Source organism: Miniopterus natalensis, chromosome 7 (genome assembly GCF_054644295.1).
Source record: "Miniopterus natalensis isolate mMinNat1 chromosome 7, mMinNat1.hap1, whole genome shotgun sequence".
Lineage (NCBI taxonomy): Eukaryota > Metazoa > Chordata > Mammalia > Chiroptera > Miniopteridae > Miniopterus > Miniopterus natalensis.
In genome coordinates, this window is record NC_142087.1 from 2,821,631 (window position 1) to 2,890,973 (window position 69,343).

Sequence of the window (69,343 nt, forward strand, 5' to 3'; positions counted from 1 at the left end):
GAACCCCAGGATGATTGTGAGGATTAAATTAAATAATTTAGATGAAAAGGGCCTTGCAAACTGCCATTGTTATTTGCTGTAACTAGTATCAATTCATTTGTTTAAAGAACATGTCTCCCTTCCACGGTCATCTGTAGACATGGAGCAACGTCCCAGTGGATGGACAGGAAGTCATCACAGAAACATTCAGCCAGGCACAGCTTCAAGGGCTGGACTTATGTGAATTCATCCTCACAGTGACCATTTGCAGAAGTTTCTACTGTTATCCCCATTCTCAGAGGAGGAAAATGACACATACAGAGATTAAGCGATTAAAATAGCTAAACTCCAATCTGCTGGAGCTGAGTAGCAGCCACCCCTTTACACAGTGCCTGTGCTCACCAGTTCACTACAGTCCCCACCACTCCTTATTGCCACTGACACTGAAGCCGAGATACTGTTTTATTTCTAAGTCCCTCACACTGTTGCTCTTCTTATGGTGGAGACATAGTTCTTGGTACCATGTCTATCAAAAATTGAAAAATAGAAAGTAAATCAAGGGGCCATGAATTTTACTTTGGAGGAAGCAAAGATTATTTATGTGGAGTCAATCTGCAGACAACTGTCCTGTTCACTCATGTGCATTACAAGCTCAGCCAGAGCTGCCTCAGAAGGTTGTCAAGAACGTGCACTGCTCATGTCTAGCGGCCCTGTTGAGCCATAGTCTGTGTGAATGGCACCTCCGGCAGTCCACAGCCTGCACAGCTAACACAGCAGCGTTCCCGGGAGGTCTGACATTGCAATCTCAGGTCTCAGGGCCCCCAAGTCATGCATTTATGGTGGTCCTTCTGTGTGTCCTACACTTGCCTGCTCTCTGTGGTTTGCCTCTCTCTCTCGGGAAAGTCTCAAGGCAAGGCTGAGTCTGGGACTGTGTCACTCTGACAGACCCTGGCACTTCCTGAAAGGGTTTTAGATAAAACAATGAAGATGACCATCAGAGATAATGACGCCTGGGTGTCAGCACTTCCCATAAGCCTCTGAGAAGGGACCTAAGATATATCTTCTGATCTGTGAAACCCCCATATTCAGCCTCCACAGATGCGAATTCCTCTTTTATGGGAAAAAAAAAACAAAAAACTAGGACAAACTTATCACCCTTGCCCCGTTCATCTATTTCTGGAAACCTAGCCTTAGAAAGTCATAAAAAGAAAGAGGGAGGAAGTGATGGAAGGAGGGAAAGAGAAAAGGAGGGAGGAAAGAAAAAGTTATATTCATAAAAATGTCCACCGGGCAAAAACACATCCAATTGATCATCGCAGATATGGTAGTTCTGTGGTGAAAGATTGTTCATTTTCGTTTTATTTTGAAAACTTTCTACAATGTTCTGTAAGTTTGATAATTCAGACTAAATCAATGCAACCTTAAAATGTGATGTGTCTTAAAGACTCCAGGCTACCTGACACCCTTAACCATGCAGCTGGCAGTCAAGGGCAAGACTCTGGAGCTAGGCTGCCTGGGTTCCGAGGGTGGCTCCTCCACTCCCCTGCTGGGTGTCTCAGGCAAGCTCCTTGACATGTCTTTGGCTCAGTTTCCTTATTTTTTAAATGGGCACAATAATAACACTTAGCTCTTAATAAGTCCTCCTAAGTTGCTATTAGTAATGTTAACAGTGAGTTGTGCCAGCATTTCTGACTCAACGGCTCACCCAAACCCCCATCACTCACCAGGATCACCTTCCCCATCTTCCAATCCCAAATGCATCCCAGATCAACTCTTCTATGAAACACCTCCAGCTCCAGGTGACAAACAGAGGAAGGAAGATGGGGTGCCACCCTGCACCACCTATTGCCTCCCACTGCACCCCTTGGTCCCTGAAGCCCACTCCTCAGCTTTAATTCATTTTTTTATGCTGACATATTTTAAAGTAAATCATAGACTTCATGTCACTCCTCTTCTGCATACATGTCTTAGAACCTTTTTCTACATAGTCAAAATACATTACAATCACTAACAACATATTTTATTAATGCCATATAATAATTGGTTCATAGGCAAATTCAGGGACATTTTAAAATTCATAATTTTTCCCCATCTTTCTTTTTGAACTTTGTCAGATGTAATGGGGACTGGAAAGGTACAAAAATGCACAAAGACATTGTGTGGGTGAGGCTGTGGGGCAATGGCATGTCCTACCCTCCTGGAAGGACAAATCAGAGGACAATGTGGCAGACATGTGTCTTTTGATCCAGTAAACCCATTCCTAGAAATTCATTGTATGGTGGATATATTAGGGTGTTCAGTGGGAACATGTGAAATGTCCATCACTGGGACAGTTCATTTAGTCAGAGTGATGACATGCTCTGGCCCTTTAACAAGTCCCAGGAAAACTAAACGCCATCCCTTACCCTCGGCTGGATCTGTGTCTGAAGGGACATTATTGGGTCAGTGGGAAGAATAGGATTACAGACAGGAGATCAGAGAAAAGTACTGTGCTGAGACTACTAACTGCATTGTCTTTATACATATAGAAGAAAACCTTGCCCTGGCCAGTGTGGCTCAGTTGGTTGAGTGTCGTCCCATGCACGGAGAGGTTGCAGGTTCAGTTCCCCATCAGGACACCTGCCTGGGTTGCAGGCTCAATCCAGCAGGGAGCGTGCAAGAGGCCACTGATCAATATCGATGTTTCTCTCTCCCTCTCCCTTCCTGTCTCTCTAAAATCAATAAAAACATATTTTTAAAAATATATTTAGAAAAAAATCTTTATTCTTAGGAAATGCATACTAACATCTTTAAAGAACCATGATGCATGCAACTTATTCTCAAATGGTTCAGAAATGTGTATTATATTTGCACAATGTACATAATACTGTGTGCTTACATATACTTGCAGACAGACATATACGTGGGCGGGGGGAAGGAGAGCAGAGAGAAAATGATAAAGTAAAATGTAAACAATGGATGAATTGGGGTAAATGCTATACAGGTGATTTTTATAGGTAGTACTCTTATTCTTAACTTTTTATGAGTTTAAATTTATTCCAAAATAAAAACTTCAGAAATAAAAGAATGAGGCAGATAAATAGAACCAATATTCACAATCTCCAAAGAGAAGGGAGGAAGCCAGGTGCCGCAGGCAGCATGGTAGTGCGCTGCTGCTGTGGGTGGCAGAACACAGCTGCCTGGACCTGAGCCCCGGGGCACAGACCACCTAGGCAAGCACTGGGGGGGGGGGGGACAGTCATCCTCATTAAAAGAACAAGAAAAAAGAAATGGGTGTGGGGACTAATTTAGTTAGCCCTTGGGACTTGCCGTAAGGACAGAAATCCTAGGCTTGCTGGGACCACCCCAATTTCAAATACTCCCTCCATCACCCTTACTGGTGCCCTCAGGAGGGACAGGGCTGCCCAGGACATGGGACCTGCTTCCTCATAGGCAGGGCTGGCACCGGGCTTGGCTCAGGGCCTTTGCAGCAACCCCCCAGGTGCTCCGGCCCAACCTGGCCAATGTCACCTGGGCGTGTCTTGTGGAGCAGACAGCCCAGAATCCTGGACCCTTGTGAGAAGTAAATCCTGTGCCAGCCGAGCACAGGCCTCTCCATCAAGTCCTCCCAGCCCACACTGGGGCTAAGGCTGCCTCACCCCTGGTCTGAGGGAAGCCTACGGAGGAGGAGATGGGATTGGCCCTTTCAACCCCTGCCTCTAAGAAGGCAATCCCCCGAAAAAAGGGCCAAGACCTTTCAGAGGATTTTAGGAAACAGGAAGCAGAGTGGGGACCCCTTGTCCTGCCAGTTTTCACCACTCCCATCAGTTGGGGCCAGAATAACAAAGAAGCTTCCCCTCAAGTGCCTGCTCTGGTTGGCTGATAGTGTTGCCCAGGCACTGTGATGACAAGGATTCTGCGGTACTGTCCAAGCTTGAAGGAGAGAGTGTATTGACGATCTATTGGCCATGTCTCCATGATGTGGAATGAGACTCGCAGTATATAGACCATATATTTGCCATCCCGGAGTTATAAGCATGACCTCCAGTAGAGAGAGATAGGGAGAGGTTATTAGCAGAATCACTACTATTACTACTACTATACTACCACTCCTCCCCTTATTATAGCTGGCAGTTACTGAGTACCTACTACCAGCCCGGCATTTATAGACGCACCCCGTAACAGTCCTAAAAGTGTTAGAATTAGCAAGGGCTGGAGTCTTACTGATCTCTGAATGTCTGCTGAACTGAGGGGTGGGTATCATGACCCCATTTTACAGTTGAGGCAACTGAGGCTCACAAAGTGCTTGCCAAGGTTCCACTGCTGGTAGGTGGTGGAGCCAGGGGTGGACCCCAAACCTGGCTGCTTTCCACCCCCCACTCTGCCTCTCTCCCATTCACCCTTCCCATCCTAGGGCCTGGCCCCTGGCTGCTTCTCCTGAAACCACCCCCCCACCCTAAATTTCTTGTAGACATGGCGAGGGGCGGGCATCTGCCTACAAAGCCATGGTGCCACCAGGAGGGGCAGCAAGGTGGGCAGGGACTCACCACCCCCACACGCAGTGGACAGGGGCCTCGCTGTATCCGTTACTTGCCCCCAACCCAGGTTCTTCCCACCACACAGCAGTGATAGATAGTTTGTGAAATACCCCGAGCTTGCGGTTGACCAGAATTCTGAAATAATTCCATTGAGACCGGAATTCATGCAATGCTCTGTATCCTGATGTGGTAAAGAAGGCAGCCCGCAGGGGCGGGGGGGCGGGGTAGTGGTGGTAAGAGGATGTGAAGGCCCGAGAATGGTGAGGCCGCCTCCAGGCCCTGCAGCGGGGCTCCCGCCGCCGCCCCTCCCCTCGCGCGGCTCCGGAAGGCCCATCTGACAGGAGCGGAACCCTGATAAGCACCACCTGACCAGGAGGCCCCGGCAGAGAGATTAATGCACAAATTGTCAACAACTCCCAACGCTGCACCCCGCAGGGGGAGCAGGGGCACATGGGGGCACACTGGGAAAGGAAGGACAGAGGGGCTCCACCAGGGATAGGCGAGAGCGCGGATGGCCTGCCCCAACCCCTCAGCCTCAGCCTCGCCCCCAAACCTGCGGGGCCTGGCCCTGGCACCCAGTGGGAAGAGGCGAGGTGTGAGGCCGAGTGATCATCATGGCGCTTGGGTTTACTGCTGAGCTGGTCCTTGGCCTGAGTACGCCCTTGATGCGCAGCAGGATGGACGAGAGCCTTTGGAGGCCCTCTCGGCCTGGAAGCATCCCACAGCTGGGGTGACTCCCGAGCCTCCTGGGGCCTCGGGCCAACTGGGGTTCCATCAGAGCCGGGTGGCCTCCTTGACCAAGGCTGAGAGGATTGGGCTTCTCCTTGGCTGGCGTCCCCTGCCCAGCCCTGCAGAGCATCCCCTCTACTGCAGCTGGGCAGGGACTCCAGGCCCGGACATGGCAGGGGGAGAGCAAGCCCAGGCTGGCTTTGGAGTCACCAAGTTTGGGACTTCCCTCACACCAGTCACCTCATCAAGAAACCAGAAACCTGAAGGCAACTCAGTAGATTCTCTAGAGAGCAAAATGCATTCAGTGAAAGGGCCATCCTGCACTCCAAAATTATGATATTCCCACTTTTTAGGGAAAAAATAAAACCTTTTCTCTGAAAAAATCATGGGACTAGCCAATCAGATATGGTATACTGAAGACCTGCTGGTATATTTAGTTTGCTACATGGGTAACTGGGTTTCTATCTTTAAATCTTTAAGTCGGTTCTTTTAAGTTGTATTTCCAGCTTTGTTTGGTAAGCTCTGAGCCACAGGCCCCATGTGCCCCAGGCCCCACCTCCCCCACTCACTCCCTGCCCCTGCTCTTCCCCTCAGCAAACAACCTGGGCTGTGCTTGTTATTTACTATCCTCAGTGCTATGTGGAGTCAGTTACGCCCCCACACTTTGTCGACCTGCCCCTGGCTCACGTGTTCCAAGCCAGGGCACCCCAGTCCAAGTCCCATCCATCACCCTGGAACAGCTCCCCCATGTGTCTGCAGCCACTGGCCAGGGCTACTGGCATCCACAGCAGGGCAGGCTGCAGGCACTGCCCCAGGTCACACTATCTCTGTGCAGCGAGGTTTCCACCCACAGAACAGTAAGAATCTAGAGTGGAAGCCCAGTGCTATACTGGGTGATACAGTCCCAGAGGACTGTACTGGGGTCCACAGATGACACCTGGTTCCTTCTCCATCATTCCTTCATCCCCACTCGACACTCAGCTGGTGCAGACTCCCGTCACTGATCATTTCCTACAAGCCTGTCTTCCTCAGTCAGTGGCCAGGTGCAGCCACACATGCAGGGTCCGAGGTCCTGGCTAGGGGCATACTCCAGCACAAGGACCAGAGGAGCAGCAGCAGTGGGAGCACAGGATGCTGTTTGGACTAGGCAGAACACAGGCCCCATGTGGCCCGATCATCTGAGTTTTCTCAAGAGGTATAGAAAATTCAAAATTTTAGGGAATCCTCCTGACTTTTAAATGTTGAACATGAATTCAACTTTCCATAATGATAACATTCTGCAGGAAGAGAAAATCCATCTGCTGACTAGCTGGTGCAACTTGCAGTCAGCAGCCAGGTGACTCACTGGGTCCCATGGTACATGTGACCAGTCAGCATTGTGAAGGTACAAAACCAGCCAGGCAACGTCTTCGGAGGGTCTTTTCTGGAACCAGCCCAGGGCCGGTGCAGGGCACCCACCTAAGTCAGACTCAGTCAGATCCAGGCCTCAGGGAGCTGGGCTTGGAGCAGTGCACAGAGATCATTGCAGCACAACGGAACAGTGTGATCTCCGGCGTATAGGCAGGGAGAGCTGCCCGGGGATTCACAGACATTGCCAACAAGTTTTCCTCTGGGAGACGGAGGCTGGCAACTGGGGGCTAGTGGAAAGGGGGGCGGGCTTCTACTCTTCTCTTTATACCTTTCTGATCTGCTTGAATACTTACTAGCATGTATTACTTTTACAGTTTTAAAACACAAGATACGAACGGAAACCATTGCAGTGACACTGTTAAGACATTGTAACTGGGATGCACAGAAAGCCCAGCGAGGCAGTAACTGTCTCCATCTAGAAGAGTGGCAGTAAGCCTTCTCAGGGCTAATGCTGGGGGCTGGGTCTTAGAGAATGGATAGGACTTTTTCCAGACAGACAAGAAGGGAAGCTTCCTTGCAGACCAAGGAAGTCAGTAGCTATTGGGGTCACTGGGGAAGGTTTCGTGAAGTTTATGGAGGGATGTATTTCAACTGGGCCTTGAAGGACAGAGAGGATTTGAATAGGAAAGGGGATTAAGGTAGTAGATACAGCACAAGCGTAGATATGGAAGGAGAAATGAGCCTGGCCCATGTCAAGGACCATGGATCTAGCTGGGATTCCAGGAAGGCCATCTCCTAGTGTCACAGAGTGGTTCCAGAGCAGGGACTGCAGCCTGAGAATGTTCCTGGTCCCCATAGGACCTGAACCAGAGCTACCTCTCAGTTGCCCAGGAGGCCTCCTGTCTATCCCCGCAAGACAACCTCTTCGGGCACCCTGCAGGTTCTGAGCAATGCAGCATGACTTGCCCCTGATTAGGAGCTGATTGATCACTAAGTTCAAATACCTCTGGGACCTTTAATCACCTTGGTGGGACCTTTAGCTATCTTTCCCTAAACTCCACTTTCCTTAGGTGCCTCTACCTGCAAGGTAATTGTGAGGAACCAATGGTATGTCAAGTTATATCACAGGGCCTGGCTTGGAACAGGAATTCCATAATAATTGCTGGCATTTACCTGGCACCCACTTGCTTAAGTGCCCTGCCATCATCAATTTGTCTTGTCTTCATAAGAGCCATGTGTGGTAGTTCTAGTGATAAGCCCTTGTGAGAGATAAGGAAACTGAGGCAAGCAGGGCTACACACAGCCAGTGAGTATGGGAGCCAGAATCTAAACCCCAGCTGGCTGGCTCCAGCACCCAGGCTGTCACCTACCACACCCTTCATGTAGGCATCACACTTCTTCACCCTTTCAAAGTAAAATTTGGCCACGTCAAGAGAGCTCCATGCCAGAGCACCAGCCACCAACTGGCAAAAGTGACCCACAGCCGTCAAGAACTGCCCAGCCTCAATGCTCTGGGCACTGCCCAGCCCAGCCTTGGGGAAAGGAGTAGATTTCTTGGGCAGGGGTCGCCCTCTGGTGGTGATGGGCACAGAGTCCCCACGGACCTCAGGTCTTTGGAGCAAGGTAGGAAGGTGAGGCAGGCCCAGCTCTTACCTAAACTTCAGACTCACCACTAAGGCCCAGGGCCCAGACGCCCCACTTTGCAAAGGAGAAACCAAGGCCCTAAAAATGAAGCAGAAACTTTGTCCAGGGCCACAGCACTGGTTCATGGAAGAACTGAAAGAAGCCAGACTTGATGCCCAGTGGCTGGCCTGTGGGATGATGGAGGACAAAAGCATTTATTGAGTGCTTGTGTTGTGCTCTATGTACATGGTCTCCCATGATCCCTATTAAAGAAAAAATTATTTATGGAACTTGTTAAAAACAGTAAGAATGCTTTATTCAAGGGGGACCACTACAACAGGATCTTTTTTTTTTTTTTTTGAGAGAGAGAGAGAGAAGAAGGGAGAGGGAGAGAAACAGTGATGTGAGAGTGAAACATCCATCAGCTGCCTCCTGCACATGCCCTACCAGGATGAAGCCCGCAACCCCAGCATGTGCCAACTGGGAATCAAACTGGCAACCTTTTGGTACATAGGACAACACCCCACCGAGCCACACTGGGCGGGGCCAACAGGGTCTTATAGTGGGAAAGTGTGATGGAGCTCAACCCTGAATACAAGGAAGAAGGAATTTATAGCCTCAGAGCAGAGTGGGGTCAGTGGATGGAAAATGACTAAGAGGAAATATCAGGGGTAAGGGGGGAGTCTGGCTGAATCAACTTAACAGGAAGATTGGCCAGGTGATCAGAATCACTGATGGTGAGGGATAAGGAACCTGGATTAAATATCACGTGTGAGGGATTCTGGCTAAACTGACTTAACAGGATTCTTGCTGAAATTGGACAATGTAGAGACAAACACAGAAACCCAAAGTCAGGGCCTAGTTGAGAAGAGAGTTCAGAGGAGCCAACTAGAGTTTGGTCAAGGAGAGTCTTTGTTACTGTCTCTGAGATCATCCCATTCTATAGATGAGGCCCAGGGGTTCACTCTGCTGATTCCAAAGCCACCCCAAAGGCCAGCCTCCCAGAGTCACCTCTTAACTGCCCCCATGTTCCACTGGGTCCAGTGGAGTGTGGCATAAAACAAAAGACTCCGGTTTTCCTCTGAAATGGAACCTGAATTAGATGTGTGTTTTGCTGGCATTCAAGTTCCACCTTCATATCCTGTGCCATATGCTCCCATCCACTAGTCTAAATGTTCCCATAACAACAGACCCCTACCTAGTGTTTACTGTGGGCCAGTGCCTGGAGCCCTGTCACCTCATTTGAGCCTCACACCAAAAATGATTATCAGTTAGAAATTAATATTACCCCCATTTTATGAATGGGAATATTGAGGCACAGGGCAGTTGAGTACCTTGTCCATGATCACACAGCTAGAAAGTGGCAAAGCTAGCCATCCATCACAGGAAGCCTGCCCAGAGCCAGTGAGGCTGAGCTCTCTGCTATACCACTTCCTCCCTAATCAGGTCATTCTCATGGTATAATTTAGTTTTAAGTAAAACTTTGAGTCACTACCATAGTGGAAAACCAGTTGTACTTGCCCAAATAAAAGGTAACACACACAAGAAAAAAATGTAAATCAAGTAAAGGAATTTCCATTCCCCACAAATAGTCAAGGGATTGGAGAGCCTGGAGTTCAGGAGAAGCTCTGTCTTTGCAAAGACACTATGTGTTACAGGAGTGTTAGACCAGAGCTATCCCACCCTGGACTTTCTTTCAAGAGACCTACCCTCTGAGTCAGTTTTTCTCACCTTGACCAGGCACTGCACCTACCTTATCTTCTTTCCAACAGTGGGCATAGCTGCTCTCCGATACCTCAGAGCAGGCTGGAGTTTTGGTCGAGGGCCCACATTTTGGACCAGGCTACACCACGTAACTGTTGTTCTGCAAGTCCTTGCTACCAGGTCTTGCCTGATGGTTGTATGGCCCCAGAAGAGTGATTTCTCCACTCTAGCTTCCAGTCCTCACTGTAAATGATAAATTACACCTCCTTCCAGATCTGCTATGGGGACAAAACAGATACTGGAGGCAAAGTGCACAAAACAGGGTAGATACCATGAGAAGGGACAAATTGGGAGCCATCTTAGCAGAGTCTATGTGGCCCGCTAGTCTTCCCACCCCAGCTCCATGGCCGGACATCCTTGCAGCCTCCTTGGGCATAAAGAGAAGATTGAACCTGTGGGCATCCATAACTGGGGAGTGGGTTATGCAGCATGAGGGAAAGTGGGGCCTTTGGGCATCCATCACTGGGTAGTGGGTGACTGAAAGGCAGAGGGCACACAGTGAGATACTCTGGGGTAGAAGGATATCTGGAAATACTCACAGTGACATGGATGGACCCCCAAAAGTTGAGCCAAGTGAGACCAGCAAGGAGCAGTGTGTGTTGAGAGCAAAGTGGACACACATGCATGGAAACACACCACATGTATTACCAGCATACATACACATCTGAGGACATGTACCCTACACAGTGGGGCTGTCAGTGGGCATAGGGATATGGGATGGGAGTGGGGGTCAGGAGGAATGAAGGTACAACAGGGACATAGGTAGTATGTCCCAATCTAAAAAAAGATCAATGTAGAAAAAATTAATAATAGAATGCCCAGCACAGGGTGTAACCTATTTCAGATTTAATAACCGGGGCCTCCACTTCTAGCAGTGGACCCTGGGTAAGGTCATCTCTCTGGGAACCCATATCTGTGTCTGTAGATGTGAACCCCTGCAGGCAGGACTGCTGTCTGTGCCCAGCCCACAGGAGGCAACTCTGGGTCCTAAGTTATAGGTGGGCAATGCCCCTAAATCACAGGATGTCCACACTATTAATTCAAAAGCCTTGGCCTTGAAATCCTCCCCCCCCCCCCCCCCCCCCCCACATCACAGTCCAATATAACACCTTCCTGGAGTTGTCTCTGCCCCTCCTGTGCCCCATGTATGCATAGATACCTCAGCCCAAATTGACCCTCTCTAGCCCTGTCAAGTTCTAAGGAGTCTCCTCCTCAGAGCTCAGTCTTCATCTCTGACAATTCCCCCTTACCCCTATGCCACTGGAGTCCCTTACCTGGGTCCACTCACCACAGAGTCCATCTTGCTCTCGCCTCTCGTCTCCTCCCTGGCTGCCCCCTGGCTCTGAGCAGGACTCCACCCTAATGACCTGGCTTCACAATGCAAAAAACCCTGAACTCTCTAGAAGAGCTCTGGATACCAGCGGTGAGAGACTGCCTTCATCTAGTTCTCACCCAATACTCCCTCACTACACCAACAGACCCACCTTCCCCACTCCAGGCCTCATGCTGGGCAGAAAACCCAGGCCGTGCCCCTGGGCTCCCAGCCTGGTAAAGGGAAGCGCCAGGCTCTAAGGGGGATGGATCAGAGTGACAGAGCTGGGGCTGACTGAGAAAACAGGTGCTCTCCAGAAGAGAAGCCCTCATGAGCAAGGCAGGACACAGGAGCAAGGAGTGCGAAAGCTCTTGAGAGGGTGTGTGTGAGCGCGCCATGTGGAGGGTCTCAGGGTGCACAGAAGCGTTTCTGCAGTGAAGGTGCCCTTGGAGCAGCCTGCATGCCCTGTGTCTCATGGGAGGAGAGACTTTGTGGGTAAGGAGAGATGCCCCAGAATGCCAAGCTTACCTGCTGTACAAGTTCCCTCAGCTGCAAAGTAGGATAATAGTATCTACTGATAGAGTGGCTCTGTTAGCAGGTGTGTAAGGTGACCAGAGCAGTGACTGGCACTGTGTAAGTGCTCTGAGTATAGGCTGTTATTATGACAGTGTGTCTGTGGGCTTCCAAGGTCCATGAGGGTGGGAACTTTGCCCAAACCCCTGTGTCCCCAAGCCAAGGGCAGCACCCAGCACACGGTGGGCATTCAGTGAACACCTGACATGTGTAAGTCAACACAGCAGTGGGTGTACACATACACCTGCATGTCGATCTGTGCGTGCGTGTCTGTGAGTTTCAGTGAGAACCATGGGTGTGGGAGGGGCATGTACACCCAAACACTGGAATGGCTGCTCACCTGCGTCTGTGTGCCTTCAGTGTCTCTCATGAGGATACACATGAAATAGAGAAAAAGAGAGAGACCATCCCCCTCTGCAACTGCAGATCATGCCAGGGACAGGAAGGATCCACTCCATATCACAGTGCCCCCAGCACTGTCAGGGCAACAAGAAACCAAGATGGGTCCTACCTCATAGAGACCAGGCTCAGCTCTCCCCATTGAGAGCCCGGCACAGCACTGTAAAAAACCCAGAGTTTGGCAAAACAGAAAAAAGCCGTACCTCCCCCCTCCTCAACTGAGGCTGCTTCAGGGGCTCTCCCCACACGACTCGCCCCAGCACCCCAAAGTGTCAATACTAGAAGCACCCTCTGACATCTGTCATTGTGCAGGAAGACTTTAGGCCTAGAAAGGGAAGGGAGTTGCCCAAAGTCACACAGGGGCTGGCTGCAGAGCTGGACCTCAACCAAATGTACTGAGACCCCCATCTGCCAACTAAAGCGTAATGGACACTTAAAAAGGCACTTTGTAAACAGCTATACTCTTCCAACAAAAGGTTATGCTAATCATTCTTGTGTCTGTTGAGGGAAGACTCCATTTCTTGAGCCAGCACTGTTGGAAGACTTTACTTGCATCCCGTTACTGAGTTGTTTCAGGCCTCCTATTGTCCCCAGTTTCCAGGCGAGCAGTGTAAGGATGAGTACAAAAACAAGCCCTGAGTCTCCAGTGGGTCACATACCCTGTTAGAAGCCTGGCATGGGTATGACCAAGCCCTGATGCAAAGGCAGTGAGGGTGGGGAGAGTGGCGACAACAGGGACTGGGGAAGTGAGTGCCAGGGCCTGGGGGGAAAGCTGGGGGCTGGGGAGGTGTGCCATGAAACCTGACTTGTAGCCACCAGGGCCTGAATGGGGCAGGGCAAGGAAGAGACCAGGAGGGAAAGAGCAGCATTCACTCACCTTTACAGCCGAAACCCTGCTATGCTGCCCTTCCCACCTTCCAAGCTGTCCCCTCCCAGGGACGTCTCCCCAACTCTTCAGACTAAATTCATTGGATCACACCGCCCTGTTTTATTTCCTGCAGAGTATTCATCACTACCTGCAACAATTTATTTTCTAGTTCCTTGTCCTTCACCCCAGGCAAATCCTGTAGACCCTGTGAGTATTCCTAACTAGGCCCCTATTCTGCCTGCTTTTCCTGATGCCTAATACTATTTTGTTCACTTCTGTGTTCCCTGCATTTATTTCTGGCCTGTTAATGGTAAATATGGAACCAACCACCGGATGGAAACAGAATTTAAAGGGCTTGGTTGGGGGCACCATGGAGGGCTTGGCCATGGTAGGGAAGAGGCTGCATTCCACTCTGCCACCTGGCTAGCCCAGTCTGGAGGTTCCATCTTCCCTCCCTGTCACTTCCCAAGCCTGTGCAGGCAGGTGACAGACCAGTCCCCAGATCCCAGGCCAGAGTCCCAGAGTCCAGCCCGGCTTCAAAATGGCGCCGGGCCTGGTCGGAGGCAGCAAGCCTGTGCCGGGAGCATGGGCCCTGGGGTACGTCCGGGGGCGTTTCCTGTCTGGGCCTGCTGCCCCCAACCGCTGGCAGCACGGTTTCCGCGGGGCTGCGGCCGGGCCCTGCACTATCAGCTCGGCACCAGATGCCCGGTCAGGATACTTGTGGTGAAACTGTGAGGGTGCATTCGGCCCTTTGGGGTTTTCTCCCATGTCAGCCTCCAAGACAAATGGAGGAGGAAAAGTGACACCCAGCCCTCCTTCTTCAGCTGTGTTTTCCCCCTTCTAAGCCAGGAGCAGGGCTGCGGCCAGCTGCTCAGGGGCAGGGGCCTGCTGCACGACCACCTATGGCTGTAGGGGCACTTGAAAGCTGAGGACATGATGAATGCCAGGTCTAGGCCACAGGGATCAGGCATCTTGGACAAGACTGGACAGATGGCACTGGCCTGGGAGTATAAAAACACTGTCCTGGAAGCCCGGGGGGTAGTGCTCCTCTCCATGCACATACTGTGAGGGCCACAGATAAGGTAGACTGGGTCTGTGACCAAATGAAAGGTGTCGGATGTCTTAGGATGCCTCATCTTGCCTGGGGGGTCAGGCAGACCGTGGTCAAGGCTTTACACACAGGCCTTACTTCACCCCTTACCCTACAATTTACTGAGGCCATGTTTGCCACAGGGAAATCGAGGACTAGGGAAGTGCAGGGTTGCCCATGGCCAAAGATGCTACGCCCAGAACTAAGGATGAGAGGAGGCTGTGGGAAGGCTGGGCGTGGGATGCCTCACTGTAGCCCCCAGCCCAGGGCACTGGGTGAGCCCAGCTCCCGTGCTGAACCGACCCAGTTCTAGTCTAGGTGGGGGCGGCAGTTCCCAGACCTACGCCCCTAGGTGGTGCCATAGCCACAGCAATAGCTCTGGGGAATGACAGAGCTACCCTGCCTTTAACATGGGTGCAGCCTCATGCATAGGCTGCTTTTCTAGCCCAGCTGGCACTCTGTCCCTGGACAGTAGGCCTCATTTCCTGGCATCCCAATGACATCTCCATGGGTTTCAGAGACATAAGGGCACAAGTGCAGCTCCCTACTCAGGCCTGTGAGAGGCCCGCTGGCATGAACCCTTGCCAACTTTATTTTCCAGGCTAGTGAAGTAACTGGTGACACGGGACAAGGTGGTGCCTGGCTAGGGTGTCCAGGGGCCCAGCCCTAAAGCACCTTAGAGAAGCAGAAGCGGCGCTGCAGGGCTGCTGGGAAAGTCAGTTGGGCAATTCTAGGGGAACAGGGGGAAGCCTGGCCTGGTCCCACCTAGAGGCACCAGAGACCAGGTGTGAGTGGGGCCAGGCCCACCAGAACACCATATGAACACTGGTCAAGGGCAGCCTCCAGTTTCCAAGCCTTGAGAATAGGACATGCCAAGGGCCCAGGCTCAGGCCACAAACACTATGACTGGAGGAATGGAAAGAAATGAGACAAAATGGAAACAATTGCTAATACTAACAGGCAGCTGCAATGTGCCACTTCACACTACTTCATGATCCTTAAAGCCATCCTACCAAGCAGCTAATACAGCACTGCTTCATTTTACAAATGAGGAAACTGATGCCCAAAAGCCTTGCCTCAGGTCACAGTGGCCGGCAGGACTCGGCTCTCCACGCAGGTCTATGGCTGCGGAGCCCCATCGTGAAGGCGCGTCCTCGTCCATATCCAAGTCCCGGGCCGTCCACTGTCCTCTGGGCTGCACATCTTACCACTGCAAATTCCTCACATTGGCCACAATCATTTTCTCTCCTCTATATTCAGCCTCCAATCCTTCCCAATAGCATTTAACATACTTGAATCTCTTCCACCTTAAAACTGTCAGCTGCGCATCCTCCAATAGCTACCCCAAACTCATCCCTTTCATAGCCTGTCTGTGAAATGCTGTCAATATCAAAAGAAGCCTCGCTCAGTCCAATCCCCATTCCCACCACTCCACCAGCAGCTCTCAAGTCACCGAAGAATGACTTCAATGACCCGTCCTAAAACCAACAGACATCTCCCATTCTTCCTTTTGCTTGACAACTCTCAGCAGCACTCACTGAGTGCTCCTCCTTGAAACATCTTGCCACTTGGCTTCCTTGACACCACATGGTCCTGGACTTTCTCTTATCTCACTGGCCATTTTCTCAACTTCTGTGCAGTGCTGTGCTCCAAGCGGCTACTGTACTTGGAAGTCCTAATGTTCAGTTCTGGGTCTCTTCTTACTCGGCACCCTTCCTAGGCACCCTTAACCATCACAACCTCCATCTCACCATTTCCACAGCCATCTTCATGCTGAACGACCCCCACATTTATCATTTCCACACCAGACCTCTCCTCTGAGTTGCAGGCCTAAGTATCCAACTGCCCATAGATGCTCCCACTTGGATGTCTCAAGCACACCCACCTGACCATGTCTGAAACAGAGCTATCATCTTCCTCAAACCTGGTCTTACAGATCTTCCCATATTAAACGACTGGCACAATCATCCCGCAACCCACCCCACCAATATTTAAGCTACTCATTCATTCAGTAAGCCACCTATGTGTAATGCACTGACCTGAGCATGTAGCTGAAAACATTAAGGGTGAGCATAGCAGACAAAACCCCTGCACTATCAGAGCTAGCCCAGTAATCACACGTTCTGACTGTGCAGTATGACGTGGAGAGGTACAGGTAGAACAAGAGGGCACACAATAGGGTTTGATTGAGTCTGAGGTCCTGGAAGGTTTCCATGAGACAGAAACCTTGAACTGTTACCTGAAGGATGAACAGGGATTAACTAAGTGAAGACAAGATGTATACCCCAGAGAACAGTGGGAGAACCATGGCACTCACTTAGCACTGTTGACTTCCCCACCTAAATCTCTCACCTTCATCCATGTTGGTACATCACCACCCTTGCCCAAGCCATCATCTTTTGCCTGGACTACAAGAGACTCAGGTTTTCTCTCACACCCTTACAGCCCTCAGCAGTTCATTCTCAGCCCAAAATACAAATCTAAGCATGTTTCTCACACTCCAGTCTTCCCTTCATTTTAGGATAAAGCCAAAAGCTTTGAAAGGCTTATAAAGCCTCACCTTGTTCTGTACTTTTCCTCTGTAGCCCTATGTTGTATACTGTCCACATTACTCTTTGAATTCCCTTCATGTCAAGCCCCAGCCTGTCCCGGGGCTTTTCACACACTATGCTCTCTAGTTGGAATGCTCTCTGGCCACCACCCCCTGCCATCTATGTAACTCCTACAGAGCTCAACTCAAAAGTCACTTCCTGCCTGGCTGATGTGGCTCAGCAGCTGAGCATTAACCTATGATCCTGGAGATCGAGGTTCAATTCCCGGTCAGGGCACATGCCCGGGTTGTGGGCTCAATCCTGTCGGGGGAGTGCAGGAGGCAACTATTCATTGACTCTCTCATCATTGATGTTTCTATCTCTATCCCTCCCTCCCTCTCTCTGAAATCGATATTAAAAAAAATTTTTTTTTTTCTAAAGTCACTTCCTTCACTGACCCTTTCCCCAGCTCCCTTGCAGATTAAGTCCAGTAAGTACTGTCCAATATATAACATCAGAGGACGGTCCTCTTTCCTCACAAGGGTTTGTCAGTTTGTAATTATGAATTTGTGTTTGATCATCTATCTATCCTCCATAAGAATCATCTCTGCTTTGCTCCTCATCATTTCTTAAGTGCCTAGTAGAGAATGTGATGAAAAACAAGTAATCAGAAAATGCAAGAACAGAGCCCTCACTCCACCACTCTGTTCTGCAACCTTACGAAGTCCACTTTACCTTTGTGGCCTCAGTGTTCTAATATATAACCAATACTTGCTTGCACACTAGCTCTAAGGAGCAAGTCCATTATTTAATGAATAAAAAGCACTTGATAAAAGCATTATACTCAAAGCTAAGAAATAAGTTAAGAGAGATTGTCAACAGAACAAAACAGCACTTGATAAAAGCATTATACTCAAAGCTAAGAAATAAGTTAAGAGAGATTGTCAACAGAACAAAACAAATGTTTCACAGTCCCTGCTTTATTTTCTTTTAGTCACACACGTTTTAAAAAACATGCACACACTTGCAAAATACCCAAACATCAAGAATTAGAACGGCATAAAACAGGGAGCTTACAGACTTGAAAGAATGTCCTAGGCTTCAGAATAAAACAAAACCAATCAAATGTTGAAAATTTCTTTGTTCAAAACACAAAGATATTTTATTTTTAATGGAATTTAAGTTTTTGGTGTGTGTTTTGTTGTTTGTTTTTTTAAGAACAGCTTAGGGACAAAAACTAAGCTTCTTGTGTTGTCTGAGGCAGGGCCTGGCTTCTCTTCCTTGAAGGCCTTTTACAAAATACACATGCCAGCATTCACTGGCCTCAATGTTCACCCCACCCCCACCCCCACCCACCCACCCACACACACACACACACACCTGCCATCTGTAAGTGCAGCACCCTGAGCCCACCCAGTAGACAACTGGCAGGGGCTACAGAGCATCCAGGATGTGGTCGATCTTAGTGACCAGCTCCTGTCGCTTTCCTAAGATGAGCTTTTCATTCTCGATGTACGTGTCTTTCTTGAGCTTGCCAGCAACCAGCCGCTCAGCTTCCACTGCCGACTTCAGCACCAGCTCCTTGACCTGTGCATCCAGTTTCTGCATTTCGCTCACCTGGCCGAAGCAAGAGCAGGGCAGGGCTTGAAAGTGGTTCTCTCACCCTCATTCAGCAAGGCCCACCACCTCCCATGCCTACAGATTCCAGAACTCCCAAGCCAGAGGGCCTGGTTGTGAAGGGAAACAGGCTTGGCGACAAATACCAGCTTCACCCCCTTACCAACCCTGTTCCTTCAAGCTCTGACCCTTGTGAACAAGCCCCTCCACCATCCCTGGGCCTTAGCTATAGAGGAGGATTGTGAGAATTGAAAATATGTGAAACTACCTAACATGGTGCCAGGCACACAGTAGGTACTCCAGGAATGTTCATTCTCTTCCCTTCAGTTTATCAAATTAGGTGCAGGAATTCATATAGACAAAAGACTAATGGCAGGGATATGGCAGCGGGACTGAATGACTCCCATGTTATCACTGACTCAGTGTCAGGCTGAGGACTTTTATAGTCACATTCACTCAACATTCAACAAATATTTAGTGAGCCATAGTGTTAGGCATGATTCTAGGTTCTGGAAAATAGCACTAAAGACAGATAAGGCATCTGCCCCTGACAAAGCTGACAGATTATAAATACTTAAGCACATGAACAAACAGTTTCAGAAAACGGTAGGTGCTTTAAAGAAAACAGCACAGGGTAAGGAGAGGGAGTGCTGGGGTGTGGCACATGGAGAGGGCGGTCAGGAACTCTGAGGGACACCTTCAGGGGAAGGGAGATTCCAATCTCATTTACAGGTCACAAGAACTCACACATCATGTCCCAGGCAGGATTCTTAGCACGTTATATGCACTAACTCATTTCACACTCACAACCACTATGAGGTAAGTACTAAGAGCATCCTCAGTTTACACATAAGGCAACTGAGGTATGAAAGTGAGATAACTTGCCTCGCCTAGGTCTATAAAGTCTGAATCAGAGCCTGGATTCAACCCCACTCTCCTGTCTTACCTTATTCAACCTGGCTCCCAGCAGAGGAAGTAGCTACTCTCAATACTGGCCGTGTAGACAGGCAGCGCTACAGAAGCTAGCAGACGTTTCTCCAAACCCAACTCATATCCAAGACACCAAAACTTCTTGTTCCACAAGGGTTGGCATCATGCCACAAGTCTACGAATGGTTACGTTACCACTCCACAAGCCAGCAGTGAGCAAGAGCTGCCTGGTGTCTGACCCAGGCACAGCAGCCATATTAGACACTTGGGTACAGCCCCCGAAAGTGGGGTGTGGTAGGCAACGAGCCAAGTGACTCGGTGTTAGCAGACACTTACTTTGTCACACAAGTCAGAGCCCTCTGTCTTCAGCCTGGACTGCAGCAGTGCAATCTCACTGGTCAAGGCCTTGTGCTCTGTCTCCAGGCTCTTCTTGCCACTGTTGAGGGTGGACACATCCCGGGACTGCTTATACCTATTGACAGTCTCATCAAAGTGACGGTAGAGACCTATTCTCTTATTAACCAGGGTCAAGACCTGCTCTGTGATGCAGGCCACCTTCATCCTGGCTTCTGCGGCTGGATCCTGAAAGAGAGACACTGTGTGAGACGAAACTAGGTCTGAGCCCACTCTTTCACCTCCCAAAGATCACCCACCACCAGCTATGCAAACAAAAAAAGCCATCATCTTCTTGGAAAGTCAGAGAATCAAACCCATACTAACAATGAATCTGGGCCAGTTCAGCAATGGGTAAGACTGGGGACATGAAGATGAAACAGATGTTCACTTCAAAGTCCAGCAGGGCAGACAGACGGATGTGAAAGGGGTACTAATGCCAGAGTGCACCATGGAAGGGATAAGGTGCTGAGGAAAGAGAAATCTCAGCTCAGGTCAGGGAAGGCTTCCAGGATGTTCATTATGTGTCTCTCCTTAAAAACTTAAAGGGTTTCCCAGGGCCTAAAGGAGAAACCCAAACTCCTCATCCTACCACTGAAGGCCCTTTAGATGAGGCCCTATAGACCTTCCAGAATCATCTCTCACTAGGTGTCTACTACAGAAGTCCTAGTTTTATAGTTCAAAGACTGAATCTAGTCTACAGATAGTAGATTTGGCCCATAATTAGTTTTTTCTCAATGTACTATCAAAACTTTAAAACAGACAGATGTTGCCCTGGCTGGTATGATTCAGTTGGTTTAGTGTCATCCCAAGGCCCAAGGCGTCACCAGTTCAATTCCTAGTCAAGGCATATGCCCAGGCTATGAGTTTGATCCCCAGTAGGGGGTGTGCAGCAGCCAGCCAATTGATATTTTTTTCTCTCTCCTCTCCCCCTTCCTCTCTCTCTAAAATCTATAAAAACATATTTTTAGCCCTAGCCAGTTTTGCTCAGTGGTTAGAGCATTGGCCCATGGACTGAAAGCTCCCAGGTTTGGTTTTGGCCAAGGGCACACATTCCAGTTGCAGGCTCAATCCCCAGCCCTGGTCAAGGCACATGAGAGATGCAACCAATTTATGTGTCTCTCTCACATCGAAGTTTCTCTCTCTCCCTCTCCCCTACCCCTTCCTCTCTCTCTCTGAAAAGCAATGGGAAAAATATCCTCGGGTGAGGATTAAAAAATAATAATAAATAAAAACGTATTTTTTACAAAATAAAATAAAATAGGTAGATGTATACATAGGAAATTGGTTGAATAACTACGACCAATCCATATAATGAAGAATTCTGCAACAACAACAACAACAAAGTAATGAGAAAGATCTCTATAAACTGATATGGGTGATTTTCAGGATATATTTGGTATTTTTTTTGGTTGTTTCTTTTAATTTGTTTTTTTTTTTTAAATATATCTTTATTGATTTCAGAAAGAGGAAGGGAGAGGGAAAGATAGAAACATCAATGATGAGAGAGCCATTGATTGAGCCCGCAACCCAGGCATGTGCCCTGACAGGGAATCGAACCCCAATCGCCTGGATCCTAGGTCGACGCTCAACCGCTGAGCCACGCCCGGCCGGGCTCAGGATATATTTGTTAAGTGAAAAAGGAAAAGTACAAACAATATATACTATTGCTATCTCTTGTGTAAGAAAATAAAAATTAAAGTATTTGCTTATTTTTGCAAAATAAATCAGAAAGGATATCCCAGGACTGATGAAATTGGTTACCTACAAGGCAGGGTAGGAAAGGGTGGAGGAATCAGTAACCTTTTCAAGTTCTAAATTTAGAACTTTTCAATGTTTTACAAATTCATAACCAAAATTAAATATTAACGATGGAAGGAAAACTAGAATAAAATTCAAACAGAAATAAATGAACTTAACTATATTTCAGATGAATAACACAGGAAAAAAGAACCAAGCCAACTACCTTGGGAACACAGTGCTTTGACAATTATATTCTCAGTCTAAAGACTAAAAGAACTGCACACAAATCTTGGATTCTACCTGGTAGGTTTGCTGTTTATAGTGGTATGAGTACCAATTCTGAAACTATTTTGTGTGTTTATAGAATTCAGCAAATAAATAAATATATGGATGTTGAAGGGAATTCAGGAAAGGGAAAAAACAGCATAAAGGGAGACAGGGAAGAACCCTGTGTTGTTAGATTGGAATTAAAGACATCAGTATTAATTCATATTTTAAACAGCACATATATTTATCTCCTAGCTCTATCTGTTGAAAAGGCTTAGAAAGAGCTATAGTCCAAAAGCAATGATCACACCTAACTCAAAGATCACGGTCTCAAGGTACCATTCTGCACTAAAAGAAACCAGTGCTCCTTGGAGGGAAGACAAGATATGTCTAAAATGTGTTATTGTACCAACAATAAGGAAGTGCTCAAAAAAAAGATGATGATGTTAAAAAGTCAAATCTAGGACAATTTGAGGATCGAAATAAATAGCACCAGTGGACAATAATCCATGGAACACAATAAAAACCCATGAATCCAAAATATAACCAATCAACCAAAAAGAAATGCCTTTCTTTACAGAATGCCAACTAATAATGTAAAAGGAATCATAGTTTTTCAACCTCCATACTAAAAAACATACAGACAAGAATCAATAACAAATGCTACAATGAATGGGTGAATGTATACGAATATATTTATATGGCCTGAAACAGATTAAGTAAAAAGAGAAAAATAATTTTACAGTGAAGAAACCAGGCAGACATCAACTTAGGCAAGTAATTAGAGTTAATATCACCAACACTAGGACCTCCTGATGTGGTGTACTGCAAATGCAGCATCACTTTATAGTATGCTTGCCAAAAATGCATAATCTGAATTTCATAAGGGAGAAATATAAGATAAACATAAACTAAGGGGCAGTCTACAAACTTCAAAATGTCTCTAAACTTCAAATATGTCAAGGTCATTAAAGATAAAGAAAGGCTAAGGAACCACTCCAAATTAAAGGAGACTAAGGAAGTCTGATAAGTAAATGAACTGCATGATACTCAATTGGATTCTGGAGTATGAAAAATAATTGCTATAAAAGTTATCACTGGGGTAATCAGCAACATCTGAACGTGGACTGCATGTTGGTGAATAGTATAACATTACACTTCCTGAATTTGATCATTGCATCGTGGTTATGTAAGAAAATACCCTTGTTCTCTGGCTGCATACACACTTAAGAATTCAAGAGTAAAGGAACACAAATGTCTGCAAACTTCTCAAATGGTTCAGGAAAAATAATTATGAACAGAGAGAGGCCGAATGCTATGTCTAGGTGATGAGTATACAAGAGTTATGTTTATCTTTCTTGCAAAGTTTCTATAAATGTGGAATTTTTTTTTAAATCAATAGAACACAAGCAATTTTTATAGCTTAAAAAATAGGGCACTTTCATAATAAAACCTAGACTCAGCCCCTTTTGCATGACAAGGTTTGCTAGCAGCAGTCCCAGCTGTACCACCTTGACCCTTGGGCAGCCTCACTGGTCTCTGGAACCAGCTGGATCAACATTTTTGCTCACGTGTACACTACTGCTACCCACAGGTCCCATGAAGCCCTTCCTGCTGTCCCACGAATTGTTCCCTCTGGCTAAGTGCCCTTCCCCACCTTTTCTGCCTGTCACCTTCTCAGGATAGCCTTTTCAGGACCTCAGGTCCCACCACCAAAAGCACACACTATGCCTGTTGCCCTGTTCCCAAAGTACTCACCCACCATTAGCAACCTGTGCATGCTCTGTAATCACAGCAACAAAAACAAGGTATCTTTACAGAAAGGACTGGCAGAAGCCACAGGCAGGAAAGAGTCTTCTGTGCAATAGGGTTCTGCCTTCGGCTATTGTGACAACCAGTGCTCAGTAAAGCTGGTGAAACACATTATCAAGGGTGCAAAATGACAAAATGAAAAGAAGAAAGACGCAAGAGTACCTTTGTGATAGAAAAGTCCAGCCTGACGTAGATGATGACTGTGAAGAACAAGATGTAGAAAGCGGCCACTACCAGCAGGGGCTCCTGCAGCATGAGCACCTTGTTGAATGTGTAGTGTACCTGGGGGGAGAACCAAAATTATGGGCTTTGATAGGCCTACATGGACTCAGAAACCTGGGGGCCAAAGGAGCTTCACCAAGCCAACAATCATCCACGCTGCCCCACCCCATCTGCCCAGCCCTACCCCCAGAGGATGCTGTGTTCAAACCGCTCCAGTCCAAGTAGGAAAAGATGGGTAAGACCTGGCCCCCCGCACCCAGGGGGGCATAAGAGTGGGGTCACGTACCACGATGTCCTGAATGTGCTGTTCTACCAGATTTTTTTTGTAGGCAACAATCACAGGGCGGCCAAATGTGTCCAGGTAGGTGTAGTGCAGCTCATCTGGGGCACGGCTGATTTCATAGGGACTGTCAACTTGGATGTTCCTGGAGGCAGACGGGAATAAAATATAGCCTCAGACAAACTGCACTGACTAGCTAGGTTTATTTAGGGTTGGAAAGTTCCAAGGCTCACACAGGGGCTGTTCAGGGTCACTAAGTTCACACTCCACTCTGCTCCCCTTCCAGCACCAGGGAACACCACCTGAGACAGCTGACCCAATGCCAAAAAGTCCTGAGGATGAGACCATTCTTCTGCTGAGGCAAACTGTCTGTCACCCTGAAACCTGCACTCATAAGGACTCACCAGTACTGGCCCACCCCTTGGAGTCACACAGCTCACAGAACTTTATGTGCATTCTACCCAAGGAGAGCCTCTCAGGGACTTGAAGAGGCCACTGAAAAGTTCCTCCAAATGTTCTGTCTCTTCACATGACTGAAAATTTGTTCTAGGGTGTAGTGGACATGTCCTGCTTTTGCCTGCACAGACTCATTCTCCCTTCTCCTAGTCAACAGCACTCTATTTTACTTGGAGGAACTAGCCACTCCCCACTGAATGGCCTCCACAGGAAAAATAATCAAGGTGCCTCTTCTTCTGAGGATCAGAGTAGACAAGTAACCCAAGAGAGGCCAAGTAGATGTTTCCCTTTAATATGAATCAAGAGCAAAATGACAAAAAACCTACAAAAAGGTGTTTGTCACTCATGCCAAGGGCAGGTGGAATATTTCATATATAAATCTTGTTCCCGCATCTGAATCTAAATTTTCTATTTAAACTCCAGTCCCTACAGGATTCTCAAAGCTATATACTGAGCACTTACTCTGTGCCCCCTCAACACAGATTTCCCATCAGAGAAATGGGAAGAGAGTAAAGGAACAATCATACTCACCTGGCTCCTTCAGGCAAGATGATCTTCACAGTCAGAGAATCTATCACTTGCTCATCAAAAACATGGTCCACAAACCTCATCTTCAGTGCATACTGGTCACCTGAAGGATCAAGCAAATATGTGCAATGATGTGAAAAACTGAGAAAATAGGGCAGGAGCTAGAGGGGAGTACAGGGTATGAACACTCCCATCTTACACAGAGAGAAGTAAAGATGCTATCTACAGTTAATGGACTAGGAGAATCTGGAAGACAGAGGTGGTGGTGGCAGCAAAGATTTTGGGTCTTCCCCAATTTCCACATAAAGACAGAGCAACTAGATAACAAAATTTAAAAAACCATGGACCATACTCATAACAAAACTAGGTAACAAGGCATCTCCACAATCCCCAAAATATAAGGGAGTGTGATCCACAAAACACCAACAGCCCTAAGACCTACACAGTATTAGTGTCTGTGAATGATAAAGAAGGGGCAAAAGGGCAAGTGATAAACCTGAGAAAAGAAGACCCCCTGATAGACAATAGTGTTCACTTGAGAGCATGGCAGGCCAACTGGAGAAGAGCATCTAAAACTCAGGAGTCCTACACCCTGCACAGTGGGTGAGTAAAATGGGCCCACAGATCTCTAAGTCTAGAGCAGTCTAGTCCCTGAGAACTTTGAAAAGCCCATCAGAGCTCCTGTTCCAGGACAGTATCCTATCCACTAAGGAAAAACTGCTGGAGCAGAATCAAAATCAAGCATAATGAGGACAACAGAGACACAGGAAAACGAAGCCAGAGAAAGCTCAGAAAACAAGCCACCGTATTTTTTAATACTACACTAAAACAACAAAGAATTGGGCAGTTACAATTATTCCTCCTAAAAGTTCACATTAGAAATGTTAAAAATGAGCAACAGAAAAGTATAAGACTCCCCCTTTTAGATTGTTATATTTTAAAAACTTACAATGTCAAATGTAATTAAAAATAATTACAAAAAACATCCTAGAAAAAATGAGAGCACACCAGAAGCTAAAGGTATTATAAAAATGACACAAGTCATGAAAAAGCAATATAAATCACATGTATAGAAATTCAGAAAAGCTTCAGAAATCAGGAAAAAATTTAGAAATAAAAGAAAAAATCGTTTTAGAAATGAAGGCTAAGCTAGAAGGAATGTGAGTGAATCAACAGATAATGCCTTAGGATAAAAAGATAAAAAGAAAAAAAAGTTTTAAATGAAGAAAAGGTTCAAGAGAAAGTGCCAAATATTGAAGACAGGCAAAGATTCAACTCCCACTGGAGAAAACTTACAGAAAGTTTGAAATCCTAAGTTGAAAGACCATAATGCATACTCAAGGAGAGCAACCACTGCCATGTTCTAGTAAAAGTATTATATTTTAAAGAAAGAAAAAAATCTTCAGCATCTAGATAAAAAAAACAAGTGACTTATAAGAGAGAAAAAAATAAAATTATTATCAGATCTTGACCAAAACACTTTATGCCCCCCAAAAAAGAAAATGAAGTAACACATTTAAGATACTCAAGGAAAGAGATGTAAGCCAAGGATTTCATATTCAGCAAAAGTGACTTTTAAGCACAAAAGGCTCAACCTGCTATCAACCTGTAAAAACTCATCCCAAGCCCTTCCTGCAACATCTACTAGAGAATGAACTCCAGATCATCAAAATTACTAATGGTATTGATAACGTAAGGACTGATGGTGAGCATTAAATATAATTATCTGTAGAACTAAGACTCAAATTAAAAAGGAGAAAGTAGCCCTGGCCAGGTGACTCAGTTGGTTGGAGTGTCACCCCACACACCAAGAGATTATGGGTTCGATTCCCACTCAGGGCACATGCCAGGGTTCTGGGCTCGACTCCCAGTAGGGGGCATGTAGGAGGCAGGCAATCAATGATTCTCTCTCATCATTGATGTTTCTATCTCTCTTCCCCTCTCCCTCTCTTCTAAAATCAATAAAAACATATTTTCTAAAAAGGGGGGGGACTATAGAGAAAAAAAAGGATATGCAAAAAGAATTAACTCTTTTCAGTAATCATATTGGAAGAGGTAGTAAGACTTTTTTTTATATATATATTTTTTATTGGTTTCAAAGAGAGAGGAAGGGAGAGGGAGAAAGAGAGATCGAAACATCAATTATGAGAGTGTCACTGATCACCTGCCTCCTGCAAGCAATCTGGGCATGTACCCTGACTAGGAATCAAACCTCGATCTCCTAGATCATAGGTCGATGTTCAACAGCTGAGCCACACCAGCCAGGCAGTATGACCACTTTTATTGACTGCTGTGTATTAGGTGTGGGATAAAACAAATGACTAATTATGAAATATTCTAATTCTATCATCCTATGTCCTTCACAATTAGGATTCTCAATATGGAATTAGGTATAGATAAAACATAAAAGCAAAATCTCTATAGGTCATACAATAAGTAACTGCATGAATTCATAAATGTTTAATATATACAGATAATACATACACACCTAGTTCTGTCAACTGAAAAGGCCTAGGAATTAACCAATCTAAGAACAATGAGTATTCCCAGTTCTCAGATTTTGGTCTTCAAATACCTTTTTATCTCTAGAAGAAACTAGAGCATCAACGAGAAATGGCTGATTCCAGGTCTGGGACAGAAAATATACAAGTTGAGCCAGGAATGTCTTTTTATAAGACAGCAAGGAAGCTAACAGACTTACTAGTGTCATGTCAAAACAACTCAGGAACTTAACCTGAAAAAGTGCTCAGTGGCTAAAAATGGGAGAATCTGAGCACCAATGAGTATAATCATTGCAAAAGAATGAAACCCATAAAATGTTTAAATCTGTACATACATAATGATTTTTTTTTTTAAATGAAAAACTTAATTGGTCACCTAGTAAATATAAGGGAAAGAACCAAGTATTTATCCTGTCTTTTCTATATGAACTGCAATATTGGGAAACCTAAGAATAGACAAGGGGAGGTGTCTCCTTATAAATTGCACCTAATAAATGAAAAAGAAATGCCAGAATTAAATCAGTAATTTGCAGTGCCCAGTAAAGTACTAGAATCTAGGCACTGAGCATCACAAAAGATACCAGACTCTACCCACTGCCTTCCTTTTAATGAAAGAACACATCACCTGAGTCTTGCTAAAGGGATCAAACCTGAGTCTGATATCAAGCCTCCAGGACAGCTGTCAATTTCCAAAAAATATAGAAGACAGAAATATGCTAAATTGCACTGGGTAAGCAGTGAGCAAAATCTAGATTGCAGGTTACACTACAAGTGGGTTCGAGTTCTTCAACAGATAAATTGTAAGAGAAACAGATGGAAGAAGAATCTATGGATAAATAAAGACTGATAAGACAAATCAAATTTTTTGAAAAGAGTGAAACTAGAGTACCTAAAGACGTACTCTTGAGTGCTAAAACTATGGAGAAATTCAAGAAAGTGGTAACTAAGTCAGGATGTTGATTACTATTCTGAGGAAGAGGTACATGGAGGACCTTTTGAGGGGCTGGCAAATTTCAATTTGTTGACCTGAGTAGTGGTTACCTGGTGTTCCTCTTGCATTAATTTATTGAGCTATATTTGTGTCATTTTCTATATTCTATTTTGTATTTTAAGTTTTTAAAAGAAAGACTTGAAGAAATTACAAAATGTTTATAATCATTAGTTCTGGGTGTCTGTATAATATAAAAGTGTTTATTATTCCCTGCATTTTTATTTTTTAAATATGTCAAAATAAAAGAATTTAAGCAGTTCCATCCAGTTATAATTGAACTGGAGGTAAGGAGTTTTACTGTTTGAACTGATTACCTTATGTATGTATTACTTTTGTAATAGCAATTTGTACCCACCTATGAAAAGTTTTTCCCGATATCCCAGCCTTTTTAAGAATAAGAAAATATTCTCTCTCCGCATCTAGGACTGGCAAGAAATTAAAGAAAAAGATGGTCTCTCCCTTTTCCACTCCCTTACTACTAAGACTGACCCAAATTATAGAGGTACTCATAGCTTGGGAGGTTGTAGCCAACAATGTAATGGGTCTTCCACCCTCCAAAAAGAGGGAAACGAGGCCGGATTTCCATCTCTACGGAGTCATCCAAAATAAGGAGGTGGCTGGTGGAAACATTGCCAATCTCATCCCGGTAATAAACATCCTGGGCAGCAGCAGGAAGGATAGTCTGCAAGAGAGTGAACATACCTTTTTCAGAGGAAATAATCCTAAATACAGAAAAGACTTTCTGCACCAAAATCTTCATCATAGTACTACTCAATTAAAATAGTTCCCAAACTGTAAACAAGTCTAACTTCCTCCTCAAGGATTTGAAATGTCTAGATACCAAATCTGCTTCTCAAAAAGGTCGATAGTCAAATTCTTCAAGTAAATAATAAATAGAATCATAATTACCTTTACGAATACCAAAGACAGAACAAAGGTAAAAACAACCTGAAAGTTATTTTACAGACGGAAACTAAAGATGAAAAAAATTACATCAAATAATTAGGTGACAGGCAGGGTTATAGAAGGGTTTTCTCCGTATGACATTCGTTATTGTAGCTTCCAAATCTGGAAGCATATTTTGATAATCAGGGGGAGAAAATGTAATATATTTTTCATACAGCTTAATTTCGTTATATAAATGAGGGCATTTTTAAAAGATGCTTTCTCTTAGTTCTAACCCTGTCACTCAACCACTTCAACACCAATCAATATCAAACAACTGTCCTTATTAGCTACTTTCAAAAAGTAAACAAAAGAGCAGATATGATAAAGTCATAGTTTGTACCAATGTCCAAGCTGAACACTCCATACCTTAAAAGAACGAATGGAGGATATACCACTATCTGGCTGTCTCTGGTAATCATAGCGTGAAAAAGGCCCCTTAAGCACTGCCCCTGTGTGCTTCAAGTCCACATTTTCTTCCACAGCAATATTACCCCAGTGAGAGACTTCAATGACTCGGGTCATGCTGGTGATAGTAAGGAAAGGGCTGTTGTTCTCATAATGTACTTTAAAAGTATCCTGCAGAGGAAGGAAACAAGTAGTTCAAAGTTCAAATCAAATTGATTGGAGACTACACATCAGCAACAGAATGGTTAACTTATAATCTATCTAATGTATGCAACATTTTAAAATGGTATTTACTAAGAATTTTAATATATGGAAATAAATATTCATGATGTTATTAATTAGAAAAATAGGATATACAAAATTCTAACATAAGTATCTTTTGTTTTAAAAACAAAAATTTCTATCTTATAGCAACTATGTGAGAGAAAAAAACAATTCTAAAATGCAATGCATAAGAATCTCAACAGAGAGGAAGCAGAATTATAGATTATGTCTACTTTCTCCTTATAGTTTTTCTTTTTAATTTTTTTCATTTCTCAATTACAGCTGACTCAATATTACATTAGTTTCAGGTGTACAGCATAAAGGTTAGACACTTATATAACATATGAAGTGATCCCTGTGATAAATCTAGTACTCATCTGACACCATACAAAGTTATTACATTATTAACTATAGTCCCTATGTTGTACTTTACATCCCAGTGATTATTTTGTAACTGCCAATTTGTACCTCTGAATCCCTCCCCCTTTTTCACACAGCCCCCCTCCCACCTTGCAACCATCAGTTTGTTCTCTGCATCTGAGTTTGTTTCTGTTTTGTTCGTTTGTTTTGTTTTTTAGATTCCACATATAAGTAAAATCATATGGTATCTGTTTTTCTTTGACTTATTTCACTCAACATAATACCTTCTAGTTCAATCCATGTTGTCTCAGATGGTAAGATTCACTGTTTCACATGGCCAAGTAATACACCATTGCATGTATGCACCACATTTCCTTTATCCAATCGTCACTAGATGGACACGTTGGTTGCTTCCATATTTCAGCTATTGTAAATAATGTTGCAATGAACACAAGGATGCAAATATATATTTAAATTAGTGTTTTAGATTTCTTTGGATATATACCCAGAAGTGGGATTAGTGGGTCATATGGCAGCCCTGTTTTTAATTTTTTGAGGAACGTCCATACTGTTTTTTGTAATGGCTGCACCAACTTGCAATCAGGCCAAAAAGCATGGGGGTTTTCTTTTCTCCACACTTTCACCAACATTTACTGTTTGTTGATTTATTGATGCCCGTTCTGACAGGTGTGGTTTTAATTTGCATTTCTCTGATGATTAATGATACTGAGCATCTTTTCCTGTCTACTGGCCAATAGACATATATGCCTCTTTGGAGAAATAGCTATTCAGGTCTTCTGCCCATTTGTTACAGATTGATTGTTTTTCAGAGGATTAAGTTACACGAGTTCCTTATATATTTTAGATATTAACCCCTTATCAAATGAATCATTGGCAAATATCCTCTCCCATTCAATAGGTTGTCTTTTTGTTTTGTTGACGGTTTCCTTTGCTGTGCAAAAACTTTTTTTTTTAATTTTATTTTTGTTTAAAATATTACAGATGTCCCTTTTTCTCCCCAATGACCCATTCCACCCCGTCCCATCCCTCTCCCCAGTCCCTCTCCCCATCATTTAGTTTGATCTAGTCCCATTTGTTTGTTTCTAATTTTGTTTCCCTTGCCCAAGGAGACATAGCCAAAAAAAATAGTACTAAGAGCAATGTCAGAGTTCACTGCCTATTTCTTTCTGGGAGTTTTATGATTTTGAGTCTTATCTTTAGGTCTTTAATCCATTTTGAATTTATTCTTGTATGTGGTATAAGAAAGTGGTCTAGTTTCATTTTTTTTGCATGTATCTGTCCAGTTTTCCCAACACCATTTATTAGAGACTATCTTTACCCATTGTACATTCTTGCCTCCTTTGTCCATAGGTTAATTGACCATATAGGCTTGGGTTTATTTCTGGGCTTTCAATTTTGTTCCAGTGATCTAGGTGTCTGGTTTTATGCCAGTAGAATGCTGTTGATTACTACAGCCTTGTAGTATAGTTTGATATCAGGTACTTCCAACTTTGTTCTTTCTCAAGATTGCTTTGGCTATTGGGGTCTTTTGTGGTTCCATATACATTTTAGGATTCTTTATTCTAGTTCTGTGAAAAGTGTCATTGGTATTTTGATAGAGACTGTGTTGAACTGACACATTGCTTTAGGTAGTATGAACACTTTGACCATTTTAAAACAGTTCAACCACATTTATGCTTCCATTTAATTTTATCTTCTTCAACTTCTTTCTTCAATGTCTTATAATTCTCTGAGTCCAGGACTTCCAAAACTATATTGCATATAAGTGGGGAAAGCAGACATCCTTGTCTTGTTCCTGATCTTAAGGAAAATGCTTTTAGCTTTTCACCATAGAGTATGACATATGATGTGGGTTTTTCACATATGGCCTTTATTGTGTTGAGGTATGTTCCCTCTATTCACACTTTGCTTAAGGATTTTATAAACGGATGACGGATTTTGTAAAAATGCTTTTTTGTATCTATTGATGTGATATAGTTTTCATCATTGATTCTGTTTATGTGGTGTATAATGTTAACTATTTGTGGATATTTAGCCAATCTTGTATCCCAGAAATGAATCCTATTTGGTCATGGGTATATGACCTTTTTAATGTATTGCTGAATTCAGATTGTTATTATTTTGTTGAAGAGTTTTGCACCTAAGCTCATCAGGGATACTGGCCTATAATTTTCTTTTTTTCTTCCTTCTGTAATGTCTTTACCTGGTTTTGGAATCAGGGTAATGCTGGCCTCATAAAATGAGCCTGGAAGCCTTCCCTCCTCTTAAATTTGTGGAAATAGCTTAAGAAGGATACATAATTCTTCTTTGAATGTTTGGTAAAATTCACCTGTGAAGCCATGTTAAGCCATCCAATACAGGATTTTTTTTGTTTGTTGGGAGTTTTTTGATAATTGATTCAATTTCATTAGTAGTTATCAGTCTATTCAGATTTTCATTTCTTCCTGATTCATTCTTTTGGAAGATAGTATGTTTCTAGGAATGTATCCATTTCTTCCAGGTTGTCCAATTTGTTGGCATACAATTGTCCGTGACATTGTCTTACAATCCTTTGTACTTCTGTGGTGTCAGCTGTCACTTCTTTCACTCCTGATTTTATTTATCTTTTCTTCTTGATGAGTATGGTTAAAGGTTTAGTGTGGGTTTTTTGTTTTGTTTAGTTTTTGGTTTTTTTATCTTTCCAAAGAGCCACTCTTGGTTTCACTGCATTTTATATATTTTTGGAGTCTATTTCGTTTATTTCCACACTGACCTTAATTATTTCCTTCCTTTTACTCCCTTTGGGCTTTGTTTGTTCTTCTTTTTCAGGTTCCTTTTGTTGTTAGATTATTTGAGATTTTTCTTGTTTCTTGAGATCTGCCTCAAATACTGTGAATTTCCCTCACAGAACTGCTTTGGCTGTGTCTCATAGATTATGGTTCATATTTTCATTACCATTTGTCTCAAGGTATCTTCTGATTTCTACCTTAATTATATTGTTAACCCGTTCACTGTTTATTGGCATGTTGTGTAGCCTCTGTGTGTTGGTGTTTTTTTCAGTATTTTTTGTGTGCAATGATTTCCAGTTTCATACCATGAACCAAACAAGATGCTTGGCATCATTTCAGTCTTCTTCAATTTATTAAGACTTGTCGTAGCCGGAGTGGCTCAGTTGGTTGAGAGTCATCCCATGAACAGAAAGGTCACTGGTTTGATTCCTAGTCAGGGCACATGCCCTGGTTGCAGGCTCGATCCCCAATAGGGGGTGCGCAGGAGGCAGCCAATCGATGTTTCTCTCTCTCTCCCTCACCCTTCCTCTCTCTAAAATCAATAAAAACAAGTTTTTAAAAAAAGACTTGTTTTGTACCCTAATATGTGGTCTATCCTGAAAAATGTTCCATGTGAGCTTGAAAAATATGTATATTCTGCTGCTTTGGGATAAAATGTTCAAAATATATCAATTAAATCCATCTGATCTAATATGTCACCTAAGGCCACCATTTCCTTGTTTTCTGTGTGGAAGATCTATCGATTGATGTCAATGGGGTGCTAAAGTCCACTACTATGACTGTATTCCTGTCATCTCTTCCTTTAAATACATCAACATTAGCTTTATATAATTAGGCACTGTTACATTGGGTGCGTAAATGATTTATATCGATCCCTTTATCATTATGAAATGTCCTCCTTTGTCTCTTCTTATCCTTTGTTTTAAAGTCTACTTTGTCTGATATAGGTATTGTTGTCCCAACTTTCTTTTTATTTCTATTTGCATAAAATATTTTCTATCTCTTTCCTTTCAGTCTGCGTGTGTCTTTCCATCTGAAGTGGGTCTCTTGTAGGCAGCATACATATGGGTTGTTTTTTTACCCATTTAGCCATCCTACCCTGTCTTTTGATTGGAGCATATGACCTCTTTACATTTAAAGTATATCGACAGGTATGTAGTTATTGCCATTTTACTATTCATATTTTTTATCCCTTCTGCCCCTCTTCTTCCTCCTATTCTTCAGGAAGTCCCTTTAACATTTCTTATAATACTGGTTTAGTGATGATGAACTCCTTTAGCTTTTCCTTGTATGAGAAGCTCTTTATATGACCTTAATTCTAAATGATAGCTTTGCTGGCTAGAGTAATCTTGGCTTTAGGTCCTTGCTTTTCATCACTTTGAATATTTCTTGCCACTCCCTTCTGGCCTGCAGTTTCTGTTGATAAATCAGCTGACACTCTTATGAGAGCTCCCTTGTATGTAACTAACTGCTTTTCTTTTGCTGCTTTTAAGATTCTCTCCTTGTCTTTACCAATTTAATGGGTGATTTATGATGTGTCTTGGTGTGGGCCTCTTTAGGTTGATTCATCTTATTTGGGGCTATTGGCACTTACTGGCCTTGTATGTCTATTTCCTTTGCCAGGTTAGGAAAGTTTTCTGTTATTATTTCTTCAAATAGTTTTCAATTACTTGCTCTTGTTCGTCTCCTTCCAGTATGCCTATAATGCGGACATTGTTATGCTTAATTTGTCCCAAAGGTCGCTTAAACTATCCTCATTTTTTTTAATCCTCACCCAAGGATATGTTTACTGATTTTAGAGAGAGGGAGATTCAAATATATACACTCCGACCAAGGATCAAACTGGCAACCTAGGTATGTGCCCTGACCAGGAATCGAATTCATGACCTTCTGGTGTACAGGATGACTCTCTAACCAACTTAGCCACACTGGCCAGGGCATATCCTCATTTTTTAAAATTAATTTTAGAGAAAGAGGAAGGAGGAAAGTGACAGAGAAACATGGATTTGTTGTTCCACTGATTTATGCATTCATTGGTTGATTCTTGTATGTGCCCTGACCAGGCATCGAACCCACAACCTTGTTTTATCAGGAAGACGCTCTAACCAACTGAGCTACCCAGCCAAGACAACGGATCCTTTTTTAAAAATATTTTTATTTTCATTGTTCCAACTGGGTATTTTCCACTACCATGTTTTCCAAGTCACTGATCCCATCCTCTGCTTTGTCTTATCTGCTTTTGATTCCATGTAATGTATTCTTCATTTCTGACTGGTTCTTTTTTATGGTTTCTAATTCCTTGTGTAAGTTCTCACTGAGTTCATCTATTCTTCCCCTAAGTTTACTGAGCATTCTTATAACCAGTGTTTTGAACTCTGTATCTGGTAGATTGTTTGCCTCCATTTCATTTAGTTCTTTTTCTGAAGTTTTGTCTTGTTCTTCTATTTTGGACATGTTTGTCTCATTCTGGCCTCTTCTCTGTGTTTGTTTCCATGACTAAGGTAGATCTGCTACATCTCCCAGTCTTGGAAAGGTGATCTTATGTAGTAGGTGTCCTGTGGATCCCAGTGGTGCAGTCTCCTTGGTCACCTGAACAGGGTGCTCCTGGTACATCCCTTGTGTGAGTGGTATGAGCCCTCCTGCTACAGTTGAGTCTTGATTGTTGTTGGCACATCAGTGAGTGGGACTGACCCTCAAGCAGACTGGCTGTCAGGACTGGCCATGACTGCAATAGACAAGGCTTATGGGGGGAAAACCCCACAGAGTTTTGCTCTACTGGGTATATTACTTCTGGGGCCTCTTGGGAGAGGTTCCAGTGCAGGCCCAGGTCATTCCCTGCCTGTGCCTAGCCTAGGGACACCTGGTAGGAGCTACAAAGTAATCTGAGGTTGGTAGCTGCCTATCCTGGGCTTGGAGATGCCAGGAAGAGGCTATGCTGCAAACCAAGCCACTACTGGTAGCTGGGGTCACTTAGTAAGAGGTATAGGGCATGCTGAGACCAGCTACTGTTTGTTTGCAGTTTATGGATCTTTCAGAGATTTTAAGGAAGTCTGCAGCAGGCCAGCTGCTTGTGAGTAACAGCCACTGAGAGGTTCTGGCCTGTGCCCTTGTTGTATGGGCCAGGTTTTCAGGGAATCACCGGGATGCAGTGAGTTTGACAGACTCACATTTGGCACCTGCTTGTACCTGCCAACTGGGTGAAGGAGGGATTCAACAAAAGAAAAATGGCACCTGCCAGCATTTCTGCCCCAGCCAAAGCTTTCCATCCAGCCCTCACCCTAAAGACAGACAATTCCGTTCCTCTCCACATGTCCCTGGCACTTTTTAAGCTGCTGCCCCTGCACTGGTGTTCAGAATCAGTGAGTCCACCAGCCAATAAGTCCTCGGTCTCACCTGGACAGAATCCCTGATGATTTCCACAGCCAGATGTTGTGGGGAATCCTCTTTCCAGCACTGGTGGTCCAGGCTGAGAAGCCCAGTATGGGGTTGGGAGCCCTTAATCCTCAGAAGGGACCTCAACAGCTCCCCAGTCTTAACCACCTCAAATCTAAACCACCCAAATCTTAACCACCACACATGAGAGACCAGCCCATTTCAAGTCTCAGCCCTTCTCTTACCACTCTCAACGTGGATTCTTCTTTATATCCTTAGTTATTGGTGTTCTGTTCAGTTAGTCTTCAAGTGGTTTAATTTTGATGTGGTTGTGGGAGAAGATGAGCATAGCATTTACCTACTCTCCATCTTGTCTGGAAGTCCCCGTCAATTCTCTACTTATACTTGTTTTTTTCCAAATTTCTACAATGAACTTTTTAAATTGCTTTTTAAAATAATTTTTACAGTTTTAAAATAAATAAATCTTAAATTGTAAGTAAAGAAAAATTCTGGCAAGATGTGCTTTAAATTATTACAGCAAAGAAAAAAGGGACAGCTGAAGCGAGTGTCCTAATATCTTGATTACCACTGAATCTAAGTGATGGGTGTATGGGAGTCTGTTATACTATTGTCTATACTTTTACATATGCTTGTAATTTTTCATAAAAAAATCTTTTTTAAGCCTTAATTGCTCCCTCTACCTTTAAGGCCCAACCCCTAGGCTCAGCAATGCAGCCAGCTTTACTACTGACAGCAGCAACTTCGACCACACTAGATGGCACACCCCACATTTTCCCATCTGTTTGTTTTTTCAATCTTCACCCAAGGACACATTTGGGGGGGTGGGGAGGCATCAATTGGCTGCCTCCTGTATGCGCCCTGACCAGGGATAAAACCCACAACTTCTCAGTGTACATGACCACACTCCAACCAACTGAGCCACCCAGCCAGGGCTCCCATCCATTTTCTTATCCTCAGGCCTTCAGCCCTCTTATTGCCTCTGCCCAGAATGACTTGATTTCTTCTCTCCCAACTCACACTCCAACTCTCCAAATGCTATCTCCTAATACTTCCTAAACTCACAGCCTCTAAACTCACAGTCTCTGTCTGTACTCCCAAGAGAACAGTGATCCCAGGGAGTCATTCCACAGCGGGTTAAAAAACTGAAGGGTGATCTTGGATTTCCACCCACCCCATACCCCCCAACCTTATTAACTAGTAGTCACTCTAGAAGACCTTGACTACAGTAGACAAGGATGGGCTAGATTCCATATGAGCCTACCTGACTATAAGCAGGGACATCTCTGAAAGGTCCGTAATCCAAAATGTCCTCAGATCGTGTGGGGTTCCCCAACTTGGTGTAGCTCTCCACATTTCGAGAGGCAAGCTTCACACGCATAGTTTGTGTCTTTGTTGGATAGGGAGAGTAGAAATAATGGTTGCCCTCAAACACCACAAACTGTTTCTCTGATTGAGTGATCTGGGTTGGATATGGCTGAAGCACATGGGTATAGACTGTTTCCAAAATGACTGAAATCTTCATCCCAGGATCGAGAGCAACTGGGAGCTTGACCATGAAGAATCTCCCACTGCAGGAAAAATGAAGCAAGAGAATTAAGGAAATTAAAAACAGCTAGGAATTCAAAGTCACAGCAAAATTTTGTACCCAAGATGAAAGCAGTTATCTTTAAAAGATCACCTTTAACCTCTTAATTAAAACCTTTTAAGATAAATACCTGGATGTTCACCTCAAGGTTGTTTATAATAGTAAAAGAGTGTAAAATAACCTAAATGTCCAACAATAGGATAACAACTAAAAAAAAATTCCAGTAGAGAGCCACACAATGGAATATTAGTAACCACTACAAAAAGACACTTAGATCTATCTATATTAAACACTTCCATGTACAATGTAAATAACAAATCAGTTTACAAAAGATACGGTATGATTCCTTTTAAATATATATATACAGCTTGGCTGGTGTGTCTCAGTGGTTGAGTGTCACCCCATGAACTAGGTCATGGTTCAATTTCCAGTCAGGGCATATGCCTGGGTTGTGGGCTTGATCCCCAGAAGGGGGCATGCAGGAGACCGCCGACTGATGATTCTTTCTCATCACTGATTATTTCTCTCTCTCTCCGTCTCCCTTCCTCTCTCTGAAATCAATTAAAAAAAAATTTTAAATATATACACATATGTATGTGAAGAAAGTATTTTAATAAATGTTCCACACAATGTTTAACAGTAACTGTCTTCAGGGTAGGAGGATAAGCTACATTTTGTTGTTTTTCCCCAATTTGTTTTATAATAAGCTTGTATCACTCTCATAAACAGAAAGAAACAAAACTACTAGCATTTTAAAGAAAAAGAGATGGTCTGGAAACTACTAAAATTCATATAGAGTATTAACTCAAAAAATGAATCTGACTTTATTATGCCAGGAGACCAATTCTTCATAGACCCAGAAGCCGTTAGTGAAAAACTAAAGGCATTTTAACATGCTTCCATGGTATTTAGAGAGTTCTTAAAGGTCTTCATCAGTTCCACCTTTAAACTTCATAACACTACTCTGAAATACCTACTCAAAATATAAAAAGCCCTATACCTTCTCCAAAACAGTCTTAACCAATTCTTGGTCTCAAGTCCCAAATCTGCTTCTCATCCCATTCTCTGTCCTGAGCTCTAAACTCAAATTTTCAAACGTTCGCTATACAACTCCACTGACCAGCTCACAGAAAATTCAACATATCCAATATCTAATGTCATTCATGATCCCAATTCCCTCTCTCTATTAATACTGATACCACCTAACCAACTCTAAACTAGAAACGTCAGGCATTTTCTGATGCTTCACACTACCCTATACCCATTACAGAATATTGGGTTTATCCTACCTTAGAATATCTCTCAAATCCATCCCTTCCAGGTTTTCCGTTGCCTCCTCAATTCAAACCTTCATCTCTTGCCTAGATTATTGCATTTTGTCCTAATTAATCTCCTAATCTCTAACTCCCTCCAGTCCACCAACATAATATTAATTTTCATGTTAAATATTCCCAACATAATTGAATCTCAATTTGATGATTCAGGAGATACTTCATAACCATTCAGTGCTCCTGGGTCATCATTATGAACATCAAATCTTATTGAAATGTGCAACAGCTAATGAAGGTTTCTGATTGATAGAAGGCTAGACAGACCACACAGAGCTGCGTATACTGATATCTAAGAGGCAGACTTTTTTTTTTCTGTAGCTCTTCTTCTACTGGACCTAATGGAAGAACATTCTGTGAAGGACCTGGTTTTGTTGGGTAAAATAAAGTCATTACTCATTTACTGAAAAAGATTTACTGAAAACCCAGTGTCAGTTTCTGTGGCAGGAAGAGTAATAAAGACAAATCTATGTAACGTATGCACTCAGAATTAGGAATAAAACAGTCTACTGTTAAAAAAGTTTTTAAATATTCCCAAATAACTAAAGGGTAAAGTCCACAACCCTAAAAATAGTATACAAAGCACTCCTTAAACTGACCTCAGCTCTCTTTACACCTTCCTCTGAGTTCCAGCCACTCTGACGGCCCAGTTAACTAAACTTTACACCATGAAATGTCAAACCTCTGTGTCTTTACAATGTCTCTGCCTGGAATGCTCCTTCTCATTGGTTAGCTCTCTCGGTGATTAACTCAAAATTTATTGAGCACTTACTATGTACCAGGTTCCAAGTACACTTTATGTATTTAGTGAATCTTAACCATGATCATATGAGGTAGACATTATTACTTTACTGAGGAGGAAAGTATTCTTCAGCTTCCCAAGGACACACAGCCAATTAGTAGTAACAGAGATAGAAGACCACACTCATAACAACTATGCCATCCTGCCCCTCTAAGATATGTGCTACAGGCCATGAGTCACAGCCAGTAAGCACAGACAGGGTCCTCAAACAGCCACAGAGGGAGAGGAGTCTCTGAAATATTAACAAGGGGAAGAGGGTTTAATAGAAATTTATTTAAGCTAACTCAGATCTGGCATGTGCAGGGCTGGTGAAGATGCCCATTTTACACATTCTGAGAATACAATAGAAAAATCAAGGTAATCATGTGTTATAATTTGGCTCCTCATATATTTTTGTACATAAAATCAAAGCAACTCAAGGAAGATTACATGTAATAAAAGGAAACTATGAAGATCACACAGAAAACAGGAAATGTTATGTAAGTGGGGGGGGGGATTAAAAAGTAGGGTCACACAGTAATTGAAACTATGTAAAATATATCTGCAAGTGGGCACAGTCCAGAACAAAAATATGTAAGTTGTCATGCTAGGGTTATGGGACTTGTTTAATGTTGCTGTTAAGCTTTATATAAAATAACAAACTTAAATATGATCTCATTTATACCCATATGTAAAATCATACATGTACGAACATATGCATTAAGATAAGAGTTACTGTTGGGTCAGATTCTCATTATTTTTTAAAAATTCAAAATAAATGAGAAAAAGTTTTTAAAATTCTACCAAGCATGGAGGTCCAGTTTAACATTTGCCAAATCACATGGGGACTGACAGTTGTAAGGCACAATTATTTGATGGTCAAGAACCAAATTTTTTGCCTTGGCCAGGGGGCCCAGTTTGCTGGAGTGTAGTCCTGTATACCAAAAGGTTGTGGGTTCAATTCCTGGTCAGGGCACATACCTGGGCTTAAGGTTCGATCCCCAGTTGGGGTGCATACAGGAGGCAATGGATCAAAGTTTTTTTCTCACTCTCTCCCCCTTCCTCTCTCTCTAAAATCAATGAAAAAAACATATCCTCGTCCTGGCCAGTGTGGCTCAGTTGGTTGGAATATCGCCCTGTGCACCACAGGGTCACCAGTTCATTCCCAGTCAGGGCACATACCCAGGTTTGGGGGTTCCCCGGTCAGGGTACATACCTCCTGATCTATGTTTCTTTCTCACATCGATGCTTCTCTCTCTCCCTTTCCCTCCCTCTCTAAAAATCAATAAAAATAAAAGATAAAATATCCTCAGGTGAGGATTAAAAAGAAAAAGAACTAATTTTATTTTTTCCAAATTGTAAGAGAAAGTTCATTTAGAAAGTTATAGAGGTAGTAAGAAGTGAGCCAGATGGGCTGCGTAGGCCAGGAAACAAGTTACAGAAGCAAAAGAAAGGCCTTGGAGCTTAGGGGAGGGAAAGGCAAAGGTAATGAGCTTGGGGGGAAACAGAGAGGGAAGGGAAAGATACACGTGCTCTGGAGAGGGAGAGCACAAGAACCAATTTTTTTCTCTGTTCCTATGATAAACTCTAACATAAACTAAAGCAGGGTTTTTGACATTTTGGGATGGATAATTCTTTGTTGGGAGGGTGTACCTGTCCTGGAGTAAACATCCTATAATAGGATGTTTACTCCAGTAAGAATCACTGAGCTAAATACATCTCTTCTCCCCACAACATTCATTCAGCAAATATTTCAGTGCCTAATACACGCCATGCAAAATACTGATCATTGAAACTGGGTGAAGGAATATATATGGGTTCTTTATATAATTCATTGTGCTTTTTATACGTATTTGAAAAATATCCTTAATAAAGTGTTTTAATATAAATAATTAGTAAGTGCCAGGGCCCAGGCTGTGCTGAGGTTAAAGCAGAGAACAAGGCCAATCTTAACATTTATAGAGCTCAGTCTACTTCCTTCAAAGAAGCATCACTTTCCATGCCCTGAAATCTTGAAAGTGGGAACTACGGGGTGCTGTCTGCCCCTTCAAAACAGGATAGTAGCCAGCCATTGATGAGAGGATATCTGCTGAGGCAAATAGCTTGGAGTTCACACTGCTTCCCCATCTATTGGTTGGGGATAGATTAGAGAGACCTGGGATGGAAAGTAACTACTTTCCTGTTGTAAAATAAACTGCCACTGTTAGGGGAATCCAATTTTAGCAAGTTATCAGGAAAAAACTCATAAATGGGTCCAAAATATATTACAGCCAGTTGTTTGTTACCACACACTATATTAATTGAAACAGCTCCTAATATACCAGGCACTTCCTAAATAACTCTCCTAGCTTATGATTCTACTAACCCTTATATGATAATCTATAACAAGAAGAGGCAAATATAGATATAGATATTCTGACTACTCATTAGCTTACCTTTTACCCTTAATTTTGGTTTCTCGTACTTCCAAATTGTTCTCTTCCTCATCTTCTCCCTTTACCTATAAAAGGACAAAAAAAGTTATTCTTTTTTATGTCTTTTGCCCTCTAACTTTTTTTTAATATATCTTTATTGATTTCAGAGAGAGGAAGGGAGAAGGAGAGAGAAAAAAAGAAACATCAATTATAAGAGTGTCATTGATTGGCTGCCTCCTGCACGCCTCCCATTGGGGATCAAGACCGAAACCTGGGCATGTGCCCTGACTGGGAACCAAACCTCAATCTCCTGGATCATAGCTCAATGCTCAACCCCTGAGCCATGCCAATGAGGCTGGCCTCTCATTTTTGAGTCAACATTAACCAACAGCCTCAGAATATCCATATTAAAGTATTCAAAACTACCAGAACTTTTTAAAGATTGAATTCTGGTTTCAGTAAAAATTTTTTTTCTTCTGAAACACAAGAACACTGTCAAAGACTTACTTCCGCACTAAATAAGCTTTATAATAAGCTCTATAATATAACATTCTCCTGAGTTATCAAATACAAACCTACAAATAAAAATTACACTTCCAAATACACTTCACATTTCCAAATATAAAGGCCTGAAAGATTTCTTTCTGGGCATTTTTCATCTTCATTTACATCAAAATACACATATGCATAGGCAATAAATACTATTATTTATTGTTGTAGAAGTCTCATGCATGACCAAATTGTTTTTATTTGCACAAAAGAAGTTAACAGCAAAAGTCCTTGAGAAGGAGCCAATAGTCACTGCTTGGCACACACCCTTATTCTTATCCTTCTCTGCAGCAGGATGTGTAATCAGGAAAAGGATGTTAATTCCAGCAGGCTGCAGGGTCTTTCTGAGAAAGAGTAGGCATCTCAAATCATGAGACTGTGCAACAGACTGAGCAAATGTATACGCACACCATCAATCTCTTTGCCAACCCAACCTCCACCAAAAGAAAAAAAATATTAAGATAACCTTTTAGCACTGAAGCACTGATTCCCAATAGGGTATACAAAGCTACAATGAGAAAGCAATTTTTAATATTTCAAAAAGCCTAAAGTAATCATACAATTATCCTCAATAAATGCTAATAAAAATAAAATTTCATTCTTTGACTAGAATCTTATCACAATGGGAACACTCTACTATACTCGTGCATATCACTGTCTTAATAAGAGATATTACTTAATAAAAGATTAGAGAGACAAAATATTTTAAATATATCGTCCATACGAGAGGAAAAATATAAGATGGGTTCTCGGTAGTAAGAAGATGAGGAACCAAACAAACAAACCATAAAAGACATTTTTGGGACAATTGGCGCATATGTGCTGTTTATTAGATAAGATTATGTATTACTGTTCATTTGGGCATGGCATGTTAATGATATGGTGGTTGTTATGGACTGAATGTGTCCTCCCCTCCAATTCATATGGTGAAATCCTAACCCCAAATGTGATAGTATTAGGAAGTGGGGCCTTTGGGGAGGTGATTAGGTCATGGAGAGCCCTCATGAATGGGACTAGCACCTTTATAAAAGAGACCCCAGAGAGTTATTTTGCCCTCTCTTCCATATAAGGAGAAAACTGCCATCAGCAACCCAGAAGAGGGTTCTCACCAGAACCTGACCATGTTAGCACACTGATCTGAGATTTCTACCCTCCAGAACTATGAGAAATAAATTTCTGGAGGCTCTCTCTATGAAGCATGCCCATGCCCATGCCTTTCCCCACACCCTCTTCTTTCCCTAGGGCATGCTAATTCCCATCCCCCCCAGCACGCCCCAACCTCTCCTCCCGCTTATGTTTCTCAAGGTGTATCTATCTCTCCCTGCCCCTATCCCTAAGCTCCAAGGGCCCTTGTTTTGCTGTAACTTGTTTCCTGAATCCATGTCTTCTATGGCTCACTTCTACCTCTGTGACTTTCTAAATAAACCTTCTCTTATAATTTGAGTCTTGGCTCTGAATTCTTCTCAGCCAGAATTCAAGAACTGAGGTTGCTAACCGAGGTCTAACACCTGGTGACATTTTCCACCACTAACAAGAGGATAAGCAAAAACCGTAAGGTGAATTTCTAAACAAAAGCCAAAACTCTCAGATGGCGATATAGGTTCACAAATAAATGGTGCAAAAGGAGTCAATTGCCTCTTTGAAATAAGAACACATTGTCCTGCCCAGCCTGTGGGGCTCAGTGGTTGAGCAACCACGCATGAACCAAGAGGTCACCAGCTCCATCTCCAGTAGGGGGCGCGCAGGAGGCAGCCCATAGATGTTTCTTTCTCATCCATGTTTCTCTCTCTCTGTCTTCCTCCCTCTCTCTAAAATTAAAAGAAAGGTATACATATATATATTTTTAAAAAATTCAAAGATGGCAGCACATATCTAAATGAAGTGTTAATCCATCTTTCCACAAACCTGAGTAGAACTGAGCAAATGCTTATGATGGATAAGATGTGAATAGAAGTCATTTCATAAGTATAACCTCTTTAAACAGCTTAATAGGTCCAGATTCAGTCACAAAGTAAGGTGTGCTTAGAAGAAATATGATACCATAATGACTATTCTTCTCTTAATAACTGGGTAATCACTTAATGGATGTTGTCTAATGAAAATAGCAATAAAAAACAAAGCTCTGGCCCTGGCCGGTGTGGCTCAGCTGGCTGGAGCTTCCTCCCATACACTGAAAGGTCACGGTTTGATTCCCAGTCAGGGCATACACCTAAGTTGCAGGTTTGGTCCTGTCAGGTTCCCTCTGGTCAGGGCCCTTGTGGAGGCAACAAATAGATGTTTCTCTTTCTTTCCCTGTCTCTCTCTAAAATCAATAAACATATCCACATATCCTCAGGTGAGGATAAAAAAAAAAAAAAAAAAAAGCAAAGCTCTGTACGTGTATATTCCCAAAGCCAACACTGTCTTTTCCTTGAGTGGTGAAAGTGTTCAGTGAAATACCTGGGATGACACAAGCAAACTTATGAACTTAAGTGTGAATGAGAACCAGAAGGGGAAGGTAGAGAACTGGATGTTACCTTTCTGTATAATTTAAACGGGCTTACATTACCTGTGTGATTTTTAAAACTAACTTAAAGAACAAAATTTTAAAAAGCATTCATCAGCAACCTTAAGTGTGTTACATTAACAATTTCAAACGATTACAAACTTCAACTCGGAACCTACCCCTATTACGTTTCTGGCTGCATTAGATGGTGTCTAGAAAGTTGCACCTAGACCAGACATTAAGGAAATTAAATTTTAACTCATTTATTCGTCTTCCAGTCGGGCTACCGCGTTGTCATGAGAAAATCAAGAGAAAGTTTGGTGCGCACTGGCAGCCTATAAAGACCTCTGCTGAGGCTATGATCTTCGTTTTATTGGGATGAGTAGGATCCTTCGGCCCAAGGACACCTGCGCCGGGCCACAATAGCCGCGAGCAGCCGCTCAACGGAGAGGTGCGGCCCGCGCCCGAGCAGCCAGCCTTACGCTGACGTGTCCCGCGCCGAGGGGCGTCCCCCAACGCCCGGGGCCCCGCTTTTCCTCAGGGGCGGAGAGGGGCGCGGAGTCGAAGGGCAGACGCCTGGAGCGGCGGAGGCCCACCCCACTCACCTGCACGCCGAGGTGTGCCAGCCGGCCCTCGAGCTCCGGCTCCAAGGCCAGAAGAAAGGAGGTGGCGCGGGACGTGGAGCTGCCGCCTGGGTGCGCCAAGACCAACTCGACCGTCACCTTGGCCAGGTGGCTGCTCAGGTCCACCGTCCGCTTCACGTCCTCGTTGACCAACGGCGGTGCATCGGGAGAGGCGCTGCCCGGCGCTGCGGCCCAGGCCCCGAGCACAAGGACGAGAAGCAGCGGGGAGGCAGGGACCTCCATGACAAGAGCCAAGCTGAGCCGCAGGCCGCGCGCCGGCGCCATCGCCCCGCCTCCGGCCACCGCGCAGCCGCTCATTGGGCCCGGGCTGGCGCCACGAGGTGGCCGCACAGGGGGATGAAGGACCCCGTCTCCAGGGCAACGGGTGGCCCGCCGGCGCCTGATTGCACGGCCCTTCATTTAGCTAATTCTTACGGGCACTGGCCCCTGCCGATCTGCTCGCTCTTACCATTCTTCCCCTGCAATAACCCTGGTCTTTCTGCTCCTTGAGACCGTAAAATTTAGCTCAAACGGAGAAAGTAAAAGCCTAGGCAAAAGTTTAAGCAGAAACAGGGCATCTGCACAGTATCAAGGATTTACCCTAAACTATGTAGTAATTACAAAGGGGAAAATAATAAATTTACATTGGAGAATCCTGGAAGACACCCCATTTAACCAAGTAATCAAGGTTAACATCGCCAATTATAAGACATAGTGTTATCTATAGCCACTATCTTATACACCCAGAAGGGCACCTCACTTCTGAGGTATTGCCACGGAATTGCTGAAAATGCATAACCTCAATGCAACCATAAAGAACATCAGACAAACCAAAAGCACCTTGACTTTATTTAGTGAGACCCATTTCAGACTTCTGTCCTTGAGAACTCTAGACATAATAAATTCATATTGTTTTAAGCCATTAAGTCTGTGGCAATTTGTTGCAACAATAAGCAAGTAATAGGCCCTCTGAGGGCAGGGAGGATTGTTCATCCCACAATCTCAGTGTGTAGTAATAGGTGGTCGACAAACAATTATTGAAGGAATAAATGAGCTTTATATATATATATGTATATTTTATATATATATGTATATTTTATATATATATACACACATTTTTTTTTTTCCACCCTCACCTGAGGATATTTTTTCCATTGCTTTTCAGAGAGAGTGGAAGGGGAAGAGAGAGAGAGACATCAATATGAGAGAGAGAGGTTGGACCAAGGATCATATTTGAGAGCCAGCTTCCAGGCTCTGGTGTGGGAAAGGAGTTAAGAAGGGGACAGTTCAGAAATTGCCTGTGTGTAGGGGACAAATTAAGGTTTAATAACATGAATGCCTCCTATATACAGGCAAGAGACCCAGGAAAACTGAGTAGCCAAGATGGCTGAAGCTACCACCTTAAATACCATCTTCAGCTGAAAGCAAAAGATGTTGAGCCCAGCTGGGCATGGCTCAGTGGCTGAGCATCGACCTAGGATCCAGGAGATCGCAGTTTGATTCCCGGTCAGGGCACATGCAGGGTTTCGGGCTCAATCCCCAGACGGGCATGCAGGAAGCAACTGATCAATGAGGACTCTCTCATCATTGATGTTTCTATCTCCATCTCTCTCCCTCTCCCATTCTCTCTCTCTGAAATCAATAAAGACATATTTTTTTAAAAAAATCTTCAAACAAAAAAATGAGAGACACATCAATCGGTCACCTTCTGCACGCCTGCAACTGAAGCATGTGCGCTTGGCTGGAATTGACCCTGGGACCCTCCAGTCCGAGGGCTGACACTCTAACCACTGAGCCAAACCAGCTAGGGCTAAATGAGCTTTTCATTATAAATATTACCCCATTTTATGGATGAGTAAATTCACGTATCCAAGCCAGTAAATGTGAGATTGTTTGGAAACCTGGACTAACTCCAAAATGTAGCTCTTTCCACGACTACAGACTATTGAATAAAATCCCAGGTTTCCACACACAAAAGGAAGCATTAGGGATCCCAATCTAATCCTTATTTCCCAGATATGAGATACAGATCCAGAGAGGGTAACTTACCCAAAGTCACATGGCTATGTAAGAGCAAAATGGACTAGAAACCTGATCTCCCTGACAAGGAAAGAATAGATAATGTTAAACCCCTTAACATTATCATCATTAAAATACAATACAGGGCGCTGGCCAGGTTGCTCAGTTGGTTGGAGTATTGTCCTGTCCTGTACACCCAAAGGTTGCAGATTCAGTTCCTGGTCAGGGCACATACCTAGGTTTCAGGTTCAGTCCCTGGTCAGGCTGCATATAGAAGGCAACTGATCCATTTTTCTGATCCATCTTTCTCACATCGATGTTCCTCTCCCTCTCCCTCTTTCTCTCTCTCTCTCCCTCTCTCTCTTTCTCTTTCTCTTTTTCTCTCCCCCTCCCTCTTCCTCTCTCCTCCTTCCCCTCACTCTAAAATCAATAAACATCCTCACATGAGGATTTTTTTAAAAAGCAATACAGGGAAGCTGTTTTGACAGTGGTCAGTTGCAAATCTAGGGAGATCCACCAAGTCCCAAAGGAATGAACCCATTTGATTTTTTCCACCAAGTGACAATTACACAGCAAAGGTATCCCTGAATTATCCTGGAGTTTCAGAACTTTCATTTCCCCTGAATAATTTCTGCCTCATTCACAGTCTCACAGCATCTCTCTCTCTCTCTCTCTCTCTCTCTCTCTCTCTCTCTCTCTCTATCATCTATCTATCTATCTATCTATCTATCTATCTATCTATCTATCTATCATCATCTATCTCTCTCTCTCTCCCTCTCTATCACTCTCTCTCAAGACTGGGGCCCTGATCACCCTTGCCCCAGTTCATGAGATAGTGTTTCCATTCCAGGAGAGGCAAGACAAGAGGAATTTGGGTTATTTCCCCACCTCTCATCCATTGACGGTTCAACTCTTAGACGAAGGATGTCATTCAGAGAGAAGTTTTTCTACTGTCCCCTTCTCTGGCTCCAGAGTCCTGGCTCAGAGATTCTGCTTAAGTGGAGAAGCAGGCAGTAAAACAGATAGTTCCTAATTTCTTTCCAAAGGAAATAACTTTATTTGCCTCAGAGTATGGAGAAATACAAGCCTAAGAGCACCCCGAAGAACAATGGAGGTTGTGATGAAAGGCAAAAGTGTAGGCCAGCAGTTTTCAGGAGAGAACAGGGAATAAGACAGCTGAGAGAAGCCTCCCTAGGATTGGAACAAATGCCAAATACTGGCTTCACAAACTGTTCCTTCAAAGGAGCCACATTTGATTGGATTAGTTTGTAGAGCAATTTATGTCCCAGGGCATTGTTGAAAACAATTGAGCAATCATATGCAATTAGTGGACTTTAACAACGTGGTATAGTCAGGGGAAAAGATGAAGAGAGCCCTTACCAAAATCATTGTCATCCCAAAGTAACCGGGTAAACCCAGAGCTTCACCTCCCTGCAACGTTGTGAAAGAAAACATAGACTTCATTAAAAGAATTCAGCCAGTGGACTTTCAGTCAAGATGACAGCATAGGTAAACACATTACTCAAATCCTCTCACAGTCACATCAAAAATACACAGAACCACCATCATTCAGAACCCCCTGAAATATAGCTGAAAGGAAGTCCTAAAACTAGGGATTTAAAGAAGAAGCCACATAGAGACTGGTGGGAGGGCAGAGGCACAGAACAGGCTGATCCTACACCCATGTGTAGTGGTTTAAAATCAAGAGGGCTGTCTTCACTGCGGAGATCCCACCTGATCCCTGTAGTCCAGGATTCCAGCCCCACACCAAACCCGACAGCCCAGGATTCCAGTGCCAGGAAGAGAAGTCCCCATAATTCCAGCAGGAATTGTGGCTGAGTAAGACAGAGGGCTGCGGGAGTCCCAGCAGTTCCTCTTAAAGAGCCCACACAAGGACTTACTTGGACTCACTCCCTCTGAGCTCCAGTGCTGGCACAGCAGCTTGACAGGAACCAGGGACATAGGAGGAGGAACTGAATTGTCTGATGTCAGAGCAAGAACGGGGGGGGGGGGGGGGGGGGGGGGGGGGGGTACGGACAGGACACCACACGACAGCTTTCTGTCAGACAAAAGTGCTGGCAGAGGCCACTGTTCCTTTTCTGAAACCCGCTGGATCACACTATTTGCCCCACCCTGGTGATTCCCTGAGACTCCAACCCCACCCAAATTGCGGGGCTATCCAAGCTATTTCCAGTGGCTTTTCCTTACAACTGACCTATCTTGCCTCATGTTTCGGACATCCCTAAAATCTCTCAAGCAAGTAGCATCTGGCCTCTGCACACCCCCCACCTATTGCTAAGTGGCCCCAGGCCCAGCAGTAGTGGCAGCCTGCCTTGGTTCATAGCTTGGCCTCTCCCGGGCACCTCCAAGCCAAACACAAGTAACAGCCATCAGCAGGTCGCTCTGAAGCTCATGCCGGGTGGCCCTAGGCAGCGCACTAGTGATGCCTGACTTTGCAACTCCCTGGAGGCTCCAGAGTCAGTGCACCTGGTGGACAGCTTCAGACCAGGATGGATTACAACTCTACCACCTCCACAAGAGATTCATTCTAGGGGTGGACTCAGTGAGCACCAAAGCCGCACTGAAGCAAGTCCTGTTCTATAGGTTTGACTCCTGCCCAACAGCTCCTCCACTGGAGTCACAGCCAGACTTGCAGCTTACTGGCCTAGGGGTCAATGCCTCCTAGTGACACCAACATCAATCAAGGCTCAACTATCACAGGACAGTGCACACAGCACACACACAGGCACACCTGGAGTGTTTAGCTCGGGTGACTGGAGACGCTGTGCCACTGGGCCCTACAGGCCACCTACTGCTACACAAGGCCACTCTACCAAATCTAGAAAATGCAGCAGCTTTACCTAATACATATATTTTTTTTTCCCAAGAAATAATGGCTGAACACTTCTCAAATTTATTAAAAACAATAACCACCCTGGCCAGGTGGCTCATTTGGTCAGAGCATCATCCTGATGCACCAAGGTTGTGGGCACTTAACAAGAATCAACCAATGACATTTTCCTGTGGGAATCCCTGGATTGAAAGGAGTGTGGCCTTCTCTTCTCCAGGCCATGGCACGTGCTTGTCCACTGATATCAGTATACTTCGAAAAGAGAATTATCTGGCAAAAATGTCACTTTGCCTGCTGTGTTCAACCAGCTTGCACGAACTTTGTTCACACCAGCTTGCACAAAACAATAGATAGCCCTATGATGTGTCAGTGAATTGGCAAGTCATCAAACCACTACTGAGTCTTGGGGTACTGGCATAGCTGTGGCTCAAATTCCCAGAGTTGGAGGTGGTGGAATTCATACTTCTGGCCAGGATGCTTTTGGAAATATGTGCTGCACAGGCCACATGTTTACATCAACCAAAACCTGGTACCACTGGCACTACAGAGTGAAAACAACACAGAAGTGAGATGCCATCTGCTCTGCCCTGGCTGCCTCAGCCTTACCAGCACTGGTCATGTCAAAAGGTAATCATGTTGAGGAAGTTCCTGAATTTCCTTTGGTGGTTGAAAATAAAGTTGAACGCTACAAGAAAACCAAGGAGGCTATTTTGCTTCTTAAGAAACTTAAGGCCTAGAATGATATCAAAAAAAAGTCTGTGCCTCTCAGCAAATGAGAGTTGGCAAGGACAAAATGAGAAACTGTTTTCATATCCAGTGCAGGAGACCTTTCATCATCTATAATGAGGACAATGGTATCATCAAAGCCTTCAGATACATCCCTGGAATTACTCTGCTTAATGCTCAGTTAATGTAAGCAAACTGGAGATTTTGAAACTTGCTCCTGCTGGGCTTGTGGGTCATTTCTGCAGTTTGGACTGAAAGTGCTTTCCGCAAGTTAGCAAGTTAGATTATCTGTATGGCACTTGGCGTAAAGCTGCCTCCCTTGAGAGTAACTACAATCTTCCCATGTACAAGATGCTTAATACAAACCTTAGCAGAAACCTGAAAAGCCCAGAGATCCAAAGAACCCTCTGAGCACCATGCAAGAAGACTCATCACAGAATCCTGAAGACTCCTCCACTGAATCCTGTTGAAGCTAAACCCATATGCACAGACCATGCACTGGAAAACATTCTTCTCCAGGCTAAGAACCACAAGCTCCAGGTGGCTAAAGCAGCAGCAGTACTAGAAGCCCAATCAGATGAGAAGGGGGTTCAAGGCAAGAAGCCCATGGTAGGGAAGAAAGGAAAGAAGGCTGTTAGCATTAAGAAGTAAAAGAAGCCTTTGGTAGGAAAAAAGGCTGCAGCTACCAAGAAACCAACAGCTAAGAAGCCCACAAAAAAGAAACCCGCTACAGAAGAAAAGAAACCTACAGAATAAACTTAAATTTGTTTATTCTACAAAGGTCAAATCACTTTAGATAGCTAATTTTTAATAAAAAGCTGTTCAAAGGCAAAATAAGTAGCAACCAATGATCCCTGGCTCAGTTGGTTGGAGAGTTGTCCCAAGCACTAAAATGCTGCAGGTTTGATTCTCAGTCAGGGCACATACGTAGGCTGTGGGTTTGATCCCTGGTCAGGGCACACACAGGAGGCAACCTATCAACATTTCTCTATCACGCCGATGTTTCCCTCTCTCTCTTCCTCTCTCTCTAAAAATAAATAAAAATATATCCTCAGGTGAGGATTAAAAATTTTTAAAAAACCAACCAATGCATACATAAATGAGTGGAACATCAGATCGATGTTTCTCTCTCCCTCCCCCCCCTCTAAAATCAATAAATAAAAATTAAAAACATATATATTCTGCACATCCAGGAAGCTCAACAAAATCCAAGTAGGATAAATGTAAAGAGGTCCACAAGCAGATACATTATATAAAAATGCTGAAAGTTAAAGAGAAAAACTTGAAAGCATTGAGAGAAAATGACTCATTACTTACAAGGGAACTCCAATAAGATTAGCAACTTTTTTTTTTTTTTAATGTTTTTTTAAATTGATTTCAGAGACAGGAAGAGAGGAAGGGGGAGGGAGAGAGAGAGAGAGAAATATCAATGATGAGAGAGAGTCATTGATTGGCTGCCTCCTGCACACCCCCTACTGGGGGTCTAGCCCACAACCCACGCATGTGCCCTGACTGGGAATCAAACCATGACCTCCTGGTTCATAGGTCGATGCTCGACCACTGAGCCATGTTGGCCAGGCAGCAGCTAACTTCTTAACAGAAACAATGAAGGGCATAGAGCAGTGGGATAACATATTCAAAGTGGTCAAATAAAAAACTATCAACCATTTCTGAGAAATGAGAAAATACTTTCAGGTGAATGAAAATGAAGACATATCAGTATTCATGGGATGCAGCTATAGCAGTGCTTAGATGGAAATTTTTAACTGTAAATATCTTTATTAAGAAAGAAGAAGGCTCTCAAATCAATAAACATAAGACATTAAAGAGAAAATTAAACCATGAGCAAAGAGAGGGAAGAAAATATTAAAGATTAGAGCATAAGTTAATGAAATAGAAACACATAGAGAAAGTCAATTAAACCAAAAACTGGTTCTTTGAAAAGATCAACAAAACTGACAAATCTATAGCTAGGTTAAGCAAGACAAAAAGAGAGAAGATGCACACTCCTAGAATTAGAAATGAAAGAGAGGTCATTACCACTGACCTTACAGAATTAATTAAGGACTATGAAGGAATACTGTGGCCATTTGTATGCTAACAAAATATACAACCTAGATGAGGTGAATAAATCCCTAGGAAAACACACACTACCAAAACTAACTCAAGAAGAAATAGGTAATCTGAATAGATTGTAATAAATGAAGATACTGAATTAGCAATTTAAAAAAATACCCACAATGAAAAAACCAGGAGGGAGGAACACTTCACAACCCATCAGTCTAGTATTATCTTGATACCAAAACCAGAGATAGTCATCACAAGAAAACTACAGACCACTATCTTTTATGAATATGCAGATGTTCCCAACAACATATTAGCAAATAGAATCCAGCAACATATAAAAATAATTATACACAATGGTCAAGTAGGCTTTTTCCCAAGAATGTGAGGTTGGTTTAACATCCAAAATCAATTAATGTAACATAGCATAATAATAGAATAAAAAAATAAAAGAGAAATTAAGCCCTGGCCAGTTTGGCTTAGTGATTAGAGCATCCACCAGAGGACAGAGGATCCCGGGTTTGATTCCTGGTTAAGGGCATATACTTTGATTGCAAATTCGAACCCGGGCCCAGCTGGGGTGTGTGCGAGAGGCAACCAATCATAACTCAATTACAAATGAAAAAATAAAGAGCAACAATAGTGGTAACTACTTGGATAAATCCAAAATACAACATAAATGTACTTTTTGTTTGTAGCTTCCCCCTCCTTCAATCTGATTTAAAAGACAACTGCATAACTCTGGCCCGTGTGGCTCAGTTGGTTGGAGAGTCATCTGGTGGATCCCTGGTGGGGGCACATAGGAGAGAGAACCAATAGATGTTTCTCTCATACATCAGTGTTTCTTTCTTTTTCTCTCTCAAATCAGAAAAAACAAAAAGACAACTGCATAAAGTATTAAGCATTAATTATACATATTTTGTGGATAAAAGTAAAAAGGCATAATGTTCCTGTTTGTTTTGATTTGTGTTGTCTAATGTCATTCATAACTTTAAGGATGATATTGTAGAATTTCAATGTTAGATCATCACAGAAAAATAATTTATTTCATTTCTCCCACAAGGCAGTAATATTTGCCAATTTGCACACCTAGGTTAGCAAACTTTATGTATTTCCCAAGGACAGAAACAGAATCTTCCCTAGGAACTGGGTTTCTCACTCAGAATTGTGATGATGATGATGATGATGAAGAAGAAGAAAACTGTCACACTTGCCCTTAACTAAGTTTTAAGCACATCACTGTTTGGGTAATAATAACCAATCTGGAAACTGATAACAGATATGAAGGTATTTTTGCACTTTAATGAAGAGGTCTCCTGAAGACCTGGAATGCATCCAATTTCCAGGAACAGGAAACTATTCTGATGGAATTGAAGGTGGCCTGATTGATGTTTTGAAGCAGGTAATGTTATATGGATTCCTCAAATCACTCCTTACTTAATAAACTGGTCCTATGGATCTTGGAAGTGTGAATACAAAAATAATTTTTATGAAGGAAGACCCTGACAAGTAGCAGCCTTCCACGGGAGGCCAAGCCGCCAGGTTCCTGAGACAGGGCCAGAGCTACCTTCCAGGGTCTGCCCAGCTCGGCGTGCTCCCGGCCGAGCGCGCCACAGCCGGGGGTCCCAGCACGCCGGCGCATGACAGCCCGTCACCCGCCACAGGTCAGGTCCAGGGCTGTGTAGTGTGGCTTCTTCGGAGAAGAAATTAATATAATGAACAACCAGGCACCGTAATCTTAAAACTCAATCCTCGCAACAATCTCCCAGATTTTACAGGAAATAGGAAGGGGGTCCTTCTCATCCCATCTCTGCCAGGGTTTAGCAGAGTGAGCAAGGAGGGTGAGCCTGTCTTCTCACCTGTAAAGGACAATACTACGTGCCTCACCGCGCGGTGCAGGTGTTTAACAGACCACGCAGCGACCCTAAACGCACAGCTCCTCCAGCTTCCCATCCCCCACGCCCCGCCCTGTCTCTTCCGCTCAATCCACAGGCTCGGATTCCACCCTAGCCTCGCCCCAGCTTGGGGTCCACCGCCCAGACCTACACGACCCGGAAGCAGAATCTTCCAACAGGTCACAGCTGACGTCGCTGCTCGGCCCCGCCGCCAGAGGGCGAGAGAGTCGCGTTCGTTGGCTAGCACCTCCCTTTTTACGTCAGCGGACCAGTCCCGGAAATGAAGGGTTTTGCCGTACAAGATGGCGGTTCCCTTTGTGGTGGTGAGGACCGCTGAGACGCTTTCCCGTTTACGGGAAACGCGGTGATCTGAGCTCAGTAATTGCAGCGCTGGCTTCTTGTAAAAGATGGCTTCCGCGGAGTTAACGGGTGTCTTTCTTGACAGAGTCGGTGGCGAGAAGTACAAGATGGCGGGCGCGGTCACAGTCGGGGAAAATGGAAGCGCGTTTGACCGCGGAGGCGCGGAGGCTGCCCGCCTCTTGGCTGGACCCGCCCCCGCCGCCGGGCGGAGCTGGGCTTCGCTCGGGCTTTAGTGTGCCGGCGGATAGGTGCTGTCCACCGCTGGGCGCTTTCCGCCCAGGTGTTTCCCGGCGCTGTTGGGGTGAATGACACCCGTTTGTGTCTATTTAAGGGGTTTTTCCCTCCAACGGTTTAGAGAGGTGGGCAGAATGGGGATTCTTAGTCCCTGCAAACTGACTCATGGACACAAAAATGCTTTTTCCTGTATCAGCGAAACCAGAGACTAACGAGGTGAAATCAGTGAGAGTCCACCCTTTTAGAAGGAGCAAAGCAGCAGTTTATATTCTAACGCGTAACCAACTCCAAGATGTATTAAGTGAAAGAAAGCAAAGCGCAGAAAAATGTTACCCACATGCCACTGTTCGCGTTGTTTTTCTAAAGGCCCGTGTAAGTAAAGATGCATATGAGCTTGTATAGGCAGAGAACGTCTCCAGAGAGAATAGACTGGTAACTGGCTGCCGAATCTAACAAAAGAAATAGAAATGAAAAGATGGGGAACAGGGATGGGAGGAAAAATAAGTTTTGCAAATATTAGTTATATGAATAAATACGTGAAGTTCTTTTGTAAGGTTATATCAAAGCAAGAATAGCACGTTGCTGAGTGCACGCCTGCATGCCTTTCTGCTGCAGGCCTACATATTCTCAGTGTAGTCTTCTGTGGCTGGTATGTCTTTCTATGTTTTTAGGGTTAGTATCATAGAAAACAATGGTAGCACTGAATTAGAGTTCAAACCAAGTTCTATTTTTAAGTCATCCAGAAATATGTTTCCAGTGCTTAAAAAATACAGTAGCAGTTTCAGAATTGGTACTGTTCTTGGGAATCACATTATTTGAATGTGAAATGAGTACCCATCCACCATCCCAAAACAACTGACCATTACTGAGCCTTTGCTAGTGTGCCAGGCACTGGTAAGTGGACACTTACACATACCATTCTGGGTTATTGATGTATCACATATGGTAATGTAATTAGAGTTCAGCCAAGTTCCTAACCTGTACTAAGTGTTCAGTAAGTATCAGCAATTAGTATTTGGGGTCAAACCTGAGTTGCTTGATACAGTACATTTTTGCCTGTGAGACTTTGGGGGTGGGGCTTTAAAAATACCCTCGTTGCTGTAGGAATGTTATCATTCTTTTTAGGATCTTACACGCCACATGGTATAATGGAAGAAATTTAGCTTTTTAAAAAACTTTTTATTTATTGAATTTATTGGGGTGACACTGGTTAATAAAATTATATAGGTTTCAGGTGTACGACTCTATAATACATCATTTGTATATTGTATTATGTGTTCACCACCCCAAGTCAAACCTCCATTCATCACCATTTATCTCCCCTTTACCCTCTTCTACCTGCTCCAACCCCCTGTCCTTCTGGTAATCACCATACTGTTGTCTGTGTCTATGAGCTGTTGCTGTTGTTTTTCTTGGCTTGTTTTTAATTTTTTTAAATTGATTTCAGAGAGAGGACCAGGGAGAGATAGAAACATCAATGATGAAGCAGAGTCATTGATTGGCTTCCTCCTGCACGCCCCCTACTGGGGAATAGCCCCGAAATCTGGGCATGTGCCCTGACTGGAAATTAAACTGTGACCTCCTGGTTCATAGGTCCACGCTCAACCATTGAGCCATGCAGCTGGACCACGTGTTGTTTTTTGCTTAATCTTTTCACCCTTTCACCCAGCTCCCTAATTCCCCTCCCCTCTGACACCTCTGACTGCTGTCAGTCTGTTCTCTGTATCTGAGTCTGTTTCTGTTTTGTTTGTTAGTTTATTTTGTTCATTAGATGCCACATATCAGTGAAATCATATGATACTTGTCTTTCTCTGACTGGCTTATTTCACTTAGCATAATACTTTCCAGGTACACCCATGCAGTCGCAAAGGGTAAGATTTCTTTCTTTTTTATAACTGAGTAGTATTCCATTGTGTAAGTGTAGCATAGCTTTTTTTTATCCACACATCTATTGATAGACATTTGGGCCGCTTCCAAATCTTGGCTATTGTAAATAACATTGCAATGAACATATTTTTGCACATATCTGTCCAATTTTCCCAACAACATTTATTGAATAGACTGTCTTCACTCTATTGTAAGTTCTTGCCTCCCATGTGAAATATTAATTGACCTTAAAGGCGTGGGTTTATTTCTGTGCTCTTAATTATGTTCCATTGATCTATATGTCTGTTTTTATGCCAGTACCATGCTGTTTTGATTACTATGGCCTTATAATCTATTATGCTATCAGGTAGCATGATTCCTTCAGCTTTGTTCTTCTTGCTCAAGATTCCTGTGGCTAGTCAGGATCTTTTGTGGATCCATATAAATTTTTGGAATATGTGTTTTAGTTCTGTGAAATATGCCATTAGCATCTTGATAGGAATTGCACTGAATCTATAGATTGCTTTGAGTAACATGGACATTTTAATGATGTTAATTCTTGCTATCCATGAACACGGTGTATGCTTTCACTTATTTGTAGTTTCAGTTTCTTTCTTCAGAGTCTTTTAATATCCTAAGTACAGGTAGGAATTTAGCTTTTTATTGTGTATCCTTGAGTAAGTTATTTAATCTTTCAGGACTTCAGTCTCCTCATGAGTAAGACAAGAATTACTAAACCTCTTTCAGGGGTCACTGTAAAAATAGTAATTAGAAATAATGTATGCAAAGCACTTTATGCAGGGCATACAGTAGGCACTCAATAAATGGTCTCTAATTCAGTAATATTTCAACCTCAGAAATAAGGAACTAATACTGCTCTCAGAGGCAGGAAAACTTCTCTGGTCAAGGGGCAGGAGCAGGCGGCCACAGGGTGACAGTTAACACAGGAAGCCTACAAGGAGAAGTTGGAGGGATGGCAGGTCCACTGGCTTCAGGGCCTCAGGTTTCCTGTCTCCATTGGGAAAATGGCGAGGCCTCCACACCAGGCGGATATGGTCTGCAGGCCGTTTGCAGAGATACTCCCTTGCCAACAGCCACTTGCCCTGTTTCGGCTCACAGTTACCTCTTTGGAGCACCTTTCAGAGACATCAGCCACTGTTTCTGAGGCTCATTCCTCAAACTTTAGTATTTAATATGAACTGCCTACTGCATGTGTTTAATTTTGAGTTTTTTTAGTTTTTAATGGTGGTAAAAAGCACATAACATAAAATTTACCATCTTAATTGATTCTAAGTGTACAGTTCAGTGGCATTAAGTACATTCACACTGTTGTGTAACCATAGTCTTTCATATTACAAAAGGATGAAACTCTGCACCCATTAAACAACAGCTCTTCATTCTGCCCTCCCCCAGCTCCCGGCAATCACCATTCTGCTTTCTGTCTCTATGAATTTAACTTCTCTAGGGACTTCATGTAAGTGGCTAAATGAGGAAGGCCCTACAAGCATTTCTCCAAACCTGAGGCCTAGAAGATACTAGAACAATGTTTCTCAAAATGTCTTTAGAAATCTAAAACATAAAATGGAATTGTTTGAAATGTAACAAGAATGATGGGCTGCAGCCATACCCAAAAGACCTTCCCTGCTGGTTGGCCTCTGCACTAGAACAACATTGAAACCTTTGGTCCAAAAGGCATATCAATAACCACTGGCTCCTGAGGAAGGCTGGCTTGGATATTGCTCCTCTTCCATTTGCTTCCTTGAACGCCTCTGACCCTGCGTCCTGGGGCCACAGGGGTCATTGGCTTTTAAGAAGAAACTCCCCCTGGCTGGGTTTGTTAGAGAGTTATCCAGATACACCAAGGTTGTAGGCACATACAAGAACCAACCAATGGCCCAGCTGGGTGTGGCTCAGTGGTTCAGCATCGACCTAGGATCCAGGAGGCCTCCATTCGATTCCCGGTCAGGGCACATGCCCAGGTCACGGGCTGGATCCCCAGTCGGGGGCATGCAGGAGGCAGCCGATCAATGATGACTCTCTCATCACTGATGTTTCTATCTCTCTTCCTCTCCTTTGCGCTCTCTGAAATCAATAAAGATATATTAAAAAAAAAAAAAATCAACCAATGAATGCATAAATAAGCGGGACAACAAATTGATGTTTCTCTTTCTCTCTCAAATCAACAAATTTAAAAAAAGGAGAAACTCAGCCTGTGCTCAGCCAGCATCCCGATCCCTGAAGCCATTCCTGCTGTACTTTTCTCTCTTGTTTTTCTGGGATATAGAATGTAACCCAGAGAAGATGGCAAGGAGAAGTGGCAGAGACCCAGACAGACTCCTCCCTCCTCTCTGCTCCTGAACCTGAAGGTAGCTGCTGCTTTCCAACCTGCACCCTGGAGGAGTCATCCAGGTTGGATGTTCAGGCCAAAGGTCTGACAGATCTCCTGAGCTCTCTCTGCAACAGACCAGCCCCATTAGAGGAGAACCAGGACCTGGTAGGTGACCATGGTAGGTGTCAGAGTTTGTATATGACAAATAAGGTGAGATGGGAATAGGGCAAAGAAGCTATGGTCCATGAATGAAGACCAGCTTTGTCACTGACCATTAATAGCCATGTGACCCTGACAAATCATTTTAATTTTTGACTCTCACTTTCCATTCTAAAAGTGGAGACAAAAAAACCAACAAATTACTCCCACAATTGTCACAAGGACTAGATGTGATCCTGCAATGGACTTTCCAAATCTTAGGAACTGGCATGCCATATGCATGGTTTTGACCATATCTTCACATCAGTTCTTTTATTTACCTAATAATCCCCCCTAATTGTTTCTGCGTTGTAAATGTGGCCATGTCCTGAAGAAATACTGCTCACAGTATTGGGCTTATTTTACATATTGTTTTCCTACTCAAGATAATGAGACAATGATTAAAATGAAAAGTGGTTCATGTGTGTACCACCATGGGGTAACGCATGCAGAGTGATCATTGCCTCCTCTCTGTGTCAGCAGCACCACCAATACCCCTCCATTGCCTACCCTCACAGTCTCTGATTTAACCTCCATGACTTTGTTGTAGGGAAATGAAAGAGGCCCCAGATATCTATGATGATAGGTATTTAAAACCATTCAATAAGTTGTTGCAGACATTCAACTTGCCTGAGTCATGGTCAGGATTGTACAACCCCTACCTTTGGGTGTAGAAGGGAGGACCAGGTATGTCAGAAGCAGGATGCCTCCAGAGAGGCTGTGTTTATGCTTGCCCTGATTTGCCCTCAGAAGGAGCCTATTCTCCATCTGCAGCAGGCCAGGCCATGGGAGCTTTCTGGTGGGATGTGTCCACACTGCCTTCTGGGCACGACAGCAGCAGGCTCTTCAGAAAGTGAGCCAGAGCCTGACTTAGAGGCACGTTTTAGGTGGAATGCAGATGCATAGTCAGTTCCAACTGTGTAGCCTCTACATTAATTAGGTTTCAGTTACAGGAAACAGAGATGTTCTAGCCATTTGGGCTTTTTTACTTGTTTTTGTGGATTTTTTTTGTTAATCCTCACCTGAGGATATTTTTTCCATTGAGTGGAAGGGAGAGATGGAGAGAGGGACAGAGAGAGAGACGTTGATGTGAAAGAGACATATCGATTGGTTGCCTCCTGCACTCACCTGGACCAGGGCCTGGGATCGAACCTGAAACCCAGGTACTCATGCTTGACTAGGAATCGAACCCATAACACTTCGGTGAGTGGGCCGACACTCTAACCACAGAGCCACATCAGCCAGGACAGTTCTAGCCATTTTAATCAGAAGGAGATTTAATAAAGGGGATTAGATGCTTACAAAATCATTGGAGGGCCACTACATAGGCCACCTACTACATAGGCTGCTCTACAAAGCCTGGGAGACAGAGCCGCTCTAATAACTAGAAACAAAACAGGGAGGTTGCCAAAATGAGGAGTCAAAGAAACATGGTCCAAATGAAAGAACAGAACAAAACTCCAGAAATAAACCTATACATCTACAGTCAATTGATTTCAGCAAGGGTGCCAAGCACTTTTAATGGGGACAGATTGTCTTTTAAAAAAATATTTTTATTGATTTTAGAGAGGAAGGGAGAGGGAGAGAGAGGAACATTGATGTAAGAGAGAAGCATTGATCAGTTGCCTTCCACACACACCCCTAACCCGGATCAAACCCGCAACCTGGGTACGTGCTCTGACCAGGAATCGAACCAGCGACCTTTTGGTGCACAAGACAATGCTCAACCAACTGAGCCACACCAGCCAGGGCCAGAATCATCTTTTTAACGAATGGTACTGAGACAACTGCAAACAGATGAAGTCGGATCCCCCTACCTTATACCATACACACAAATTAATTCAAAATGGACCAAAGACCTAAGTGTTAGTGCTAAAACTATAAATTCTTAGAAGAAAATATCAATGTAAATCTTTATGTTGTTGGATTATATAATAGTTTCTCAGATACTACATGTAATCCACAGGCAACCAATGAAAAAGTTAATTGGACCTCATCCAAGTTAAAAACTTTTGGATGTCAAAAAATACTATCAGGAAAGTGAAAAGACAACCCACAGAATGGAAGAAAATATTTGTAAATCAAATATCTGCTAAGGATCAATTACCCAGAATATATAAATACTTATAACTCAATAATAAAAAGACAACCCAATTTTTTAAATCCCCCCCCCCCGTTTTAAAATGTTTTTATTGATTTCAGAGAGAGAAAGGGAGAAGGAGAGAGAGATAGAAACATCTATGATGAGAGTCATTAATCAGTTGCCTCCTGCACACCCCTTGCTGGGGATCAAGCCCACAACCCTGGCATGTGCCCTGACCAGGAATCAAACTGTGATCTCCTGGATCATAGTTCGATGCTCAATCACTTTTTTAAGACAACCCAGGCAGACAACCTAATTTTAAAATGGACAAAATGTTTGAATAGATATTCCTCCAGAGAAGGTACACAAAAGGCCAATAAGCACATGAGAAAATACATAACTTCATTAGTCATTAGGAATTGCAAATCAACACCATAATAAGAAACCACACCCACTCGGATGATTATAGTAGAAAGAAAAGACAATAACAAGTGTTGGCCAGGATGTCAAGAAATCAGAACTCTCAGACATTGCTGTTGGGAATATTAAGTGATGAAGCAGCTTTGGAAAATAGTTTAACAGTTCCTCAAAAAGTTAAATAGAGAGTTACCAAATGACCAACCAGGTTTATACCCAAAATAATTGAAAACATAAGTTCACTGCCCGGCCAGCGTGACTCAGTGGTTGAGTGTCGACCTATAAACCAGGAGGTCACGGTTCAATTCCCAGTCAGGGCACATGCCAGCACTTTGGGCTTGATCCCCAGTGGGGGGCATGCAGGAAGCAGCTGATCAAGGACTCTCATCACTGATGTTTCTCTCTCTCTCCCTTCCTCTCTCTGAAATCAATAAAAAATGCATATTTTTTAAAAAAAACACATGTTCACAAAAAACTTGTACATGAATGTTGATTAGTAGCATAACTTATAGTAGCCAGAAAAGAAAAACAATCCAAATGTCTATCAACTGATAAATGGATAAACAAAATGTGGTATATCCATACAATGGAATAGTTTTTGCCATAAAAAAGAATGAATACTATACATGCTACAACATGGATGCACCTTGAAAACATTATTGCTAAGAAGGCAGAGCCAAAAGGCTACATAATGTATGCAATTCATATGCATATATAGATGTAATATCTAGATATTTATATCCAATATTCAGAATAGGCAAGTCCATAGAGACAGAAAGTAGACTAATGGTTGCCAGGGGTGGGGGAAATGGAGAATGGAAAGGAACTGCTAATGGCCACAGAGTTTCTTTAGGCAGTAATAAAATGTTCTGGAATAAGTGATGATGTTTTCCCAGCCTTGAGAATATACTAAAAACCACTGATTTGGACACTTTAAAACTGGTAGATGGTAAATTTTGTGGTGTCTGAATTGTATCTCAAGTAAAAGTAAAAAAGTAGGTTACAAAATAATGTTTTATATAGGTGTTGGGTAGGCAGCTTCTAAAATGACCCCAGAGATTCTCACCTTCGGGCATCCACACCCTTGCCTTCCCCTTTGGTGTGGGCCAGATTTACAGCAGAAGTAAAGAGATGTCTTTTTTCATATTGAGTTATATAAAAAATTGTGGCGCCCTGACCAGTGTGGCTCAGTTGGTTGAGCATCCTAAGGTCGCTGGTTGGATCCCCTGTCAGGGCACATGCCCAGGCTACGGGCTTGATCCCTGGTAGGGGTGAATGCTGAATGCAACTGATCAGTGTTTCTCTCTCACATCGATTTTTTTCCTCCTCTCCCCCTCTCCCTTTTTCTCTCTCTAAGAATCAATAAAAACATATTTTTTAGAATTGTGGCTTCCATACTGGAGACTCCTTCTCTCTTACTCTTACTTGCATTCCTTACTCTGGTGAAGCTGCTGCCATGTCGTGAGCAGCTCCATGAAGACACCATGTGGTGAGGAACTGATGTCTCTAGACACCATTTAGTGCAGACCTAAGGACTGACTGCCAACAGTCACAAGACTGAGCTTCAAAGTGGATCCTTACCCACTCAAGCCCTGAGATGACATAAGCTTCAGCTAACATAAGGGGAGTGCAGCCTTTTGAGAGAATCTGAGCCAGGTACACCCAGGTAAGTTACTCCTGGATTTGTGACCCACAGAAACCATGAGATGATAAATGCTTATTGTTTTTAGCTCCCAAGTTTTGAGGTAATTTTAATATTTTCTAAAGTATCATAATATTGGAATAGCCTCACCTTGGTGATGGTGTGGAAGGGAAAAAAGCACAATACTTCCCAGAGGACCTATGACTATATGATTCCCTCTCTCACCTCTTCCCCTACGTGTGCTCATATGGGGGTGGGGAGAGGAGGAGGGGTGAGCGTGGTAGGACCAGTCCTGCTGAGACAGGCCAGTAAGCCAGGATAAGTGGAATAGGGAAACTGAGAAGCAGAATAAACTGGCTGAACAATTTATAGCCAGATACAGAAGGTCACCTCCCTAGATATAACTTCTAGGCCTCAGTTGTATTTCAGCTCCAGGCCCAGAAAAGTAGCAAAACCAGGTACTCAGCTGCCAGGGCCAGCTGTAATGACTAATGAGCCCCTGCCCTGGCACTGACCAACCAGTAAAGACCACAACCCTGAAAGAGCACACCTGGAAAACTGATGAATATTCTTCTAAAACCCTCCCGAGACCTCTCCTATGAGATAGATAAAAACCCTCAAGACAAAAGATCCAGCACACACACTCCTGGGGAGCACAGCCGTGCCATTCTCTCCCTCCTCCTCTTCCCCCACTCCTTCCCCCGCAGGCGTGCATCTCCTAAACTCTAAGGGTCCTCGGGAGACTTGCAGCCAATGAGCAGTGGCAGCTTTTCCTGGACTAAACCCCTGGACCTGTTCCCAAGGCCCTCTTCTCTCTGACTTCGCAGTGAGCCAAAGCAGCCCAGCGTAGGCTCTCCTGCTGCTGCTTCTATGCTAAGCCCTTCCTTGTTTCACTGTCCTCAGCTTTAATAAATGTACCCTCATAGTCACCTGGACAAGTGTTGTGAAATCTTTCCTGTGCTGAGTCAAGAACCCACACACTACCAACCGCCCAGGCAGACCCATTCAGGGCCAGTGTCCAGTAACACTGCCACTTCTCTGTACACTCCTTCGGCAGGGCCTGTTAGTGCCCCAACCTTAGCAGGTGTCCTAAATCATTGTTAAATGTGAGGTTCTCAATGTCCTCTGTCCTCAATTTTGATCTCTATTGTCAATAACAGGAAACAGGATAAGGACCTGTCAACATTTGGGTCTAAGGCATTCATGACTTACCATGACCTGGTCTTTCTGCTTGGGTTTCCTTACTGCCCCTGCTTCCTTCCCTCTAACTGTTCTCTAGGAACACTGAACCATTAGCAATTTTTGGAATGAGTTATGACATTCTTTTCTCCAAACCTTTGCACATAGTCGTCTCTCTGCTGGCAGTAACCGTCCTCTTCCTCTGTCCAGCAAATTCTTACTCATCCTTCATGAGTCACCTCAGCACTGCCTGCTCTGGGAAGCCTTCTTTAACTACTCTTGTCTCCTTGGCTACATCAGGTGCTTCTCCTGGGACACCCTACTCCTTTGCTTTCCTTTAGCCTTTACCAGGTTGTATTTATCGCAGAGGCAGAAAGCTGCTCACCTACGTCAGGGGTGGGGAACGTCCGGCCTGAGGCCTTACACGGCCTGAGAAATCATTTGGTCTGGCCCTGTCAAGGCAACCAAAGGTGGGATTCAAAATTCAATAAGTCTAGGAGCTTTTTTCATGGCTAGTTTTTAAGTTGATAATTTTGTAGGGCCCGAGAATTATGTTATATATATCCAAATGGCCCTTGGCAGAAAAAAAAGGTTCCCCACCCCTGATAAGTTTCTCTCTCTTTCATAGTACACGGCTGTTGCTGGAAGGCAGCTGCCTGACCCACCCAGTTCCTGCCTTCCACCTCCTCTTGCATCAGGTGTGCAATATGACTAGCTCTTGCTAAAATAATATGAGCAGGAGTGACGTGTCACTTCCATACCAAGGCATTTAAGAAGAGGATGTGTCATCTCCACGAAGTTCTTCCTCTGCCACTAGCTGTATGTAGTCAATGGTGAGACCCTTGGGAATGGTGCTGCTACTAGGTGGAAAGAGTCTGGTACTCCAAGGCAATGTATGGATGAAAACCACCTGCTGCTCTTTTGTTTGAGATCTAATTGGAGGCCTGCTTGTTACAGCAGCCAGTGTTACTTTACCTAATACAGTATTGTAATGGTGATTTATTTTGTTTTTTGGCTTAAAAGCAACACGGATTTATTATCTTACAATTCTGTATGTAAGAAATTCCACTGAGTATTAGTGGATTAAATCAAGGTGTTGGCGGGGCTGCATTCCTTCTGAAGGCTCTAAAGGAGAATCTGTTTCCTCACTTACTCTGACTTCTAGTAGCCACCTGCATTCTTTGGCTCATGGACCCTTCTTCCATCTTCAATGCCAGAATTGTAGTATCTTCCTATCTCTCTTGTAATGGTGTTTTCACTCATATATTCTTTTTAAAAAATTTTTATCTTTATTGTTGAAAGTATTACAGATGTCTCCTTTTTTTGCCCCATTGACCCCTTCTATCCCACGACTCATATATTCTTACTAGACTGGTTTTGGATGAAAAGTGGGAGTTCTTTGTGTGAAAAATGAGGAGTAGAGGAGACAGAAGGGCAATGAATTTACCAGTCATTCAAGAAATATTCACTGAGTACCTATTATGTCTTAGGCACTGTTTCAGACATTGGAATTACAGCAGCAAACCAGATAGGCAAGGTTCCTACTCTCATGAAGCTAAATTCTAGGGGGAGAAACAAAGACAAGTAAGCAAATAATTACAGAGGATCATTTCTGAGAGATGTGGTATGGAGAAAATGTTACACTATAACAAGGTTATAGGATAAAAAAAAATAAGTAGGAAATAGCAAGACTCAAATGGTAAGTCCTGGACAGTGTGGCTCAGTTGGTTGGGTGTTGTCCCGTGCACTGAAAGGTTGTCAGTTAGATTCCCAGCACATGCCAGGGTTGCGGGCTTGATTCCTGGTATGGGCCGTGCAGGAGGCAGCCGATCAATGTTTCAATCTCACATAGACGTTTCTCTCTCTCTCCCTCTCCCTTACCCTCTCCCTAAAAATCAATTTAAAAATATTTTAAATAAGTGGTAAGGATCCAGCCACATAAAGATATTTGGAATGGGGGTAGGGGGAATGTCTGAGACAGAGGAATTAGGAGGGCAAAGGCAGGAACAAGTTAGACGTATTTGAGAACAGGAAGAAGGCCAGTGTGGTGAGAATGGATTGATCAGGGGAGAGAGTGAGACTAGATGGGGGCAGGATCACTAGCCATCCCAATTCCCTGCTTTCTTTTCCGTCCATCAAACTTATCACCATCTAATATACTATATTTTTTACTTATTTATATGGCATACTTTCTGTGTCTGCCATTAGAATGTAAGTACCATGAAGACAGGGATTTTTGTCTGTTTTGTTTACTGTTCTCTCTCCAGTGCTCAGAACAGTGCCTGCCACACAGTAACTGCTCAAGCCAGGTTTGTTGAATGAGTAAACAAATGATGGACAAGGCCAGATGATATATGGCCTTGTGGGCAATGGTAGGGCCATTTTAGACAAAGGGAATCAGAGGTGCACACAGGGAGGGGCATGTGTTGCTTAGGTAAAGGCAGGATGAACCACCCACAGCATTGTCAGAAAGGAATCAGAGGAGGGCTTCAATCCACACTGTGGAAAGAATGACTTAATGGAAGCAGGGCTCCCTGGTGCTTGTTAATCTGAAGTCTGAAACAGGTGCAGTGGTTTGATGAAGTAAAGCCAGGGGAGATGCCATCCATGTGAGAGAACATGGAAGAATCCACAGCTGCTGAGGGGACAGCAACCCCATTTTGCAGCCCATTAACTCAGTATGGCAGGGACAGCTCTGGGACTCAATCTCCTGTCTTCTGGGGTGACTGCCAAGACCTGTTGGCTCTGGTGTTACCACCTTGCCCTTCATAAGATCATCTGATCTCTTCATCCATTGCAGGCTGTCAGTGGGGTGGGAATTATCATCCTTGTTCCACAGAAAAGGAAACAGGCTGAGTTTTCATCGGGACTTTTGGATGTGACAAAAAACTAACTTGAACTGCCTTGTCTTAGCTTGGATCCCTAGAAAACAGCCTGAGATCAAGCTTACGATACTGCCACTTACATTGTGGAGTTCAGTACGTGGGCAGCAAGGGTGAAGGAAAAAGAGAAGCGAGAAAAGAACAAGGGGGAGAAGGGAAAACAAGTACAAGGTAGTGTGTTATATCACCCTAGGCACACT

The 69,343-nt window shown here is 43.7% G+C and overlaps 1 protein-coding gene and 1 pseudogene across 1 annotated transcript; one reads left to right on the plus strand and one right to left on the minus strand.

The window, feature by feature from the left end:
- Positions 1-18,096: 18,096 nt before the first annotated feature.
- On the minus strand, positions 18,097-46,716 carry RPN1 (ribophorin I). The gene is made up of 10 exons (XM_016197337.2): positions 46,381-46,716; positions 42,763-42,827; positions 37,895-38,201; positions 29,789-29,998; positions 28,964-29,156; positions 24,986-25,085; positions 24,005-24,143; positions 23,659-23,778; positions 19,618-19,863; positions 18,097-18,352 (listed from the first exon to the last, which is right to left on the minus strand). Exons 1-10 carry the CDS (start codon positions 46,714-46,716, stop codon positions 18,170-18,172), a joined length of 1,899 nt encoding a protein of 632 aa, XP_016052823.2. The 3' UTR covers positions 18,097-18,169.
- Positions 46,717-51,458: 4,742 nt separating this feature from the next.
- Positions 51,459-52,750, plus strand: LOC107525251 (large ribosomal subunit protein uL4 pseudogene; annotated as a pseudogene).
- Positions 52,751-69,343: the final 16,593 nt, after the last annotated feature.

Excerpts from the sequence above, each read along its gene's own strand:
- RPN1 (XM_016197337.2), bottom strand. The coding sequence starts at position 46,716 with ATGAGCGGCTGCGCGGTGGCCGGAGGCGGGGCGATGGCGCCGGCGCGC. Across the intron at positions 42,828-46,380 it reads TGGCACACCTCGGCGTGCAG|GTAAAGGGAGAAGATGAGGA; the intron begins GTGAGTGGGGTG and ends GTCCTTTTATAG. Across the intron at positions 29,999-37,894 it reads ATGTCCCTGCTTATAGTCAG|GATACTTTTAAAGTACATTA; the intron begins GTAGGCTCATAT and ends CTTCCTCTGCAG.